Source organism: Lithobates pipiens, unplaced genomic scaffold, assembly GCF_037356315.1.
Source record: "Lithobates pipiens isolate NorthernLeopardFrog02 unplaced genomic scaffold, aLitPip1_a1.2 Scaffold_18, whole genome shotgun sequence".
Classification (NCBI taxonomy): Eukaryota; Metazoa; Chordata; class Amphibia; order Anura; family Ranidae; genus Lithobates; species Lithobates pipiens.
Window position 1 is genome coordinate 636,484,044 of NW_027507758.1, and position 72,089 is coordinate 636,556,132.

The 72,089-nt window shown below is 45.3% G+C and overlaps 2 protein-coding genes and 1 non-coding gene across 3 annotated transcripts; 1 reads left to right on the forward strand and 2 right to left on the reverse strand.

Moving 5' to 3' along the window:
* Positions 1–2,496: 2,496 nt before the first annotated feature.
* Positions 2,497–17,124, reverse strand: LOC143989730 (uncharacterized). Its single transcript, XM_077490003.1, has 7 exons — positions 17,051–17,124; positions 14,686–14,823; positions 14,476–14,599; positions 14,260–14,357; positions 7,035–7,241; positions 6,776–6,914; positions 2,497–4,021 (listed from the first exon to the last, which is right to left on the reverse strand). The coding sequence occupies exons 3-7, from the start codon at positions 14,558–14,560 to the stop codon at positions 3,288–3,290; spliced, it is 1,263 nt and encodes a 420-aa protein (XP_077346129.1). The 5' UTR covers positions 14,561–14,599; positions 14,686–14,823; positions 17,051–17,124; the 3' UTR covers positions 2,497–3,287.
* Positions 17,125–18,337: 1,213 nt separating this feature from the next.
* LOC143989600 (uncharacterized) lies at positions 18,338–40,994 on the forward strand. The gene is made up of 8 exons (XM_077489811.1): positions 18,338–18,395; positions 30,625–30,734; positions 30,862–30,996; positions 31,092–31,170; positions 31,287–31,384; positions 31,473–31,700; positions 37,193–37,334; positions 39,529–40,994. Exons 2-8 carry the CDS (start codon positions 30,639–30,641, stop codon positions 40,689–40,691), a joined length of 1,941 nt encoding a protein of 646 aa, XP_077345937.1. The 5' UTR covers positions 18,338–18,395; positions 30,625–30,638; the 3' UTR covers positions 40,692–40,994.
* On the reverse strand, positions 25,308–25,492 carry LOC143990626 (U2 spliceosomal RNA). The gene has a single exon (XR_013277396.1). It is a non-coding gene; the product is annotated as a U2 spliceosomal RNA (small nuclear RNA).
* Positions 40,995–72,089: the final 31,095 nt, after the last annotated feature.

Below are 72,089 nucleotides of genomic sequence, written 5' to 3' on the forward strand. Positions count from 1 at the left end.
GGTATACACCACTCCAAACGTGCTGCTTGCAGGACTTTTTTTTAAGATCCTGCCAGCGCATCGCCTCAGTGTGAAAGCACTCTGTCTTTCACACAGACTGCAGGGGAGCCATTTTACAGGCACTTTACAGGCGCTATTTTTAGCCCAAAAGCGCCTTAAAACGCCACAGTGGGAAAGGTGTGTTAGATCAAGGGGGATTAAAAATAAATAAATAAATAAAATAAAATCGGCCTAACATATCGGCCCAAAAAAATCGGCATCATATATCGGCTATCGGCCGCCATGATTTCTAAATATCGGCATCGGCCAGAGAAAAACCCATATCGGTCGACCTCTACTGTCGATTGTAGCCAGTCAGAAAAGCTATACCAAAATCTTGTTTTGTTTTTTTAGACTTCTTCTTCTTTTTTAAACAAATCCTCTCTGTCCATCTCCCCAATAATCTCTTTGGTTCATTTTAAATCTTCCAGATTGTACCCTTTGTCATGAAAACATTCTAAAATCAGATTACACTGTATATCATAATCCTAATTTTTGTTACAATTTCTTCTGGCTCTTGAGGATACCACCCAACCATCTCGGATGGTGGCAGCTGGTGAGTGGAATGTAGCCATTCCTGTCCACATCTTTAAAAAAAAAAGTGTGTGTGAACAGTTTATTTCCTTCCTTGAATATTGTTAGATCCAAGAATCTAACCTCTTGACAACTAAAAGTTTCAGAAAAAGAGATACCAAACGGGTTATCACCCATCTTTTGCAAAAAGTTACGAAAAGAATCTTGCGATCCTGCCTAGATTATTATAATATCGTCTATATATTGCTTATATAACCTCAATTCCGGAACGTTCATACTATAAATAGCCCCATTTTCCCCAAAACTCATAAAGAGGTTAGCCACAGATGGGGCATACTTAGCCCCCATAGCGACACCCCTCTTTTGTCTGTAAAACTCTTTTTCATGCCAGAAAAAATTATGGCTCACTGCCAGATCCAAAGCTCAACCTCTGGATGTATTATTATTATTATACACAATTTATATAAAGCCAATAGTTTACGCAGCGATTTACAATGTAGAGGGGGGACAGCAAAATTATAGTACAGTTCAATACAGAAGGGACAGGAAGGCCCTGCTCGTAGAGCTTACGTTCTAAAGGGAGGGGGTGGCGATACAAAAGGTAATAGATGCACGGAATGATTTGATGGCGGTGGCTCTGGGACAGTTAGGTGGGTGTGGGAAATACTGTAGGAATACCTGCAAGTTACTTCCTCCTTTAGACGTTCTGACTATCTGTTTATCCTGCACTCCGGGAATAACAAAGGGAAGCAAGCTTCGACCAGAACAATTGCGGCCTGGATCCAGTGGGCTTATAGGGTTAAGGGCTTGGCTCCTCCAGAGGCAGTGATGGCATATTCCACTAGGGTGGCTTCCTGGGCAGCAGCCCGACATGTGGCTCCACATTTTATCTGCAAAGCGGCCTCCTGGGCCTTCATTAACACCTTTATGTCACATTATTGCATAGAACCTGCTTCTCTATCTTCTGTGATCTTTGGTTTAAGAATCCTGTCGGTTGACGGGGCAAATTAATTTTAATTTTGATCAGCATTCACGCCTTTGTGTGCTTTGGCTAGTTATTTCCCACACGTAGGCTACCATGGAGTCTGTCAGGAACATGGAAAATTTACTTACCGTAATTTTACTTTCCTGATGGACTCCATGGCAGAAGGAGTTCCCACCCATCGGTCAAGAGTTGGCTAGTTACGGAACGCAGTCTCTGGTGGTGAGCTCAAATTTATGGGAATGGGGTCCTATAGCATTGGAGAGGAGGTGGGGTTAACCCACACGTAGGTTGCCATGGAGTCCCTCAGGAAAGGAAAATTACAGTAAGTATTTGATAGAATAGGAATAGATTTGAGATAATATGTGACAAAAAAATTGGAACTACCGCTATTTTATTCTCTAGGTTGTCTGCTTTCAGAAAATATATCATGTTTTAGGGGTTTTCTATAATATTCAGGCCTAAAATTATTCATCATCCAGAAGAGTAAGCCGCTTGAGCGGGGTGATCGGTGGTGCGGTGTGCCGCTGTAACACACCGCCTCTCCAATCTCAGTGAAGAGCCTATGATGTAGGCTCTTTACCATGTGATCCGCTGTGTCTATTCAAAGCTAATCACATGGTAACCAAGAAGTGCAGGTATTCGGTTTTCTTTTATTCATGCTGACAAGGCATGAGTAGAGGAGAGTCAATCAGCGGCTCTCCTGACAGGAGGGATCTGCACTGATATTCAGCATTGATTATGAGGCGATTCAGTTCGCATAGGTAGCGCTATACAAGTCACTCACTCACTCACTCATTGATTATCAGTGCAGGCCCAACAGCTGTGATGGTCAGTAATGCCAATCAGTGCCCACCAGGTAATCTTGTTAGTACCTCCCCATCAGTGAAGGAGAAAACGTACTTATTTACAAAATTTAATAACAGAAACAAAGAAAAAAATGTTTTTGAATTTTCCGTCTTTTTTTATTTGTAGCACAAAAAATAAAAGCCACAGTGGTGATCAAATAACACCAAAAGAAAGCTCCATTTGTGTGAAAAAATATAAAAATGTCATATGTGTACAGTGTTACATGAGCACGTAATTGTCAAAGTGTGACAGCACTGAAAGATGAAAATGGGCCCAGGAAAGGAAGGGGGTGAAAGTGTCCGGTATTGAAGTGGTTAAACATGTGGGCAAAAAAAACCAGTAAAAATGGCTCTGGCAGTGAAAGGGTTAAAGGAAACGTTCACCTTTGGAAACATGTTAGATGTTCCTGCAGCGGCTTAGTGATCCGAGTCTTCTGTGTGACAGCAGTGCAGGGAGAAGTCCCCCGTCGCCGCTGTCACTTCATGAAAAGAGCGCCGCCGTGCCATTCATTCACAGAGTTCTGTCCTTTGCCGATGTCGGCTTGTAGTTTTAAATGAACTCCCACACCTCTGCTGAGCTCTCTGGTAGATGAGGAACAAGGAAATTGTCATAAGGAACAAGGAGATTTGGACCCCGATTTAGTCCCTCAGACAAGTTAATTTTTTCAAAAAATGTCCACACCGCTGGAACGGTTTCTTACATTATGAATATCAGCGATGGAGTATATCTGAGGTGTATATCAGGGTGTGCTTCTTCCCCACATGAGAGCTGTGATGTCCAGCAATATTCATATAGAAGACATTTACAGGCACTAATACACCTTGAGGGCTGTGTGGGATGCCTGATGTACAGGAAGACAGGACTTCAGTGAGGAACAATTCCCTCACTCGGGACAGAAAAGTGGCTTCTCCCCCGTGTGAGATCTCTGATGTCTGTTAAAACCGGACTTGTCTGAAAAACATTTCCCGCACTCAGGACAGCAATACGGCTTCTCCCCCGTGTGAGATCTCTGATGTGTGTGAAGATGTGACTTACGTGAAAAACATTTCCCACACTCCGTACAGGAATACGACTTCTCCCCCGTGTGAGATCTCTGATGTGTGACAAGATTTGATTGTTGTACAAAACATTTCCCGCACTCAAGACAGCAATGCGGTTTTTCTCCCGTGTGCAGTCTCTGATGTGTGTAAAGATGAGACTTCATTGAAAAACATTTCCCACACTCAATACAGGAATACGGCTCTTCTCCTGTGTGAGATCTTTTATGCACATCAAGATTATATTTAAAAGGGAAACATTTCCCGCACTCAGGACAGGAATGCGGCTTCTCACCTGTGTGAGATCTTTTATGCCTATTAAGTTTGGAATTATAATGGAAACACTTCCCGCACTCAGTACAGGAAAACCTCTTATCTGTTGGAAGGACGGCACCGTCCCTCACAGTCTGAGGTTCCTCATGATAAGAGGAATACGATGGTCTGTGTGGTGCCAGATGAACATTTGAGGTAGTCGGGTTTTCTCCTGGACTATACTGTGTGATGTCCTCATCTTCTACTTTACAGTCTGGAGACGAAGTGAGACAATCATCTGAGGTTTTCCTCATCGTCCATCCATCTACTAAAATAGAAATAAGAAGATTACTAGACATGAGCAGATTGGTTCCCCTAAACTCAAACCAGGACTCCGTCCCCCCATCAGGCAGCTTTGTCTCTGAGGATCTTACAATTCCCCCTCAGAGTAACTAGTAAATGGGTCCTCTGTAGGGCGACAACTAATTATTTTCAGAATTGATTAGTTGGCCGATTATTGTTTTGATTAATTGGATAAAAACCTCAAAAAAAGGTTGGTATATAATTGAGTTAATATTCTTGAATATCTATATACAGCTGTAAATATAAATATCCAGATATATATTTGGATATTTAATCCATTCTGAGAATAACAGACAGATAGATATATTATTAGAGGGAGAATCTGATACATATCAGAATCAGAGATCAACATTATTAAAATGTAAAAAAGAGGTAAAACGCTGTTTGCAGATGATCAGACAGGAGTGTAATATAATATGATGGATGACAGACTACCTTGTCATAGACAGGTAGGTGGGTACAAGCTCCCTGCACCTAATGTCACTCATGCTGGCCGTACACAAACTCATTTTTCTTTTTCAAAAAAATATTCATTATTATTATTCACGATTTATATAGCGCCAACAGTTTACGCAACGCTTTACAATGTATAGGGGGGACAACACAAAATGTTCTAACCATTAGTGGGGTCAAATTGGCATTCATTTCTGACCACAGTGACGGGAAAATTCGAAAGGGGCAGAACAGAAAACTTTTCTCCATCGAAATTTTTTTTAAATAATGTATGTGGTTTTTGCTCAGAAGTTACATTCATTTTAAAATGAAATGTTAAAAGCAAGTGGAATTTTTGAACGACACTCGTCCATTCATCTATGTAAAAATAATTTTCATACAGATATTTTTGTGAATATTCTTGTCCAAAAATTGATCTGTGTATGGCCAGTATAGGACATTTATTAGCAGCAGCATGTTTTTTTTAATCATCTGTTATAATGGGGTTAAAAAAAATAGTCCTTTATATTACAAAAACTAGCAGATAATCACCACTATAAGTGATTTATACTGTGAAATAGTGAAAGTTAAATATTTTATATCATATATAGACTTTTTTTTATATCATATCTGAGACTTTTATTTCATGGGTACAATCATTTTAAATATAAATACACAATATTAGTAAACTTTTACTTTAAATGTACAGTAGTTGTAATGCCTTCTATTACCTCCAGTCTATCAGGCTCCACCTTCTCTGGGATCAGATGCTGATCTTCCCTGCACAGAGACCTTAAAGTCATTGTAAATGTTGGTTTTCTTTAACAAACTTGTCATACTTACCTGTTCTGTGTAATGGGTTTTCACAGAGCAACCCTGATTCTCCTCTTCTGGACCCCCCCACTTCTGGTTCCTCCTGCCTTCAGAGTTCCCCTATAAGAAGCTGCAAAGTATAGTATATAGTTCCACTATAGAAAGCCGCAAAGTATAGTATAGAGTTTCCCTATAAGAAGCTGCAAATTATAGTATAGAGTTCCCCTATAGGAAGGTAAAAAGTATAGTATAGAGTTCCCCTATAGGAAGGTACAAAGACGTCTGCCTTTTCTGATATGTAAATAAATAATGCATTCTGTGTGTAGGCTAATTAATCGACTGACCAACTAATGGATTATGAAAATAGTTGACAACTATTTTCATAATCCATTAGTTGTTTCAGCAGTACATCTCTGAATCTCCTACCAGTTCCTTTCTGTATTCATGGACCTTAGTCAGAGAATGAGGAAACGAGAACTGTCTTTTATAGGAGTAACAGTGATGAAGGGATTATAGGACGAGTGTCCCCACACCCTCTATCACTCATTGCCATCTTCCCAACACAAGAAGTCCTGCACTTCCTTATTTAGTCATGTATAACAGCAGGGCTGAGCCCCACCAGAGGTCAGAGAGTGAGGATGGGGGAGAACAACCAAGATGAAGACTGGACCGATTCTGAAGACCACCATCATTGGGTTAGTGACTCCTCCCTCATTATCACTTTCTGTTTGAGGTTCCAATGTTTGAAGATGTTTTCACATTATTATCACCATGTAAAAGTATGTGCTCCAATCAAATCATCCAATATAAAATGTCCAGCTGGTAGAAAATGGGTGCAAAATAAGTAAGGGTTATGTAAAGTACAACTTATTATACAGGATACAACAGTTAGGATTTTATAGTATCAGAATGATGTCATGTACAACATAGAGTATATAGTGCAGGGGTCAGGAGTATGTAATGTACAGTATTATATAGTGTAGGGGTCAGAAATCATAATATGGGTATTCTGTAATCAGTGACAGAATAAATGTTTACACAAGACAAGTTGCAGAGGTCCCACACCGCTGCCTCCCATCTCCTGAGACTGCACTCAGTGTCTTGGGTCTGAAACTATACAGACATATCCCTCCACCCTGCACAGCCAGCAAACAACAGAACAAGTAATCCTAGGAGAATTGTTCTGTCAATGCATCTTGCCATACCTAGGTATGGGGCAGAAGACCAAAATCACAAAATTAATATTTTGTTGCCAGCTGAACCCCAGAATCTCCATAAATCCAGTCTACATAAATTGTGTCTGCAGCACAGAGAAGGAAGATTATCCAAGAGAAATACAGGAATACAGGATGGGGAAGACAGGTCAGGAAAGTGACCAGGGTATTACAGGCTGATATCACCCAGTCCTTGCCCTACTCTGGATCAATCAGTGAGCAGTATGGGTGGAGGAATGTATTTAGTGTTAATGACCCACCTGTGCTGATCTCTGTAGGAGTGTCCTCCTCTATAAATGTCCCCTTTAGTCCATCCTCCTCTATAGACTGCTGATCATCCCTCACATACATCTCTTCTTCTGCTTTAACCTCAAATTCTATATCAATTGGATCTCCACTCTAAATCAAGAAAAAGAGAGAGAATATCATCTGTAAGATATAAGCTTTATTTTTGTGACATTGCATAAAAATTTACACATTGTCTCTATAAGTGTGTTTTATAACCTCCGTCCCACCAACCTTGCAACAGTGAGGGATGGTGTGATCTTCCTGTGTGGAATCCAGGGAATGCTGAGGATGGGGACATATCTCTGGTGGGTTCCTGGTATTAGGTGGCTCCACCATATCCTTGTGTCCTTCGGAAATCTCCTCCATCATTCCATACTCCTCATCCTCCTCTTTATACTCTTCTTTAACAGCAATATTATCATCCCCGAGGTTTATATTCTGAAAGATATAATAAAACATTCATTGTAACAAGACTTGCTGTGTATTAATCATATCTACCAATAATTGTCAATCATCTACCTGATTATGGTGGTGAGGGATGGTGTGACCTTCTTGTGTGGAATCCCAGGAATACAGAGGATGGGGACATCTCTCTGGTGGGTTCCTGTAGTTGGTGTCCTGATACAGATCATTGTGCACTTTTATATGGGTACAGTATTGTATACAGTATCCTTCTTGCGCTGGATGCGCCTGGATATTTTGGTCCATGGGCCCCTCCGGCACGCACATGCTCTGTGTGCACGTCCATGCACATGCGCGATGCAATAGCACGCGCGATGTCGCATGGCCATGCGAATGCGCAGTGTGGGCGAGTGGACCGCCCCCCGTGACGTCAGGCCCCGTCGCTTAGCAGCATGCTCTGACGCCGGAAGTGTTGGGGAGCTTAAATAGCGGACCAGTTTCCAGGACTCCACATACCGGGTTGTGCTATTGGACATGTTTATACAGGTTAGTGTATTTCTGTTTTAGTACCCGATGACTGGGACCTCTAGTACCCTAGGTCTCCTAGTCTGATCTTACTGTATGCCTTTTTATATGTGCTTATGGTGATTGCTCTGTGTGTACCCCCACAGATGGCGATCAATGCCCAGGTTCATGTTTGTTTCCTAGCTAATAAAGTGTATTTTATATATATATATATATATATATATATATATATATATATATATATATAGATTAGGCGATACTTGCCCTGCACACTATTACATTTGTATTCTTTGGCTACTATGATGTTGCCTTGTTTGATCTACTTCTATGAACATGGGTAGTGTGCACTGGATTATACAGCCCAAACAGTATGTTTGGCTCTCAGTTTCACTCTTATTTCACTTATATCCTTTTCACTCTATTCTTTGTGGTGGTTCCACTTTTTCCACAGATTCCTTATCTATTATTCCTTTTCTTCCTAACTTGGTTAGGTTCCTTGGTAATCTTCGTATGTTTAGGACACCTTAGGATGCACAACTAAGCACCCCTTTTTCATAGGCTCTTTCTGTAGCCCTTATGCACACAGTATTTTTTTCAATCTCTTTTCACCTATATATCGCTCTTTAGCTGTGTATAGGTTAGTGTCTCATCTTACTATAACTTTCATATCATATACACACACACACACACACACCCACACACACACACACACACACACACATATATATATCTCTGTTTAAATTTGAGGAGTCCTTTACAATCCCCCCGCATCTGCCGTGGGAGGAAACCAATGGGTCCTGTGATCTACTGCTTCCTCTTTTGTGGGTGAGCTGATCCCCTCACTATTTAAATTATTGTAAATCTTCTGTTATGTCATTATATGATTCGCTGCTATTTGATTATTTGTAAATATTTTTATTTATTATGTAGACTATCCTCCTGAAGAAGCAGTTCGCTGCGAAACCGGTAGAGGAAACGTTTCCATACCCCTCTTCGACAGAAACCTTACGGGGTCACCCGTCGGTAGTTTGTTAAACTGCGGTGTATATGATTTTAGCAATATGGAAGTTTTGATGGATTTAATCTTTTTGCCCTTATTAAATTATTTTGTAATTTTTTATAATCAAGTCTTCTGTGTATTGTCTATCTAGTACCGCAATAGTCCCTATAACAAATATTTTTGGGTGTGGATACCAAGGGAGCAGCCTCAGCAACTGCCCCGATATTCCTAGAATTCCCATTTCTTGACAATTATCAACTGGGATGATGGTACTGTTATGTGTATTACATATATTTTGTATTTAAGGTTATACTCTATAGTTTATGGCTTTGTGCACTTTTAGAAACTTGGACTCCTCTATCACCCCATCCTCATCATCCTCCTCTTTTATCTCTTCTTTAACCTCAACTTTAGAATCTCTCAGGTTTCCACACTGAATATAGAATAAAAATGACATCAAAGGTAACAATGCAGTGGGCCTTCCTGAGGGCGCGGAGAGTTCACATCCAGCCAGCTTTGCTGAAAATTTCTTTCAAGAAATCCTAAATTTACAGCAATTCTCCTCAGCATACATTGTGTAGCATGCTCATAGGGTCCCCACAGGCCCGAGATCGCAAGTTGCCATGCCCAGGCCATTCCTGGTGCGGTTCCTGAACTACCGAGATAGAGATCTCATCCTTGCTGAAGCCTGGAAGAACTCCACAGCTCCAGTTTGGGAATACCACCCTAAACTTCTTCCCAGATTTTTCCCCTGAGCTGCAGAGGCGTCGCCGCACGTTTGTGGAGGTTCAATAGAAGCTCCGGGGGAAAGAGACTCAAGTATAGTATGCTGTACCCCAGTAAGCTCCGTGTTGAACACAGTGGTTCTGTGAAATTCTTTGAGGTCCCCTCGGGTATTTCAGATTGACTGGATACCTTGCATTGAAGTGAATCATCATTTATTTTTTGGTACATTCTGATTGGGCTGTTGTTACCCTTCTCCTTTTCTTCCCCCTTTTTTGTTGGACTGGCGTACCACAATCCGGTGCAGTGAAGGCCGATTGCACACGGGTAGGCACATATGCTCTGACTATACTCCAATGACAGGTTATCCTTCTCAGTAGGTTTAAATAGTGTGCCTTGCCAGGGGATACATATATATATATATACAGACCTTGCCTCTACTGCGCAAAACTTTTCCTTCAAGGTGTTGCAGCGTATTTACAGCTGCTTGGTGCTTTATGGCTATAATATGCATGTAGCCGGATGCTCTTTCTGAAAAAGTGTACCCACAGAAGGCGAGTAGCATCAGCGCTCACCCTGTAGACTTTTTTGTTCCTTCCTAAGGGACATATGGAATAACTTTATAAGACAACATTCCATTTTTCATTTTTTCCAGTTTTCTGCTAGCTAGTGCGGAGGGTGTGTTTTTTCTGTTTTTCCCCCCTTTCTAAGCTGGTAAGACAGGGAATGGTTACGATGGGAATGGCCATGAGTAAATGTTCTATTCTTGTTTTATCTTACGTTCTGTTTTTGTACATCTGCTCCACCTTGTGTGTGGTCGCTTGTTTGTGGTGTCACCGCAATGTGACGTTACGTTTGCAGATGGATAAATGTAAATCTTCAGCATGCTGTATGGCTCGGCATGACTCTGGACCTCACTTGTGCTTCTAGGCCCCCAATTTGGGGCAAAATTATGAATTGCAGTCATGTTCTTAAATATTAGAATCATCTTCTGGAATGTCAGAGGTTTGAATTCAAAATACAAAAGAACGCTGGTGCTAAATTTTTGCAGGTCCAACATCCCCACATAATGTTTTTACAGGAAACGCATTTATTAGGCAACAAAATTCTGGCCATGCAACGTCCCTGGATGCACAGAGCCATACATGCCACTTTTTCGTCTTATGCTAGGGGTGTGTCTATTTTGTTGCACAAGTCCCTACCCTGCTCGGTAGAAATGGTGATTACAGATCCTGGGAGAAGGTATTTAGTGGTAATAATTGAAGTTTGTTCACGCAGGTTAGCCCCTGGTAAATGTATACATTCCCCCTCCTTTTACGGGGAATATCCTGTACGAGGTGTTGGAGAAATTGGCACCTCACGCTCCATTCCAGTTATTGGTGGCTGGAGATTTCAATAATGTTCTCAATTATACATTGGACACGTCCAACCCACGCAGGGCTCCAAACCATGACTTGTCGCACTGGGCAGAAGCTGCGGGTCTCACGGAGATCTGGCGGTGGAAGCATCCCACTGACTGATGCTACTCATATCTGTCCTCGGTACATGCTTCGTCATCCAGAATAGACCTGGCATTCTCCAATGGAACATTATTGCCTCTGGTGGATGGGGCATCCTACCTTCCCGGGGGGTTATCTTGCAATTGGGCACCCAGAGTTCAAGGAGGGTTTGGTGTCTATCCCCTAGATGGGTGGGAGAGCCAGCTGTGGAAAAGACGCTGAAGCCGCACTTCGATACATATTGGCAGATTAACGAAGGATCTGCAATGGTGCACTCCGAATGGGAGGCCTTCAAGGCCACCACTAGGGGGGTTTACATATCAGCCATAAAAGCCATGAGAACAGAGCAGAACAGTGTGGGAAAACAAATTCAGGACAAAGAACAGGAATGCAAGTGAGTGCAGCGCTTGTTTTTGAAAAAGGGGATCAAAATGGCAAACTCTTAGCTCTTCTGATGGCAGGGGACACTTCCTCGACGATAGTGCCCGGCATACTGTCCCCGTCCGAACAACCGTTGAGAGACAGGGAGGACATAGTACGAGAGTTTGTGTCCTTCTATAGGTCTCTGTACTCCCCTATAGATCCATATGACACAGGTGACCTCAGGAACACATTGGAGACCCTTCAGTTACCCAAACTGCCAGAGTAATCTAGAAATTTTCTGGATGCCGCGTTCAGGGAAGAGGAGGTAGCGTCCGCAATAGGGCCCTTTCCTAGTGGTAAGGCTCCTGGACCAGATGGTCTGCCAATTGAGTGGTATCACCAATACTCAGAGACCCTGGCACCCAGACTACTAAAATTATATACGGAATGTTTTCAGAAGGGAGACCTCCCCCCCTCCTTTTATGAGGCTCATATTGTATTATTGGCTAAGCCGGATAAAGACCCACTGCAGTGTTCATCATATAGGCCCATCTCTTTATTAAATATGGACTTCAAAATACTGACCAAAATGTTAGCTACTAGACTTATGTTGGTCCTGCAGCATGTTATTTCCCCTAGCCAAACAAGTTTTATGCCCAAAAAGGCCACGGACATTAATCTGCGCAGGGTCTTCACCCACACTCAGTTAGGCCCAGATATTTCCAGGGTGGGATACTGTTCTTTCTAGATCTGGAAAAGGCCTTTGATTCCATGGACTGGAATTACATGGGGGTGATATTGGAGACATTCAGTTTCGGTCCTCGGTTCCGGAAGTGGATCGACATTCTATATCATTGCCCCACAGCAGCCAAAAAACTAAACAATATGTTAATCGGGATTTTTTCCAGTACGTCGGGGCACTCGCCAAGGATGCTCATTGTCCTCGGGTCTTTTCTCTATCACGATTGAACCCTTGGCTGCGGCCTTGCGAGCCTCTGAGGAGGTACAAGGGATAACGGTGGGTAGCTTGACCGAAAAAACTGCACTATATGCAGATGATATGGTTCTTTTTTTGCGAGACTCCAAGAATTCTGTGTCGACAGCTTAAATTCCTTTGCTCATTTTTCGGGTCTGAGAGTCAACTGGGGTAAATCCCAGATTCTCTCAATCAGAACACCATCCCCCAGATGCGAGATTCCTGCAGATTGTCCTTTGCAGAGGGTGGAGGTGATCAAATATCTGGGGTTACACATCTGACTCTGTATCAGACTTTATGGCAGAATCTACCTATGACACTCATAGGTAGGGGGAATTCAGTGAAAATGAAATTTTTACCTCTGTTTTTGTATATATTTCGGAATTCTCTCCAGTTTGGATACCCAAATATATATATTTAAAAGAATAGATCAACTCATAACCACATGCCTGTGGCAGGGGCGACACCCCCAAATTAAACTTCGGGTGTTACAATTGCCGTGGAAACAAGGGGGACTGGCGGTTCCGGACTTTCACAGGTATTTTTTAGCGGGTTAGCTAGTACTCACACACAGGTGGTTTACTTTACCTAAGGATGACACTGCCAATACACTGGAGGTGGCTGTAGTTGGTTCTTATGAGGCACTGACACATCATCCACATCGGGGTGTCAGGGCTCCATATAGGATTACGATATCCATGTGTGCAACCAGTAGGGCATGGGTAGCAGTGACCAAGAGGGGTAGCGCTTCCGAGATGTCTCCTCACAACACCACTTTGGAAGAATCCCAAATTAACACACCTTTGCGAGTACCCTGACCCAATTATCTTGACTAAGTTTGGTATTAAGATGCTGAAAGACATTGTGGGTGGTGGGAAACTTCTCCAGTTTGACGCCCCGAAAACTATGTTTAATCTTCCCAACACTCACTTGTTTCATTATCTTCAGCTCAGACATGCATACAATGCCCAATTTGGAGATGTTGGTATTACCCTGAAAATTAGTGATTTAGAGTCTTTACTGAGAGAGGACACTTTGGAGAAGTCCTTGTCTACAAAATATAAACAATTGTTCGTGGAGGGAGGGGATCTTCTTGCAAGGTGTAGGGTGGTGTGGAGTGAGGTGTTCCCCCAGATGGACGAGAATGACTGGGATGATGTATGGGACATTAATTTTACTAGATTGGTCTCTGCAAGAGACCAACTCATTCAGTTTAAATTCCTGTATCGTATATATCTTACTCCAGCCAGATTGGCTAAGATGTTCCCTACAAGGTCCCTGGCTTGCTGGTGGTGCAGTTCCCTCACTGCTGATTTCATGCATATCTTTTGGAATTGCTGGAACATCCAAGTATTTTGGAAGGGGGTCATGGAATGTATAGCGGAAGTAACCGCCATTCATATACAGCCCACGATAGAGGTATGCCTTTTGGGACTGGTAGACAATCTAGCCCCAAAGAGAGTAACTCGCACTTTGCTGACAATCCTTATCTATTACGCTAGGAAAATGATAGTGTTATCATGGAAAAAGCCCAATCCTCCATCTATATCAGCGTGGAAGGGTGTGGTTAATAGGGCGACACCTTTATACAAGGCTACATACATCAGCAGGGGCATACCAGAGAAATTTGACAAAGTATGGGGTAGTTGGATGAATAGTGAAACTACGGTGGCGGATTGAGTGGCTCCTAATAGAATGCACCTGCAGCAAGATGTAACATGAACATATTTGAACGTGCCATTTTCTGTTATTGAGAAAAGGGGCCTTATCATTATTTTGATCTTTTCACTGAGTGAGAGTCTAGAAGCAAGAGGAGAGAGTCAATGTTGACTGTTGTGTGTGGCCCATTGGGTCTTATGTATATTTCTTATGTTAAAAAGCAATAAATACAACTTTTAAAAAAAAAAGATAACAATGCAAATAATGTACAGATCTTAATGATACTATCAGTGATTGTTCCTCATCTACCTGATGATGGTGGGGGATGGTGTTATCTTCCTGTGTGGAATCCCGGGAATACAGAGGACGGGGACATCTCTCTGGTGGGTTTCCATTACTGGATCCATCTGTAGGAAACACACACACACTGACTGAATACATTGTTTCTATGTGTTTATCAGATGATGGGGGATCTAGGTGGAGCCTCCGTACTGCTCTCTCCTTTACAATAAAGTCTCCTCTTACCCGGTGATGTGAGGGGCGGCTGATTGTCCATCATGACGTCCTTGTAGAGATCCTTGTGTCCTTCTAAATACTCCCACTCCTCCATGGAGAAATAGACAGTGACATCCTGACACCTTATAGGAACCTGACACACACAATGATACAGTCACCATCCAGACACATCCCTTGTCTGTTACTGGATAATGTCCCAGAATTCCCGGCACCACTCACCTCTCCTCCATCATCTCTCTGGTGACTTCTAGAATCTTCTAGAATCTTCTTTGTATTTCTCTATTCTATCAGGGAGGGAGGTGGAGGTAATGTGATGGTCATATGATCTCCAGACTTCACAGGAGGAAAACTCTAGATCTGAACACAAAAAGTAAAATTAAATGATATTCCCAGAATCCTCCTCACCTCACCATTCAGGTCTCCATTTTATTAAAGCCTCACTTCAGACCGAGGTATAATTTACCCACAAAGGACCCCCACACTATGCATGTTTAAAGCTTGTTGCAGGCATTCTGGCGTCATTACATACAATGCAGGACCAACAGCCCTACTTTGTAAGTGAGATGCCAAGGGTCCGCCCACATCCTAAGAGCATCCGAAAAAAAAAAGCAGATGGAGGGACATTGAAAGGACAATTTTACCAGAGCTCCTAATGATGGGGATGGATTTTGCGGAGGCCAAGTTTCCACCCCCCAGGGTCACTGCAGGTGTGGAGAAAAGCTGTGTAAGAGGATATGGAGGAGAGATATGGAGGAGATCCAGGAATCAGGATAAAGGTCAGGACAAGTGTAGCGGCGGCTCCTGAAGAGCACGCGCTATGTGTTTTTCAAAGTTAAAGTTATGCCTGAACTGCAGTTTGGTTTGGGTACAATTTAGACTTCATCATCAGTCTGACTGGACTGTGAGATGTTCAGCCTGGCCACAGGGTGCACTGTATCTTCTGGCAGGCATGGAACTATGGTCTGGTTGGGTGCTTAAGTTGCTCTCTCTCAGAGCCCGCCCAGGGGGAGTGGCGCTCTCACTGTGCTTTCTGGGACAGGGTATTTAAGATGCGGACGTCACGTGGTTCTGGGTTCCGGTCCAGAATGATGTACTGACTTCATGGTCCTGGTTCTCCTGACCAGTCCCCAGAGAGGCTATGGCCTGGGGTATGGATCCACCCGATTTTGATGTCTCGGGGCTGGCTAGCCCGAGGCAAGGAAACTAAAGGAGGATTCTGAGGTGGTTGGGTGCCGTCTCCGGTTTGGGAGAGACCCATGACTTCAAGTATTTCAGGGGAGGACTCTTTAGAAGAAGACCACGTACGGGTTGGTTTCTTAGTAAGAGCCTGGAAGGGCTGAAGTACCCAAGAGAATCCGGTCTCATGGACATCGCCATGCTGGCTGAGAGATCCAGGTATCTTACAAGTGTTCTTCAAGTTTAGTTTCCCTGTGTTCTACAACGTCTGTGGCAGAGACATTATCTTGTATGTTCTACAACAACGTCTGTGGCAGACTTGTTCCTGAGTTAAGCACCTTGTTGGCTGCTAGGCCTTGTGAGAGAGGGACTGCCCAACTTGAATGAACATTCAGTTGTGAATGGCTATTCTCTGGATGCAGTCAAAGTAAGAAAGTTCTTGAACATTTTGACTTTGACACGAAGAGTACCTGAATTTCCTTTCCAACCCTCTGATCCCAATTTAAGAGACTGTTCATTGTCTACGTTTTGCAAATAAAATCCATTCAAGTGGATCTGTTGTCAGTCTCTCGAGTTACTGGGCCATTTACCACGGGACATCCCCTAGACGTGAAACGAGGAGAACAGAAGGTAACGGTAAGCCCAAATCTAACCAGAAGCTCCTTTGGGGGTAGTGCTACACAAGCAACAGACGAGCGCATCCAAGACATGAAGCTGGGGTCACTACACAGAAAATCAAGCCAAGGAAACAACAGGCAGGACGAGGAATAGCAAGAAGGAGCTCAGAGACAAATGAGAATATTGCTCAGCCAATGGGAGATGATCTCAGCATGACTTACATAATGAAGGAGATGAGGGGGAGGGGAGGAAGTCACTTATGGTGACCATAGAGACATGGAAATTCAGCGGGTTCAGCAGGGATCAGTCACATTTCCATCCATGTGTGGTCACTGCCCGATAAAAGTCACTCCATCAGCGGCTGCAGCCAATAGCTTCATCACTGATCTGTGTATTCTGAGAGCGGAGGAGCGCCCCCCATTGTCAGAATACAATAGTGCAACGGGGAGGATTCCCCCATCCCTCTAGGGTTGCCATCTCATCCCTTTAAAACCGAACACATATTATTACACGGGTTCTGTGGCTGATTGAGGTGGTAATTAAACTCACTTGATGCCTTATCTGAATTAAATTAGCCTCAGAACCCGTGTAATTCATATGTGTTTGGTTTTAAAGGGATGAGGTGGTAACCCTACATCCCCCTCCAATGTGTGGATGGGGGAATCACTTCCGTTTTTTTCCTCTCATCCCGCTGGCTGAACGATAAACCTGAACCATGTATGGCCAGATTTGGAGGGAATAGATATTAATCATCAACTGATCCCCCTGAAGGGGTTAATCTACATATTACCTCTTCTGCCACCTGATCATGCATTGTCATCTCTACGTCCTTCCAAATGGAACATTCTGTCTGTATCTGACATCACTTCCTGTCTATATATTCCATAGAGACTTCCTGTCTGGATAGAGGTGAGATCACCACCTTGTGGAACTCAGAGGAACTGCAGCCCCAATAAACATCTCGTAGTGTGAACACGGCCTTGTGCTGTGTGTGTATGTACTGTATATCTGTCCCCTCTCCTCCTTCTGTATGAAGAGGTGGAAGCTCTGAGGGCATATAAAGAGGTGGAGCTCTGAGTGTGTATGAAGAGGCGGAGCTCCTGAGTGTGTATGAAGAGGCGAAGCTCCTGAGTGTGTATGAAGAGGCGGAGCTCTGAGTGCTTATGAAGAAGTGGAGCTCTGAGTGTGTTTGAAGAGGCGGAGCTCTGAGTGTGTATGAAGAGGAGGAGCTCTGGGTGTGTGTGAAGAGGAGGAGCTCTGGGTGTGTGTGAAGAGGAGGAGCTCTAAGTGTGTATGAAGAGGCAGAGTAGGTGCAAAGTAGAAGCAGTGGTTCTGCAGTGAACAGCATCTTGAGCACAAAGCACTTTATGTTGTATATGAATTTGCACATGGATCAGTTTACTTTATTTATTGATAAACATCATAATAGCAATGAAGTAGATGTAAAGTGGAAGCAGTAGATCTGCAGAGAATATTATTTGAGCCCCTAGCACTTTATATATGAATGTCTCCACATATTTTAGTGTATTTGTGATGATTTATGTGCACACACAATAGGACAGCGCTGTGACACATAACACTCTTCTAGTTGATAAAGGGAACACTTACCTTTGTTACAGCAGCAGTCCGGTATAAGTTATTTCTGTAGGTATTTGAGTTGTTACACATAGCGCGGGTTTTATTCTATTTATATTGGGGACATAATTGCCCAAATCTGGAGATCAGGAGCCATTTCCAGCCTTTACTCTCGGCTGGGGCTCTTTGTATCCATATAACAGATGTTCTACATGACTAAATCTGACATCAATTTTACTGCAAAATCAAAGGGGCCAAAATGTCTCCCCCCCGAGCAGTAATATATTTCTATCCCCCTTGGTGGGAGTGGAGCTGACCCGTCTATAAGGATATACAGTACATACACACACAGCACAAGGCCGTGTTCACACTATGAGATGTTTTTTCGGGGCTGCAGTTCCTCTGATCTCCACAAGGCGGTGATCTCACTTCTACCCAGACAGATAGTCTCTATGGAAAACAGACAGGTAGTGATGTCAGGTACAGACAGGAAGTTCCGGGTGAGAGGTGAGTCAGGAGGAAGTAGAGAGAAGACGTTGCTGGAAGAGGCAGCAGAGGAGGTAATAAGATCTTATTTTCTATTTACACCCAGTAACCCCCCCGTCATGTCCGTCCTCTTCCTCCATAGTCACTGTGATGTCTTTTATCTCCAGCAGATGATGATACACACATATATAGTGTGGGAATGTAGATTAACCCCTTCAGGGGGATCAGTTGATGATGAATATATCTTCCTCCCAAATCTGGCCATACATGGTTCAGTTTTATCGTTCATCCAGCGGGATGAGAGGAAAAAACGGAAGTGATTCCCCCATCCACACATTGGAGGGGGATGGGGGAATCCTCCCCGCTGCACTATTGTATTCTGATAATGGGGGGCAGATGTTGATGGTTTTTCTTTTTTTTCTTTAGTGATTTTTTTTTATATATACAAGTGATTTGCACTCCAAGCTCTGCACTTCAGTGATTGGATAACGTGAACATACATAGCAAACTGCACTGAAAAGCACCAAACAGACTTCAGGTGACCCGTCTCTCTATTCAGCTCTCCTTCCACTCTGTAACGTGTGTTCTCTACCACGTCTTCTGGCAATTGTGTCCTCTCTCTTTCCTTCACCCCTCTTCTCCACCCAACAGCATATATATATATATATACACACACACACATATATCTTACCCTCCTTTCTGTCCTCTCCCTATTACTGCACACACCAACTCCAGCTACTTCTACACCTAAATGCTGATTAAACCCTCAGGATGCTGCGTCATGTCCTTTCATATATCTACCTCATCCTATATCCCTCATCCTTCTACTTCTGTTAACCTCTGGTGACATATCCCCAAACCCTGGGCCTCCATCATTTAACTGTGCCCAACACTTCCATCATCCTACACCCTTTGCAGCAGTCACGAGCCACAGAACCAGGTTTCTGTTTCTCTTCTCCCCAAAACCAGCCTCCCCTTCTCCTGCGCCCTCTGGAATGCCCGCTCTGTCTGTACCAAACTCACCTGCCTCCATGACTTCTTTATAACAAATCCCTTTAACCTTCTTGCCATTACCGAAACCTGGCTTCATGAATCCGACACTGCTTCTCCTGCTTCTCTCTCCCTTGGTGGCCTTCTCTAGGCTCACTCCTCCAGACCCAGTGGATAGAAGGGAGGTGGAGTGCGAATCCTTTTAGCTCCACACAGCACCTATCAGGTATTTCACCCACCTCCTTTTTTGATGCTCTCCTCATTTGAGGTATATTGTATTTGTCTATTCTTTTCCATTTCTCTAAGTATTGCTGTCATCTACCCCCCCCCCCCCCCAGACCGGTATCAACCTTCCTTGATTACTTTTCTGCCTGGCTACCCTACTTTCTCTCTTCTGAAATCCCCACAATCATTCTCTGTGACTTCAACATCCCTGTTAATGCTAATACTCCTGCTACTTCTAAACTTCTCATTTGACCTGAAGCGATGCATACAGACTCCTACACACTCTGATGGTAACACCCTTGACCTTGTATTCTCCTATCTATGCACCCCGTGCAACCTCTCCAACAATCCTTTTTCTTTCTTTGATCACCACCATATTAATGTCACTCTCTCCCTGTCTTCCACCTCCTCTTCCTTCAACTGCTTAACAGTTGCCCATAGAAACTCTTACCACCTCAAACCTTCTCTTTTCTGCTATTGACCACATTTATGACAAAATCTCACCCCTGCCCTGCCACAACCTTGCCACTTCTGTCCACAACAGTTCACTGTCATCATCCCTAGACAAGCTCTTGCCCCCCCCCCCCCCTTCACTAAACATAGAATCAGGCCCTGACCACTACGACCATGGCAAATAGATGACACCAGAAGTTTCATAAAATGTAGCCACACTCTTGAGCACCTGTGGCATAAGGCTAATGCCGCATACACAGGAATAAAGGTGTAAAAAAAATACTACGCTGTGAAAAGATGTGTTCTACCCAGCTGCCAACACTACTGAAGACTACACAGTAACATACAAAAATTAAAACAAAAAAGTGTGGTGCTTAGGGGGCAACAAACCACATGAACCAGTAAGGCACTAATTCAAGCAAAGAAAATTACATGCACTTCAAAAAAAGAAAATATGTGTAAATTCTGTTGTATATCAAGAGATCTTACTCCCAGGTGGAAGAGTGTATGAACCTCATGCACACAAAAGGTTAAGGTAAATAAAATTAATTTAACATATACAATCCATCAAGTGAACGTCTAACAGTCCTTGAAATGTGTAATATCAATCACAATTCCAAACTTCAAGTGACGTGAAAAAAGGTGAAATTCAACTTCTGATGTGTAGAATAATACCACCACCAGAGGACGGCTGTGTAGTTGAAACGCGTCAGGTGGACCCCCTTACAGACATCGCTACTTTCTGACTATGTTATTACGATTGAACCAAATGTGAGTGTAATTTTATTATTATTTTTTAATAAATTGGATGTTAAAACGGTATCACGCTATGCTAGTTTTCTACTTCCATGGTCTTTGATACCTGAGCCCCCTATTTTCGTGGGATGAGCACTATAGGAGGATCGCTACGGATGATTTCATGACCTGAAGACTTGCGGGAGATTACATACTAGATGTATGATTATCTGGTTTGCTAACCTACAGGCCCATATGACTCGAGAGGCGTAAGCCTTCCTCTGAGTCCACGTCATTTGGTAAGCCTCCTCTCCTCTTCTTTATCACGGTGGTGGTGGTATTATTCTACACATCAGAAGTTGAATTTCACCTTTTTTCACGTCACCTCAAGTTTGGAATTGTGATTGATATTACACATTTCAAGGACTGTTAGACGTTCACTTGATGGACTGTATATGTTAAATTCATTTTATTTACCTTAACCTTTTGTGTGCATGAGGTTCATGCACTCTTCCACCTGGGAGTAAGATCTCTTGATATACAACGGAATTTACACATATTTTATTTTTTTGAAGTGTATGTAATTTTCTTTGCTTGAATTAGTGCCTTACTGGTTCATGTGGTTTTGTTGCCACCTAAGCGCCACACTTTTTTGTTTTAATGCCGTATACACGCGGTCAGATTTTCCGATGGGAAATGCTCGATGGGAGCCTGTTGTCGGAAACTCCGACTGTGTGTATGCTCCATCGAACATTTTCCGTCGGAATTACCGACAAACAAATTTTGAGATCTGAATCTCAAATTTTCAGACAAAAAAATCCGTTGTCGTAAAATTCCGGTGGTGTGTACACAATTCGGACACACAAAGTTCCACGCATGCTCAGTTTTAAGCACAAGAGCCGCACTGGCTATTGAACTTAATTTTTCTTGGCTCGTCATATGTGTTGTACGTCACCGCGTTCTTGGAGATCGGAATTTCCAACAAGATTTGTGTGACCGTGTGTATGCAAGACAAGTTTGAGCCAACATCCATCGGAAATAAAACATGGATTTTGTTGTCGTAATGTGCGATTGTGTGCACGCAGCATTAGTACCAGAAAGACCTCAACCAATATAAATCTGCTTTACAAAAATACAATTCCTGCCTCCTGAAGGCCAAGCAGACCTATTCTATCACTCTCATGAACATCTTCTCATCCAGTTCCCGTCAACTTTTCTCTACCTTTACCTCTCTGCTCCGTCCTCCGCTACCTCTACCCACTAACTCACTCATTGCCCAGGAGATCGCCAATTACTTCAAAAATAAGATTGATACAATTTGTGAGGAGATTTCCAATGTGCAAATACCTCCCTTATTTAAAAACCCCATAGTCCACATGTTTAATCGTTATTTCCCTTATTCAGCCCCGCTACTATAGAAAAGGTTGCTAAACTTTTTTTTCTAATGTCCACTTAACCACCTGTCCCCTGGATCCTGCTCCCTCATAAATGCTATGGTCACCCTTCTGGCTCCATTCTACATTCTCTAATTCACATCTTCAACCTCTCCCTCTCTTCTGACACGTTCTCAAACTCTCTAAAACAGGGGTGTCCAAACTTTTTGAGGGATGAACGTTTTGCCCGACATTCTTTGAACCATTAAAATTCGATCTAAGTGTGTTTCGTCTGAGCACTAATACACTGCCCAACCAGAATTCTCTTGCCTTTGTGGTGAAGAGATGAGCTTGGGTGTGTTATTTGGATAATATATATATATATATATATAATCTCTTTTGGCTCCCAATGAATCCCCGAGCGCCGCTCAGGACTAAGGATGATCTCCAGATTGTTATTTGGAGATATCATATTTATCGCCATATAACACACACCTTCATTTGAAGGGGAAAGTTTCAGGTAAAAAACTTACATTTTAAATAAAGAACTTTGAAGCAAAATAAGAGTCACAGTCCATCAATGCAGCCTGATCAGTGCCCATCAATGCAGCCTGCACATTGCCCATAAGCAACCTCACCATTGCAAATTAATGCAGCCTGCACAGAGCCCATCAGCAGCTTCTCCATTGCCAATTATTGCAGCCTGCACATTGCCCATCAGCAGCCTCTCCATTGCAAATAAATGCAGTCTGCACATTGCCCTTCACCAGCCTCTCCATTACCAATTGATGCAGCCTGCACATTGCCCATCAGCAGCCTCTCCATTGCAAATAAATGCAGCCTCACCATTGCAAATTAATACAGCCTGCACATTTCCCATCAGCAGCCTCACCATTGCAAATTAATGCAGCCTGCACAGAGGACATCAGCAGCCTCTCCATTGCCAATTAATGCACCTGCACATTGCCCATCAGCAGCCTCTCCATTGCCAATTAATGCAGCCTGCACATTGCCAATCAGCAGCCTCTCCATTGCAAATTAATGCAGCCTGCACATTGCCCATCAGCAGCCTCTCCATTGCAAATTAATGCAGCCTGCACAGAGCCCATCAGCAGCCTCTCCATTGCAAATTAATGCAGCCTGCACAGAGCCCATCAGCAGCTTCTCCATTGCCAATTAATGCAGCCTGCACATTGCCCATCAGTAGCCTATCCATTGCAAATGAATGCAGACTGCACATTGCCCATCAGCAGCCTTTCCATTGCAAATGAATGCTGCCTGCACATTGCCCATCAGCAGCCTCTCCATTGCCAATTAATGCAGCCTGCACATTGCCCATCAGCAGCAGCCCCATTACCCATTAATGCAGCCTCACCATTGTAAATGAATGCCGTCTACACATCCTTGCTTATTTGCAGCCTTGTCAATGCCGGATTACACAGCGCCGCAATCTCCTATGTACTCGGTGATCAATCACACACAGTTCCGCCTGTGATAGACAGAACATCGGTCCAATCCTGGGCCAGTGGGTGGGACTGTGTGTGACCGATTGCCGGGTACACAGGAGATCGCCCCCTCCTTCCGCTCAGACAGCAGGAATCGATATATAAAACACACACGCAATTTCCCCCTGATTTTCAGGGAGGGGGAGTGCGTTTTATACACCAATAAATAGGGGTATATATCTTTTGTGGCCCCCACGATGCTCGGGGATTCAATGGGGGCCACAGAAGTTACACACACACACACACACACACACACACACACACACACACACACCTCTATCCAAATTACCAGGGGGCAAATTGGAAACCGGAACGCGGGCCGGACTTTGGACATGCCTGCTCTAAAACTTGCACTTGTCACCCCCATACTTAAAAAGCTTTCTTTGGAACCCACCATTCTTAACCTACACCCCATTTCCGTACTCCCCTTTTCCTCCAAACTCCTTGAATGTCTTGTCTACAACTGAGTGAGCGACCATCTGATTCAGAACAATCTTCTTGATCCCCTTCAGTCCGGATTTCACCCTCATCACTTCGTGGAAACTGCTCTCATATATAGTCACATAATAGGTGAGGTTGAAAAAAGACACAACCAAGTCCACCCTTTATGTGTGTGATTATATTTCAGTATTACATTGTATATCCCTGTATGTTATGGTCGTTCAGGTGCTTATCTAATACTTGTAAGAATTTGCATAACACTTCATGATTCCGCTTTAACAGAATTTTCACTCGTTTTTTTTTTTTTTTGTTTTTTTTTTTGAAAGCCCGTGGTGTGTGAACACACTCAAAAACTTCACTGGTGCCAAAAAAATGTGCACATACATAGAGAGTGAAACACAAAAATGTTCAACAGGTGTACAAAAGTCCTCTAAAATCAGAGGACCTTGCCCTGATCCCCCCCCAGGGCGTTAGGCTCCAGACAGGGACTGGGGTACTTACACTTGATCCATCTGGCCGAAACAGGCCTACCCGAGTACTAGGTGGGGCACCCCCCAAAGGGAGACCCCATGAGAGAGGGCGAACTAAGCCAGAAAGCCATGTTCACCCCCTCTCTAGACTTTCAGGTCAGGCCCGAGGACCTAACCCCTTCCGGTCACATGTGCAAAAACCGTGTACAAACATAAAAATACAAAAAGTGACAAATATGAGGCTTTAAATAAAAGAAAGTGGGGAGAAGGAATTGGAGAGAGTAAAAAGTGACCATTGTGCAGGACAATAGCCGGCTATCCGGCCAGGAATCAAAAATTCCTTTGGTCCCAGCCAAAAGGCCCGGCCCAGGAGGCAGGTGAGAAAAAAAGTGTGACTGGTACAGTGACCGTGGTGCCATAAATCAAAGTGACCCTCACAGTGATTTTACAGCACCCCTGGACTGCCACTCCAAGGGAACATACACCATGGGTTTCTTTTTGGGCCCGACTCTCAGACCAGACCAGTGAGGCCCTCCATCTCTGCCAGATAGAGAGCCCTTCTAGGTTTTCTCAGGAAGAGCCACGGATGTCTGACGCAGCCTTTCCAGGCCCCCCATTAATGGCAACACCCCGATCCACACAGTCAGGGCAGGCCAGCTCCTCCACCAGACACTGACAGGAACAGCAACCACACCAATCCTAGCCAGAAGGCCGGGATAACCCAGCCTTTTGGTCCAGGCCAGTGCAGCACCCATCCTCACCAGGGGCACCCTTCCGGCCTGCTCAGACTCGACCATTCATTAGCCTCTATGACCAAAGTGTGCCAAAGTGGCCACTGCTGAAACAGACCATCCAGGTACAATTATGTCAGTGGATTTGCATAGCCCTCCCATTTGAGAGCAGCACAGCGCCTCCTCTGGCAACTGATAAGAACAGATACTACACTCACTTGATCTTAGCCAAAAGGCAGAGAAGCAAATTTTCACTACTCGTCCTCCTGGCTGTGGTGGAACTTGTATCGTGTTTAACAGCTGTACAGAAATTGACAACACTGCCAAAGTGAGCAGGTATGTGCACCCCTACTTGGTGTCATTGATTGAGTGTTAGATTTTGAAGCCATGTTTAGCCGCTTCAGCCCCGGAAGTTTTTACCCCCTTCCTGATCAGAGCACTTTTTGCGATTCGGCACTGCGTCACTTTAACTGACAATTGCGTGGCCGTGCGACGTTTCACCCAAACAAAATCCTTTTTTTCCCCCCACAAATAGAGCTTTCCTTTGGTGGTAATTGATCGCCTCTGTGGTTTTTATTTTTTGCGCTATAAACAAAAAAAAAAGCGGCAATTTGGAAAAAAAAACAATATTTTTTAACTTTTTGCTATAAATATCCCCCAAAAATATATAAAAAAATGAATTTTTTCCTCAGTTTACATATTCTTCTACATATTTTTGGAAAAAAAAATCACAATAAGCGTATATTGATTTATTGAGCAAAAGTTATAGCATCTACAAAATAGGGCTCAATTTTATGGCGTCATTATTATTATTATTTTTGATTAGTAATGGTGGCGATCAGCAATTTTTTTTGAATTTTTTATTTTTTTTTATTGTGACTACGGCGTTATGCGACACTATTTTGAGACCATTGTCGTTTATACAGCAATCGGTGCTATAAAAATGCACTGATTACTATGTAAATGACACTGGCAGGGAAGGGATTAAACACTAGGGGGCGATCAATCAGTTAAGTGTGTCCTAGAGAGTGATTCTAACTGTGGGGGGATGGACTACCACTCACATGGCAGCGATCACTGGGAGCAGTAGATCCCTGTCATGTCACTAGGCAGAACGGGGAAATGCCTTGTCTACATAGACATCTCCCCGTTCTGCGTCTCTGTGACACAATCGGCGGGAGACCGGCGGACATTGAGTCCGTGGGCACGGTCACTCTGCATGCGGCGTGCTGCCCGCTAGCCCGCCAATTAAAGGGGACGTACAGGTACGCTCATTTGCCCACCGCTGCCATTGTGCCGATGTATATCGGTGTGCAGCGGTCGGCAAGTGGCTAGAGAACACATTACATAAAATTCATAAAAAGTATTAAACAAATCTACAAGTTAATACACACCTTACAAAGGGATCTGTGACACATTCTATATACTCAATTCTTCCTGCGCACAGCAGCAAAGGAAAAAGTACACTTAAAGTTCAGGTCTAGGAAACGGGGTGCAAGTTATTCCATTGCATTCATGCTACAATAAATGATGACACTTTCCAGTGCATTAATAGCTCAAACAAAGCAGTGTACTGAAGGGGCCTGCACTTCCCTGCATGGCAGCATGGGAGCAGAGCCATCCAGCACTACCAACTTTTATGCCGCATACACATGTTCGGAATTCTCGTCGGAAAAAGCTCTGATGGTTTTCCCGATGGAATTTCAACGGAATTAGGCTCAAGCTGTCTTGCCTACACACGGTCACACCAAATTCCGATTGTTTATAACGCGGTGGCATACAACACGTATAACGGGACTAGAAAAAGGAAGTTCAATAGCCAGTAGCCAATAGCTTCCGTCTCGTAGTTGAATCTGAGCATGCGTGATTTTTGGCGTGTCGGAATTGCATACACACGATCGGAATTTCCGATAGAAAGTTTTTCCGTTGGGAAAATTGAGAACATGCTATCAATTTTTGGCTGGCGGAAAATCGGACAGCTAAATTCCGATGGAGCATACACGCGGTCGCATTTTCCGATGAAAAGCTCTCATCTGTCTTTTTCTGGCCGGAATTCTGATCGTGTGTATACGTGGCATTACTGGACCAGCTTTCGCTATCTGTCTCAGATTAAGTGTCGGACCATTCCACAGGGGCAAGGAGGCCTTTCCTTTGTGCGTATTCCATAATTGCCATGTAACAAAAATAATATTGATCCCCATGTTTGAATAGTGAAAGCATGTTGAGTTCTCATTCTCTTCACTGTCTGTAATACATCCAATGTTCCAATGTTCTCCAGTCTGGACATATATCCAAAGTACAAAAGGTACCTGTTCTCCCAATGCCTGCACTGCAGTGAATCTCAATTGGAGGTCCTGCAGGGTGTCCAGTCCATTCAGATCCCATGGCTCTCCTTAAACTCACAAGTAAACCTACTGACGGTTAAAACCAATGAACACTATTCTGTAGGGCTGAAACAATTAATCGATAATAATCGATAATGAAAATCGGTGTCAACGATTTTCATTATCGATTTGTTGGTCCGCACCTTCCTCCTGCCAGTCCGCTCTCTAGCTCCCTTGTCACCCCCCCCCCCCATACTCGCCTTCAGGACTTTTCCAGAGCCTCTCCCATCCTCTTGAAGTCTCTACCCCAATCTGTCTTGCTATCTCCTACTCTTTCCACTTTAAGATGATCCTTGAAAACTCATCTCTTCACAGAAGTCTATCTGGCCCCCGCCTAACAACTTTTATTTTCTCCATCAGCCCATCCCCACGGTTATTACTTTTTTTTTTTAATCTATTGACAAAGACTTTGATAAAGACTTATGATAAAGGTTAAAGTTCACCCTTCAGTTTGGGAGAGGTAGGACGCACCCAGGAGCAATGTTTTGGTTTGCATAGGAGCCTCATATAGCGTACCCTTCAAATCTCCTCATCTAAATGTCCCCCCATTCAGAGTCAATATGTCCTATGACAGGGCTCGACAAAACCCGGGCGCCAGGTCGCATTGGCGACTAGAAATAGCGACCTCGCGCCTGGGGCAGCACAGCTGGGGGTATCCTGTGTCTGTGGACCCCCCCCAGCGTGATCGCGTCGGGCCGTTCCGCCGGCGGCCGAAAATTTAGGCCGCGGCTTTGAGGCCTTCTGTGGTCCTATGATTCCTTATGGAATCTGGCGCCCTCTTGTGGTCGCCGTTGGTATGACAAACCAGCAATGTTAATGAAGATTCCTCTGCCTGTATTATATTACCTGCCTCTTCTTCCCTTTATTTAGAACCCCCTAAACATTATATATATTTTTTATTCTAACACCCTAGAGAATAAAATGGTGGTTGTTGCAATACTGTCTGTCACACCGTATTTGTGCAGCGGACTTACAAGCGCACTTTTGTTGGGAAAAATAATTTAGTTAATAAAAAAATAAGACAACAGTAAAGTTAGCCCAATTATTTTTTATATTGTGAAAGATAATGTTACACCGAGTAAATTGATACCCAACATGTCACGCTTCAAAATTGCACCCGCTCATGGAATGGCGACAAACTTTTACCCTTTAAAATCTGCATAGGCGACGTTTAAAAAAATTCTACAGGTTGCACGTTTTGAGTTACAGAGGAGGTCTGGGGCTAGAATTATTGCTCTCGCTCTACCGATCACGGCAATACCTCACATGTGTGGTTCGAACACCGATTTTATATGCGGGCAGGACAGGGCACGTTTAGAAATTATTATTTTTTCTGCTTTATTTTAACTTTTTTTTTTTTCCACTGTTCTTTTAAAAAAATTGTTGTTTCACTTTTATTCTTATTACAAGGAATGTAAAAATTCCTTGTAATAGAAAAAGCATGACAGGTCCTCTTAAATATGAGATCTGGGGTCAGAGAGACTTCGGATCTCATATTTACACTAAAGTGCAATTGAAAAAAAAATTGTCATTTAAAAAAAATAAATAAAATGTCCCTCTAAGAGCTATGGGCAATGACTTGGAGACGGGGGGACGGGGGGGGGGACGGGGGGGGCGACGGCGGCGCTGCTATCTTCCCCTCACTCGTCTCCATGTCAGGCCAGGGACAGGTCCGGATCGTCGTCACGGACCTGGCTCCTAACTTTTTAAGCTGGCTCCTAGATTCCAAGCAAATTTGTCAACCCCTGTCCTATGACATCACACTGACCTCACAGCTCCTCCTCGAATATCCTTACATTCAAAGGCAGCACATTTTATGACATCACACTGATTTTATCATGACCCCACCATAGTGACCCAGAGCAAAACTATTTAAGAAGTCAGAAAATCCTATTCATTATTATTATTATTCCTCTTTGACTCCCTGCAAAGGTAAAGCATAATGGACTACTATGCATCACATAGCAGCCCATTATGTGTCACTTACCTGACACAGGAGCCAGCGATGCCACTGCTGTCCCCTGTAGCACGAAGCGTCCATCTTCTTCCGGATATCACTGCTCCGGCCACTCACGGCGCCGGAGAAGCCACCACTAATGGCATATAGCCGTTAGCTGTGGCATGCCCAGTGCACCTGCGCGCTACTGTCTACGGCGCATGCGCCGTAGACAGTGGTGCCTGTCTTTTTGTAAATATCTCCTAAACCTACACAGGAGATATTTCTTGGATCTACAGATAAGCCTTAATCTAGGCTTACCTGTAGGTCAAAGTGGTTTGTAAGGGTTTACAACCACTTTAAAGTGATACTAAAGTCAATTTTTTTCTATGGAAATAACAATAATGTTATACTAACCTGCTCTGTGCAGTCCATTTTGCAAAGAGCAGACCAGTTCCTCCTCCTCTCAGGTCCCTCTTTGGCTCTCCTGGCCCCTCCCTCCTGACAAGTGCCCCCAAAGCAAACAGCTTTCTGTGGGGGCATCCGAGCCAAACCGCAGCTCTGTGTCCATTCAGACACGGAACCGTGGTGCAACCCTGCCTCTGATTGGCTAACTGACTTTGATTGACAGCAGCATGAGCCAATGCCTCCACTGCTGTGTCTCAGCCAATCAGGAGTGAGAGTCACAGACGGCCGAGGCACTTGTGCACTTCGCTGGACCGATATAGGGCTCAGGTAAGTATTAGGGGGGCTGCTGCACACAGAAGGTTTTCACTTTAAGTCTATAAAGTTCCGAAACTAAATAAAACAAGACCAGAACCAAAGCACAGCCAACACAGAGAATGGAATTTTTGATTCAGGAGGCCAAGTTTTATGAGACTCCCGAACCCCAAAAATCATAGCAAACGCTAAACTGTCCAGATTAAATATTTTCTCACGGAGGACCATAGTGCTTAAATACATACTGACCTTCATATTACCTCCTGATATCCTCATCCTATTATTGTGCAACCAATACCAATCCAGATAATTCTCTGTTATCAATGTTATCTGTCTACAGGGAAACCTTCAAAGATGACGGCACCAATGAGCATGGAGGAGGACCGGAGTCACATGACTGAGAGGATACTAAACCTCACCCTGGAGATCATCTACCTGCTGACTGGAGAGGTGAGGAGGATTCTGGGAGGTCACATGACATCACTCTTATCTCTATTAATAAAACACAGACCTGACCGGAGAGGTGAGGAGGATTCAGGGATTCTAACATGATATTCCTATTGGTTCCTCAATACAGAGATTTCCTCTTGTGAAGTCAGGTGATCATATGACCATCACAGTGCCTCCATGTGACTCCCTAAAACCTGAGAGACACAACATGGAGAAGATTCTAGAAGTCACCAAGAAGATGATGGAGCTGCTGACAGGAGAGGTGAGGAGGATTCTGGGAATTCTGGGACATTATCCAGTAACAGACAAGGGATGTGTCTGGATGGTGACTATATCAATGTCTATTTCTCCATGGAGGAGTGGGAGTATTCAGAAGGAAACAAGGATCTCTACAAGGACGTCATGATGGACAATCAGCCGCCCCTCACATCACCGGGTAAGAGGAGACTTTATTGTAAAGGAGAGAGCAGTACGGAGGCTCCACCTAGATCCCCCATCATCTGATAAACACATAGAAACAATGTATTCAGTCAGTGTGTGTGTTTCCTACAGATGGATCCAGTAATGGGAACCCACCAGAGAGATGTCCCCGTCCTCTGTATTCCCGGGATTCCACACAGGAAGGTCACACCATCCCCCACCATCATCAGGTAGATGAGGAACAATCACTGATAGTATCATTAGGATCTGTACATTATCTGCATTGTTACCATTGATGTCATTTTATTCTATATTTAGAGTGAAAACCTGAGAGATTCTAAAGTTGAAGTTAAAGAAGAGATAAAAGAGGAGGATGATGAGGATAGGGTGATGGAGGAGTCAGAGTTTCCAAAAGTGCACGAAGATCTGTACCAGGACACCATGGTGGAGTCATCCAGATACAGAAACCCACCAGAGAGATCCCCCCGTCCTCTGTATTCCTGGGAGTCCACACAGGAAGGTCACACCATCCCTCACTGTTACAAGGTTGGTGGGACGGAGCATCTAGAACATGAACTTGAGAGAATGTGTGGATTTGTTATGTGATGTCACAATAATAAAGCTTATATTTTACAGATGATATTTTCTCAAATCGCCTTTCAGGACAACCCCGGAGAGAGTGTAGCTCCACCTTCTTCTCAGGAAACACATGCCCACTTTAAAAACACCTCCTCTTCCCCCATGGTTTCAGTTATTGTGTTTTCTCCATGGGGGAAGCATGTGCCTGGAACCAGGGGAAAGCTACACTCTCTTCAGGGGAGTAAAGGCTTACCTTAAGGTGGTTGTTGTTTATTTGGCCCCCAGCAGCATCTCCAGTGGGAGAGGTCTCCTGGAGCTCCTGGTCCCACCATCTCACGGGAGTAAGGACCCTCGGAGTGCCGGCGTCGTGTGCCCGATGTCCGCTGGACAAGCGCAGGGAGGGCTCTATTGCTGGCGGAGGTCGCTGCGGGTCAGCGACGTGGCTCCGTTTTCGGCGTCGGGTCCTGGGCGGCAACAGCGTCGTTTACGGTGATGCGTGGGTGCTCTGAGGGGGCGTGGCGCCATGGTTCAAGCGCCTGGAACGCAGGGACCATGGGGCACGTGACCGAGTGCTTCCACTTCCGGCCAGCCCTGATGACGCGGCGGCTGGGAAAATCCAAAAGAATGGCGGAACTGATCGAAAGATGCTGTCTTACTCGGCAAAGTGGAGGAGTGTAAGCCAGCTATGGCGGATACAGGCGCCCCTAGCACTGGTCTAGCCCAGGTATGTAAGGTGCAGCGGCACCCTCTGATTCACTATTGGGCTATGCTTGTGGTTTGTCTGTTTCCCCCCTCTTGGGGGCCTGTCGCTGCAGGTCAGAGGTGACTTCGCTCTGACCCTTGCAGCTTAGTTCTGGGGTCTCACTAGTAGTCTGTTTGGTGATGGGTCTCTGCACTGGCTTGATGTTAGCAGCTAGTAGTTAAAACATTTAGTGAGTTGAACCTGCATGTCGTTTCAGGAAAGGTCACTAGGAAAAGCTAAACCAAGCCAGAGGAAATGTACTTCTTGCAAAAACCCCCTTAGGGATTCGCGGCAGAAGGCAATGTGCAGAGCTTGTATCAGGGAGTTGGTGGAAGAGGAAACATCCCAGCAGTATAAGGAGTTGTTTTCTTTAGTTAAAGAGCTGACAAGCTCATTGAGTTCAGTCAGGTCCATCCTGGTACAAAACCCTTCCGCACAGATCGAGCCTCAGAACTTGCCACCTAGCCCCAGGGCATCGTCGTCCAGACAGGTGGAGACCGAGGATTCTGGAGACGAAGGGGGTAGTACTCTTATCTCCATCAGGGATTCTGAGGAGTAGGAAGAGGAAGAAGATAGCAGGGGCTCTCGATACAAGCTATCGCTAGAGGAGGTAGATGACATCCTTAGAGCAATCTACACAACTCTAGAAAATCAAGAGGAAAAGGTACAACTGTCAGTTCATGATAAAATGTATCAGGGGTTGGACGAAACAAAACGGAATTTTTTTTCCAGTCCACAGGGTCCTCTCAGATACGGTGAGAAAGGAGTGGAAGGATCCAGAAAAATACCCTTTTTTTTTTTCTCTAAGGCTCTCGAGAACGTTTCCCTTCGAGGATAAAGACTCAGAGGCGTGGAACAAAAAACCCAGAGTTGATGCAGCTTTCTCGCAGGTATCTAGACAAACGGATCTAGCATTTGAGGATATGGGGATCCTAAAGAACCCAATGGACAAGAAAGCTGACTCCATCCTCAAGAAGGCCTGGGATGCTGCATCAGTCAGTCAGTCTGAAGCCGGCTATGGCTGCTATGGTAGTGGCCAGGAACCTGGAATGCTGGGTGGAGAAACTGAAGGGCCATATTGAAGCGGGGACGCCCCGCAAGGATCTTTTAGAGTACTTCCCACTAATTCTGAATGCAGTCAAATATATGGCAGATGCATCAGCAGAATCGGTCAAACTGGCCGCCAGGTCCTCGGCTCTTGTAAATTCAGCCAGGAGAGCAGTTTGGCTGAAGACATGGCCTCTAAGGTCAACTTGTGTGGTCTGCCCTTCTCAGGTGACCTGCTCTTCGGCCCCGATTTAGAGTCGGTGCTGGATAGGACGGCTGATAAAAAGAAGGCCTTTCCAGCCAAGAAGAAGCAGGCTACCAAAAAAGAATTTTGGTGCTCTTCAGCAGTCCCATAAAAAAGACCAGGATCGCAAGAGCAGATGGGGTTCGCAGAAGGGCAAAGGCAAGGGTGGAGTCATCTTTAGATCTCCCCCAGAGCAGACCTCCAAGAGCAAGTGACAATCTTTCCCCAGTGGGGGGGGGAGACTGTCAGCTTTTCGCGAACAATGGGACAGGCTGTCTCCAAACCTGTTTGTGAAAAGCATAGTCGATCAGGGGTACAGGTTGGAATTTTCAGAACCACCCCCGAGCAGGTTTTATGTGACAACATTGCCAAGGGATCAGGAGAAGGCCTCTGCAATGAAGCTTTTGTTACAGGAGCTGATACAGCAAGAGGTTCTAATTCAACTCCCAGTAAACCAGCAGGGCAGGGGTTTTTACTTCCATATTTTTCTGGTGAGGAAACCCTCAGGGAAGTACCGTTTAATCCTGAATCTGAAAGTTCTGAATGGATTTATACGGTACAAGCATTTCAGGATGGATAAAAAAATTTCCATCACGAAGCTGTTGACCCCAAACTGTTTCCTGGCATCCCTGGATCTAAGGGATGCCTACTTTCATATACCCATTCATCAGGCATCGCAGCAGTTCCTGTGCCTGGCATTGAATTTGGGGAGTTCGGTGTGGCACCTCCAATTCAGGGCTCTGCCATTCGGACTCTCGACCTCTCCCAGAGTCTTTACAAAGATTATGGCGGAGGCTCTGTAGCCCCTGAAGTTAAAGGGGATTTCAGTCGTCCCTTATCTGGACGACCTTTTGTTTTTTGCGGACTCCAGGGAGCAGGTCCTAGTCAATCTCCAGATGGCCCAGGCTCACCTCGAGGGCCTGGGGTGGCTTCTATATCTGGAGAAGTCAAACCTGATCCCCTCACAGGAGATGACATTTCTGGGGTATACGATAAACTCGTTTCTCCAGAAAGTTTTTCTGCCACTGGAGAAGCAGGAAAAGTTGCAGCTAGTGATAAAGCAGATACAGAGCAACCAGGCAGTCTCGGTCAGGACAGCTATGGCAGTTCTGGGCCTGCTTACGGCAGCAATCCCGGCTGTTCAATGGGCCAGGTTCCGTTCCAGACCCCTTCAGAGGGAGATTCTGGCAAGCTGGTCCTATCCGGATCCTTTGGAGAAGCAGTTAAGGATCTCGTGAAAGACGAAAAGGGCTCTTTGGTGGTGGAGAGACCAAGCAAACCTCACAAGGGGTCTCGTGTGGACTTACCCTTGGACAAGCGACTGACAACAGACGCAAGTGCCTGGGGCTGGGGGGCCCACCTGGATGGTCAAACATCTCAGGGGGTCTGGTCCAAGCAGGACGCCCAAAGATCGTCCAACTGGAGGGAGTTGAAGGCGATCTTTCTGGGTTTAGTGGCCTTTCAGCAGATTTTGAGAGGTCACCATGTCCAGGTGTTGTCAGACAACACAACAGCGGTTACCTACATAATGAAACAGGGGGGAACCAGGAGCAGGAGCCTGATGGAGTTGGCCAATCTGTTGTTAGCCTGGGCAGAGCAGAACACGGCCTCGATATCGGCGGTGCATCTGAAGGGCTCTTAGAATTTGTTTGCGGATCTCCTAAGCAGACAGAATTTGCTAGAGGCAGAATGGAGCCTGAATCAGGAGGTGTTCCTGATGATTTCCGAGGCCTGGGGGGTTCCACAGATAGACCTTTTTGCCAGCCAGCAGAACTCAAAGGTGGACAGATTCTTTTCTCTTCACTGAGGAGATGCAGCAGTAGGGCTGGATGCGTTTGCTCACCCCTGGCGCTACCAGCTGTGCTACGCCTTTCCTCTAATTCCACTAGTTCTGAGGAAATTCAGAGAAGAAAGAACGGACTTAATACTAGTCACTCCTTTTTGGCCAAAAAGACCTTGGTTCTTAGGACTTCGAAACCTAGCCTCGAAGCATCCTTGGAGGTTACCACTCAGAAAAGATCTGTTATCCCAGGGGACAGTAAATCATCCAGAGGTGGAACTTCTTAAAAGCGTAAGGACTCTCGGATAAAGTAGTAAAGACCCTGCTATCTAGCAGGAAAGCAGTCACTCAGGCAATTTACATGAAGGTCTGGAAGAAGTTCAACTCCTGGTGTAGTTCCAGAGAGCTCAAGGTCAAGAGCACAGTGTCCGTCCTGGAGTTTCTCCATGAAGGAATGTAGAAGGGGCTTGCAGCCAGTACCCTGAAGACTCAGGTGGCGGCCTTATCAGTTTTCTTTGAAAAGACTTTATCAAAAGAGACCTTAATTTCTAGATTTTTTTTAGGGCTCTTGCTCGAAGTGGACCGGTAGCCCTCAAAGACTTTCCCAGTTGGGATTTGTCAACCGTTTTGCAGGGTCTCTCGGGGGCACCGTTTGAACCCTTACAAGAAGCCTCTTTGCAGAAGGTAGTTTTGAAAACAATCTTTTTAGTGGCCATCACCTCGGCCAGAAGGATCAGCGAGCTGCAAGCCTTAGCTATTACGGAACCTTTCCTTAGAGTCTATCCGGACAGAGTAGTGCTGAGGACGGATCCAGCACTCCTACCGAAAGTATCCTCAGCTTTTCATCGATCACAGGAGATAGTGTTACCTACATTCTCTGCAACCCCAGCTAATGCAGGAGAGGAAGTTTTCCACACATTGGATGTGAGAAGATGCTTGCTGCAGTTTCTGAAGATGACTAAAGACTTTAGAAGATCAAATGCCCTTTTTTTGATATTTTCAGGATCACGCAAGGGGGAGAAAGCTTCTAAGAGTACGCTGGGTCGGTGGCTTAAGCTAGCTATAGCAGAAGCTTATAAAGCAAAAGGAGAAATACCTCCCTCAGGTATTGCCGCACACTCTACTAGATCCACTGCAGTTTCCTGGGTTGAAAAGGCCGGTGCAACGCCTGAACAAATCTGCAAGGCTGCCACTTGGTCCAGTTATTCGACATTTCTCCGGCACTACCGGTTAGATCTACTGTCTGCGGCAGTTTAGGCCTTCGGCAGGAAGGTACTGCAGGCAGTAGTCCCACCCTAAGGTAAGTTTCTTGGTTATCCTCTCCGGGGTTGTCCTGAAAGGCGATTTGAGAAAAACTGAGTTAGACTTACCGGTGACGGTATTTCTAAGAGCCTTTCAGGACAACCGTTACTTCCCTCCCTAGGTTATTCTTAGTAAATGTATTTCTACCATGGTGTTGTGCTTACTGTGCTTTATTTTCCAGTGTCGGAAGGCCACAATAACTGAAGCCATGGAGGGAGAGGAGGTGTTTTTAAAGTGGGCATGGGTTTCCTGAGAAGAAGGTGGAGCTACACTCTCTCCGGGGTTGTCCTGAAAGGCTCTTAGAAATAGTCTAACTCAGTCTTTCTCTCATTTTCTTGATTTAGAGTGGAGATCCAATCGATATAGAATTTAAGGTTAAAGTAGAAGAAGAAGAGAGGTATGTGAGGGATGATCAGCAGTCTATGGAGGAGGATGGAATAACGGGGACATTTATAGAGGAGGACACTCCTACAGAGATCAGCACAGGTGGGTCATTAACACTAAATACATTCCTCCACCCATACTGCTCACTGATTGGTCCAGAGTAGGGCGGGGGCTGGGTGATATCAGCCTGTAATCCCCTGGTCACTTTCCTGAGCTGTGTTCCCCGTCCTGTATTCCTGGATTTCTCTCCGATAATCTTCCTTCTCTGTGCTGCAGACACAATTTATGTATCTAGACTGGATTTATGGAGATTCTGGGGATCAGCTGGCAGCAAAATGTTGACTTTCACAATAAATGTTACTAGACCTAGACACCTGGGGTATGTGCTTTGGGTCTTCTGCCCCATACCCGGGTCTAGTAAGATCTCCAATAGAACATTTGTCCCAGGATTACTTTCTCTGTTGTCTGCTGGCTGTGCCGGGTGGAGGGATATGTCTGTATAGTCTCAGACCCAAGTCACTGAGTGCAGTCTCCACTGATTACTGACTATCAATATTATGAGTCCTGACCCTTATGCCATGTACATGCAATCGGAAATGCCAGCAGCAAAAGACAGATGTGAGATTTTGGTCGGGAAATGTGACCGTGTGTACACTCCATCAGACGTTTGCTGGCGGCATTTCCATTTTCTATTTTTCAGTCGACAAAAGTTCCGATCGTCTGTAGAAATTCCGAACGTGCAAAATTCCTACGCATACTCGGAAGCATTGAACTTAATTTTCTCGGATCGTCATAGTGTTGTACGTCACCGAATTCTTGATGGTTGAAAGTTCAGAGAACTTTTGTATGACCGTGTGTATGCAAGCCAAGCTTCAGCGGAATTCCGTCGGAAAAAAACATCCAAGTTTTTTTCTGACGGAAAATCCGCTCATGTGTACAGAGCATTACACTGTATAATTTATATTGTACATTACATACTCCTGACCCCTGCACTATATACTCTATGTTGTACATTACATCATTCTGATACTGTATAGTCCTATCTGCTGTATCTTATACAATATGTTGTAGATTACATAGTCCTGACTTCTGCTCTCTCCACACTACTATATACAGCATCCTTCAGGGCCATCCTCCCTTTGATTGGCTGGAGTGGCATTCATCTTCATACTGTGTTTTGCATAGCTTCCACCTATTCACCCAGAATCTTTCTAGGTTACTTGGATACAGAAGAAGCCAGAGGCAGAACGAACAGCACTTGAACACCCTGAGCAGGCATTACTAAATGATTATCTCTCTCTGCTCAGCAGACAGCTAGATTTTCCTAACAGTTCTCCTGTTTAGCAGAAGAACAAAACTATAATATACTAACTCTATACTAATCCCAGCACCTAACTAGTAGGGGGCTACACACCCATTTCCTACCAGCTGGACATTTTATATCTGATGATTTGATTGGAGCACAGACTTTTACATGTTGATAATAATGTGATAATATCCTCAAACTGTGGAACCTTAAACAGAAAGTGATTAATGAGGGGGAGGAGTCAATAACCCAATCATGGCGGTTGGGAAGATGGCAATGAGTGATAGAGGGGGAGGGGACACTCGTCCTATAATCCCCTCATCACTGTCACTCCTATAAAAGACAGTTCTCGTTGTTTCCTCCCTCTCTGACTAAGGTCCATGAATAAAGAAATGATCTGGTAGGAGATCAGAGGACCCATTTACTAGTTACCTTGAGGAGGGAATTCTAAGATCCTCAGGCCGCGTACACACGGGCGGACTGTTTGCCCAACTTTGTTCGTCAAACAGTTTGACAAACAGTCCGCTCAAAATTAGCATGAACGGACTTGACTACACACGATGAACGAACAGTCCGCTGAAACCGTGCGCGATGACGTGTACAGCACGTACGACGGGACTAGAAAAACGACGTCCTATACACTGCAATGCAACCTTCGGCGTGTAAATTCTTTCTGAGCATGCGCGAGACTTAGTTTGACGAACAAGCCTACACACGGGCGGACTGTCCGCTCAAACCAAGTTTCAGCGGACAGTCTAGCGGGAATTCCGAAAAACTTTGTTCGTCAGACTGTCCGCTGAAACTGTCCGCTGAAGCCCACACACGAGCGGACTGTTCGCTGAAACACTGTTCAGCGGACAAAGTTGGGCGAACAGTCCGCCCGTGTGTACGCGGCCTCAGAGACAAAGCTGCCTGATGTGGGCGGAGTCCTGGTTTAGGGGAACCAATCAGCTCATGTCTAGTAATAATCTTTGTATTTTTTTATTTTAGTAGATGGACGGGAGATGAGGAAAACCTCAGAGGATTGTCTCACTTTGTCTCCAGACTGTAAAGTAGAAGATGAGGACATCACACAGTATAGTCCAGGAGAAAACCCGACTACCTCAAATGTCCATCCGGCACCACACAGTGTAGATGGACCATCGTATTCCTCTTATCCTGAGGAACCTCAGACTGTGCGGGACAGTGCCGTCCTTCCAACAGATAAGAGGTTTTCCTGTACTGAGTGTGGTAAATGTTTTGTAAAAAAATCAGAACTTGTAACGCATTTAAGATCTCACACAGGAGAAAAGCCATATTCCTGTCCTGAGTGCGGGAAATCATTTTCAGTAAAGTCCAGTCTTTCTAAACATCAGAGACTGCACATGGGGGAGAAGCCGTATTCCTGTTCTGAATGTGGGAAATGTTTTGTAGAAAAATCAGATCTTGTTAAACATATAAGATCTCACACAAGGGAAAAGCCGTATTCCTGCCCTGAGTGTGTAAAATGTTGTATAACCAAATCAGACCTTGTTAAACATCAAAGATCTCACACGGGGGAAAAGCCGTATTCCTGCCCTGAGTGTGGGAAATGTTTTTCAGACAAGTCCAGTCTTTCCCGACATCAGCGATCTCACATGGAGGAGAAGCCATATTCGTGTCCTGATTGCAGGAAATGTTTTTCACTGAAGTCCTCTCTTTATAACCATCAGAGATCTCACACGGGGGAGAAGCCGTATTCCTGTCCTGAGTGCGGGAAATGTTTTTCAAGGAAGTCCAATCTTTACACACATCAGAGATTGCACACGGGGGAGAAGCCGTATTCCTGTTCTGAGTGTTGCAAATGTTTTTATCAGAAGTCACAGCTTTCCAGACATCAAAGCTCTCACACGGGGGAGAAGCCATATTCCTGTCCTGACTGTGGGAAATGTTTCTCACAGACGTCTGACCTTTACAAACATCAAAGATCTCACACAGGGGAGAAGCCGTATTCCTGTCCTGAGTGCGGGAAATGTTTTTCACAGAAGTCTGATCTTTACAGACATCAGAGATCTCACACGGGGGAGAAGCCATATTCCTGTCCTGAGTGTGGGAAATGTTTTTCACAGAAGTCTGATCTTTACAGACATCAGAGATCTCACATGAGGGAAAAGCCGTATTCCTGTCCTGAGTGAGGGAATTGTTACTCTCTGAAGTCCTGTCTTCCTGTACATCGGGGATCCCACAAAACCCTTGAGGTGTATTAATGCCTTGAGTGTGGGAAATGTCTTCTATATGAATGTTGGTGGACATCACAGCTCTCATGTGGTGAAGAAGCACACCCTGATATACACCTCAGATATACTCCATGGCTGATCTTCATCATGGAAGAAACAGTTGATAAGGAGATCAGAGATCACTAAAGACATGGATGAAGTGTTGTACCGTGTTGGCCATTGATGGCAGTATAAAAATAAAAATGGAGTCATTACCTCTCATTGGCTGAGTACATTTTGTGGTGCAAGCTGCCCCAAACATTTAGAGGTCTATTGTTAACAAAAAGTGTGTTTAACCACTTGCAGCCCAGACCAATTTGCTGGTCAAAGACCAGACCCCTTTTTGCGATTCGGCACTGCGTCGCTTTAACTGACAATTGCGCGGTCGTGCGACGTGGCTCCCAAACAAAATTGACGTCCTTTTTTTCCCACAAATAGAGCTTTCTTTTGGTGGTATTTGATCACCCCTGCGGTTTTTATTTTTTGCTCTATAACCAAAAATAGAGCGACAATTTTGAAAAAAAAATGCATTCTTTTTTACTTTTTGTTATAATAAATATCCCCCAAAAATATATAAAAAAACATTTTTTCCCTCAGTTTAGGCTGATATGTATTCTTCTACATATTTTTGGTAAAAAAAATCGCAATAAGCAATTATTGATTGGTTTGCGCAAAAGTTATAGCGTTTACAAAATAGGGATAGTTTTATAGCATTTTTATTAATTTTTTTTTTTTTTTTTTACTAGTAATGGCGGCGATCAGCGATTTTTATTGTGACTGCGACATTATGGCGGACACATCGGACATTTTTGACACATTTTTGGGATCATTGTCATTTATACAGTAATCACTGCTATATAAATGCAGTGATTCCTGTGTAAATGACACTGGCAGTGAAAGGGTTAACCAGTGGGTGGCAGTGTAGGGGTTAAGTGTTCCTAGGGGTGTGTTACTAACTGTGGGGGGGGTTGGGCTTTCATTTAGTGAACACTGATCTCTGCTCCAATCACATGGAGCAGAGATCAGCGTCACTAGTTGCTAGGCAGAATGGAGAAATGTTGTTTACACAGCATTTCCTCCATTCGGCCGCTCCGTGAGACGATCGGGGGGATGCCCGCGGCGATCGAGTCCGCGGGTCCCGCGACCGCCGGCAGGGCGGCATTGAATATTGGACGTACCTGTACGCCAATATGCCTGCCCGTGCCATTCTGTCGACGTACATCGTCGTGCGCTGGTCGGGAAGTGGTTAACAAAGGTGGCCAGCCATGACATGTTTTAGTCATATTTTATTTCATACAATGACTTCCTATGATCATAAGCACCATATAATGCAATATTGTACTATTCTTTCTGATTGAGGTATTTCAGGAAAATATTGCACTATGGCCACTAGATAGAGCTGACGATCCTAGGAAATAACTGTATTTATATAAATACAGCCAGAATTTTTCATGGCTGGATGAATGTTTTCACAATGGTGCGCCTAATTATTTATAAATAGACCGCCTATTTTCCTTCATTAGGCACGGTCTCATTTAAATAACTGATATAATACTCATGTACTTTTGAGTGCACAGTAGACATTGAAAAACATAAGTTGATTAAACCAATAGTATTAAACTAACCATTGATTTCAAATGGAACATTGCACTTTTTGCCATTAGATGGCACTAATAATCATGGGAATTATCACCATCTAGTTGCCAATTGCCGTATTTTCCATTTTAAATCAATGGAAAACATTCAACCTGCACAGCAAATAGCCCAATAACATTTGGATTACATTTTAACCCCCATTCATAGAGAAGGAAGGTACATGCACTCTTATTGGCTGAATTCTAACTTGTGCGATCTGTCAAATCCAGCATATGGGTGGAACAATGAGGAGACCAAGAGATCGGTTACATGATCTCTTGTATAATATTCAGAAGAAACACTCCACCAATGTAGCAAAACATTTCACTGATTGTCATGGAGGTGATACTTTGGTTATACAGAAAACTATGTTAATCGTAAGAGAGGTGATGACATGTTCTTGTTTCTCTCTACATGGGAGGGATATTGGATATTTGTCTGCAGACTATGATCCCAAATGGGATTTGAGTAGGACATGACACTCTGTTATGAATGATCCGGGGGGCGGTTCCTTTTGCTGTGTGGTCTGTAACATTAATCTGTGTTCATCTCTCTGGTTCAGTTCATTACATTGGAACGTTTCACTTCTATATTCTAAGTTCTGGATCATCAGGACTCTGAGTGTCTATATATGTGTATGTATGTATACATTGTAAATTTATTTGAAGTAAACCATTTTTCACCTCCAGCCATTGATCAATGAAACCAAACAAACCCAGCAGTGAATTTCTGATCCAACAAGCAGAGAGAGTTCTGGGTTCATATATAGATGTATAAAACACTCAACAGACCAAACTAAATATTTTCCCATGAGGACAGTAGTCCTTAAATGTATGTCAACCCTCCTATAACCCCCCTCACATCCACATCCTATTATTGTGTGACCGATACCATCCAAATAATTCTTACTTTCATTTACCAAAGTCATCTGACTACAAGGAGACCTGTATAGATCATATGATATCACCATTGAGGATGGAGGAGGAATCAGCCAAAACCTACAAGAAATTAGATCCCGGGAGTGCAGATAGGTTACAGGGCCCAAATGCTACATTTGGGGAGATGCATCCAAAAATCAAGCAGAACAAAGACATATACTCATACATACAACATGCCGGTGATAATACCCCCAAAACCAATAGGTAACCTCCTTCCTCGCCCCCCCCCCCCCCCAAACCCACCCCCATTCTCCCTTAAATACCCAACCACTACCCAACTCCTAGCCCTGTAATCCCACCTTTAACCCTCCTCCCCCTCTAAGGGGTAATGGCTGGAGTCCTATCAGAGTCTCTCTGGATAAAAGCAGTGGAAAATCATGGCCTATGGACATCCCTAGCTATGCTGCACAAGTCCATCTGTATCAGTGTATAACTCCTTTCACTTGAACCAGATGCAGCCTGCTATTGTAGAGAAAACTAGATAATGCAATGGCTGAGGGCCGTAACTTGATGTCAGACTGAGCAGCAACTTGAACTCGTGGCTCTGGCTCATCTCCTATATCCTGAAGGGAATCCTACACCTTTACAGCCTGCAAATGGCACATTGTCCTCCCAACAGTGCTGGGCATCCCCTGCAACCGATATAATGGTTAAAATCAGGCCACAGGTGGCCCCATCCACAGAGGAGCAGCTGGCTTGTTTTAGGTGGCAAGATAGCGCCAGCTCACATTCCTGCAGACATGCTGTAGCTGTCAGGAGACTAGCTGGGGGACAAATGCCCATAGGCCTGGCACAGTGTGTGCTGGCATGCATGTCAGATCCTGGCGCCCTCTGGCCTTTAAAAGAGTGATTGCAGCACATGGACATTGCTGACTGGTCTTCAGCTTCCTGCTTCCTGTTCCTGTGTTATTTCTGATCACCTCTTACCAACCCAACTCATCTCTGACCTCAGATTGCCATGGATCTTCTCTTGTCTTCTGTCCGATGTATGACCTTGGCTTTCCTTACCATGATTCTGATATCTGATCTGTTGACCACTGGCTTCCAGACCTTTGCTACCATCCCCGACTATGCCTTCTGCTAGGCCCCATCTGCTGTGATCCACCTTGATGCCTACCTGCTGTACCCAGTCTGCAGTACCAATCTACAGTACTCACCGGCTGCTCTAGCCTGCAGTACTTACCTACTGTATCCAGCCTGTTGCAGTTACCAATGCAACCTGTTTCCTGCTGTGTTCAGTCTGCACTGCCTTCAGTTCCCCTGGGTCTTAATGCACACCTCATCTGGTATCCACCTGCACAGAGATCTCCACACCACTATCCCTCATCTGTGGCACAGCTGGCAATCCCTGCTTCTTTGGGCTTTGTGTTCCCTGTTATCTCCTTCGGGGGCACCGAGCACTCAGCCGCACAGAGAGCCCTCTATTTCGTACCTCAGCAAAAGCCTCCTCAGCCAGGGTGAGTGACTTTGCTCCTGTTGTCTTTTCTACACCGACAGACCCTCTCTTCCCTCAGGACTCCCCTCCTAGTACAGAACCTGACCTCAATCCTGATTTGCCCAAGGCAGAACCCACGCTGGCACAAATCATGCTTGCTATCCAAGATTGCAAAGCTTCCCTTACTACACTAGAAATTATCCGTATTGACTTTTATCTATTGAATCAAGATGTGTAAAATCAGCTTAAAATGGCTGGGGCAGCAGAGTAATATATTTATTCTATAGAAGACACTTTACACCCTCTATCTGTCACAGTACGTATGGCCATGGATGAAATGGCAGCCCTCAAGGCTAAATTGGATGACCTGGAGAACTGTTCCTGTAGGAACAAATTCTTCTTTGTGGGGTATCCTGAACGCTCTGAGGCATCTCACCAAGAATGGTTCCTTTACTCCTGGCTGCAGGATACCTTGGGGGCTGAGGCGTTCCCCACATCTCTGGTTATTGAGAATGCACCCCCCCCCCCCCCACTGGAGCTCCTCCACAATCCATAATTGTGCAGATCCTTAACTTTCAAGATAAGGTTACCATTCTTCACCCTGCCAGGGAGAAAGGTCCATGTTGTTACAATGGCAATACTGTCTCTATCTACTCTGACTTCTCAGCTGAATTTAAGCATCAACGCACATCCTTCACAGGAGAGGTAAGTATCTGGCCATCGACATCTCTAATACTAGCAATATGTGTAGAGACTGACTGGGACCTAGCTAACCAAGCCAGCAATCTCCCATTTTTGTTTCCATATTCAAATAACCTCTGTGTGGAGTGAAGCCTAGATTGTTGGGTCTGAGTGATGTTGAGAAGAGACAGTTCCCTAAGAACCTCTTGCCACCGTCCGTAAGCGATGTCATCTAGCGTTCGAACATACTCCGCCTCCCGCCTCCCACACTCCTCCTCCAGCTTCACAAGGGACTCAGATGCTTCCCTGCGTATGGTAGCTATAGTAGAGATATAATGACCCCGCATCACCGCTTTAAATGCGTCCCAGGTACTAACACACCCCCCAGACTCCTCATTTAGGGTCCAGTAGTTGCAAATGGCCTCTGATGTCTTTTCCTGTACGGTCACGTCCGTAGCCCAGAACCTGGACAGACGCCACAACGTCATGGTCGGAGGTCTCGCCAAGGAGATCGTAAGCAAAACCGGAGCATGATCCGACACTCCACGCGGCAAATGCCGCACCGTCCTGGACCACCGCAAAGCCCCGGCCGAGGCGTATGCTAAGTCTATGCGGGATAATGCTCGGTGGGAGGCAGAGTGACAGGTATATTCACGTTCCTGCGGGTGGGAGTGGCGCCACACATCCACCAGTGCAAACGTATCAGCCCAGGTCTGGAGAGCGTTACTAGTTTGGGACGTAGGGTGGAGTCTGTCCAAGTCCTGCACGGGCACCATATTAAAATCCCCAAATACCAGCACCTCCTGCACATGAAAGCCCATAACCACCTGCATAACATCATATAACACCTGCACATCCGCCGGAGGTGGAAGGTATAGTCCCACCAGCACCAATTCCCTTGCATACATGGAAACATGTAAAATCACATATCTGCCGCCAGGGTCCGTCCGTACCGTCAAAACCTGTAACGGAAGAGACCTGTGGATCAGAACACTGACACCCCTCGCGTATGTAGAATAGGTAGCGTGGTAATGTGCACCCACCCATGCCCTCCGAATGCCAAGCACACGCGATGTAATTAGATGCGTCTCTTGGATAATACAGATATGTGGGTTATATTTTTGCAGGGATTTAAATACTAAGGACCTCTTTGTGGCCGAGTTGAGACCCCGGACATTCCAGGAGATAATGGATATATTAGCCATCAGAGAGAACACTCAGGGAACATGCCCCGATCCACAGGTCCCCGACCCCCATCTGGCCCCCAGCAGGAAGGCCACACAGTGAGAAGGCCCACGAAGCTCCCACCCAGGGCACCCCAAAAGGGGAATAAGACCACCATACCATACCAAGTAGGAGACCCAGCAGATTACCCACAGACATAAAGCAACTCCAGCAACAACAAAAAAATAAACAGTTAGAACTCCCCATCCGCAACGGCGGAAGTAAACTCCACCCCCCACCCCACACCCCCCCCAAACCTGGGGATGTATCATACCCCCGAAAAAAAAACATGTGAACTATAGTAAGGGACGTGTACACAGAGCTAGAGGTATTGCCCAACGGACACCAAGAGCACCAGAGATGCTGGAAAAATGAGTCAATCTATCTCCTAGCTGCAGCTAGGGGCACCAACTTAGTTTCATAACATACAAAAAAAAAACCAAATGAACAGAAAAATGGAAAAAAGAGCAGTTTGTAAGAAGTTCTTTCCCCCTGGGGGGGTCTGTCATCCCAATTCAGGGCAAAAGCAAAACACAACCGAACGGGAGAGGGTTGGTACAGTAATCACGCCCATCCGACTCAAAAACCACCAACCATCCCCAGATAAACCCATCTCCCGGGCCTCAGTCTCGCTGCCACCCGCATATACAAGTGGAGATCCGTAGACCGGGGTAGAACCAGAGCAAATGTTCAGCAATAGCACAGGGGCACATTCTGAAAAGACAGTACTAGGCAACCCCAGTCAAAACCCCAGTCAAATCCCCCCCAGAAGGGCTAAGCAGGCAAAAAGTCATTATCCCATAATCCAAAAGGTGGAAAAACAGTCCCGGAGGTCACCGAGGACCGACCCCCCGCATAGGCCAAGGAAAACAAACAGGTTACCGGTGAGTTAACGATGAAGAGGCAAGGATTCCAGCCAGGCCGCAGCCTCCCGCGGGTTGGTAAAAGAATCTGGTGGCTTCTCCGTCCTGCACCCTCAGTCTGGCCGGGAATAGAACACTGTATTTGATATTGCGTGCCCGCAAACCCACCTTCACCTGGTCAAAGGATCTGCGCAGCTTTTGAGTCTCCAAGGAATAGTCTGGGAACAGCATTATGGTGGCGTTCTGGTAGCGCATGTCTCCCACCCTGCGAGCAGCCCGCAGAGCCTCGTCTCTGTCCCTAAAATTCAGCAGCTGAAATATCAAAGTGCGCGGCCTTGCACCAGGAGGCCCAGGAGTAGGGGGGACACGGTGGGCACGCTCCACCGTAAAGTAGGGGGAGAATTGCGCCTCAGGTAGCAAAGTCCGCAGCAGATCCTCCACGAAGGACGTCGGGTTCTTGCCCTCCGCTCCCTCAGGCAGGCCGACGACGCGGAGATTGTTCCTCCGATTCCTATTCTCCGCGTCGTCGACTTTGTATTCCAGCGCCCGAACCCGCGTGTGTAACGAGCGGATCGAATCTGCGTGCTCGGCAGTAAGGTCCTCCGTTCTCCCCACACGCTGCTCGGCTTCAGACACACGCGAGCGCAGCTTGTCAAGATCCTGGCGGACGAGGCCAACGTCCAGCTGCACAGCCTCAATTTTGTTGGTTAGGGTAGCTTGGCACGTTGCAATGGCTGCCATCACTTCACGGAAGCCTAGGCCTTCGTCCTCCGCCTGCCCGCCCATGTCCGTCTGAGAGGCCATATTGCACACTCTCACAGGAGGGATCACCTCTCGGGGGGCCGCCACCGGGGTCTGGTCCGGGAAATGAAGCCGCTTTCCCTTCTGTCTCGTTCTAGAGGACATCCGGAGCCCAGGTAAGCTTTAATTGCCCGGAAAGCACAGCTGGAGCGCCGGTACAGGATAATTCGCCAGCAGAGCTCTAGCACCCACAACCTCTCAGGTCGCCATCTTGGACACGCCCCTGCACATCCTTCACAGCTGCGTAAGTTCGCCTGCGCACAGAGGGGTTGCAGTATGCTCTTTCATGCTAAGCTGCGGATCATCCATGAAGGTAAAGCCTCGCTTCTACACTACTCCGAAAGATGTCATGGCCTGGCTAGATGACAATTTTGGAGTGGCAGAAGTTGCTGTCACCTGGGAGACTTCATCTGAGTTACCACTTGCCTTGCATATATTACAGAGGTTCTGCCTAATTTTTCCCTCATCGTTATGGGCCACTATTACACTGTGTCCAGGAATGGACGCTACTCCATTCTACCTGTTGTCATGCCTAGGCCCTCTCCTGATACAAACTAAGTGCCTGTTGCACACTGTGCCTTTCCTGGAGGTAAACTTTCTATATTGTATGGAACATCCCTCTATTATACTGAGCCTCACTGATTTTAGTACACCCCCACACCGGTTTATGCCAAGACCATGGGATGTTTTAGTCTAGGTTGAGTGTTTTCTTTTTTTTTTTTTTTTTTTTTTTTATGTTTTGGGATCTGAAGTTTGCTGTGATTGGGGTGGCTGAGTGGGGTGGATTGGGGGTTCTTTTCTTTGATCTCTTTTTTAACTCTCCCGCTGAGTATGGCTGGAAAGCGGGGTCCTTTTTTTGTTTTTGGTGTTCTGGTCCTTTTTAAAGTAAAGTTCCACCCTAAAGTGGAACATCCGCTCATCAGAACCCCCCCTCCGGTGTCACAGTTGGCACCTTTCAGGGGGGAGGGGGGTGCAGATACCTGTCTAAGATGGGAGGCGGTGGCAGCAGCAGCCGAGAGCTGAGCGATCGATCGGCCTCGGCTGCCAACATCGCTGGACACTGGGACAGGTGAGTGTCCATTTATTAAAAGTCAGAAGCTGTAGTATTTATAACTGCTGGCTTTTAATATTTTTTTTTTCCAGTGGACTCCCTCTTTAACTATGGTCTTGTGTGTTTCTAATTTTGACTGTTATGCGTGATATTATTTACACTGTTTTGCTCATATTCAATATCCTTATTCTGTTTTGTTATGAGCTGACTGATTTACTATGTCTAGGCCATTATAAATAATTGCTTGGAATGTCAGAGGGTTGAACTCACCCCAGAAGTGGTCCTTGGCCTTTTCTTTTCTGAAAAAATATAGGCCCCATATAATTTGTCTTCAGGAAACACACCTTATTGGCACAAAATTACTAGCTCTTAAATGTCCTTCTTTGGCTAAATCTTTTCATGCCATCCATACCTCCTATTCCCACGGGGTCTCCATTCTGTTAGCTAAGTCCCTCCCGGTAGAAGTCTTCATGGTGCGGGCTGACCCTAAAGAGTGATTTATCACACTCCCCATGCAAATTGCCATGATGTCCTTTACGCTGGTGAATGTTTATGTACCTCCCCCTTTCTCCTTGTAGTTATTCTCTAAATGATCCTTTCTGCTCCTGTCCAGACCCGATGGCCCCTTAATTTATGTAGGGTACTTCAGTGCTGCCTTGGACCCTGCTGTGGTCCGCTTGGGGGGATGGTGGTAGGGCCTATCCCTCTTTTGACTGAATGCAGGTATATGGTCTTACTGAGCTATGGCAGTGAAAGCATCCGTATGTGTGCCAGTATTCCTGTCACTCCGATTCCTTCCACACCATGTCTCGTATAGATTTGGCTTTTGCCCTAGACCTTACGCTTCCCTTTGTTTCTGGTGTGTCTTATTTACCTAGAGAAATATCTGATCATGCACCTCTTTCTGTGGACCTCCTCCACCTTCCAAGCTCAGGTTCCATTATGTGGCACCTAAACTCACAATGGCTGGAGGACGAGGTGGTGCAGGGGGAATATAAACAAGGGATTGCATCTTATTGAAATGTGAATTTGGACACTGTTGGAAAGTTTGTTTCTTCAATTAGATTTCTAGGTGTTATGGTTCAATTACCAATATCGTATACATAGCTAAAAAATGTTGTCCTTTATTATCCCAACTACAAACTCAAACTGGTTGATGGGTGGCCTACCTCTAGCCCTAATGGGAAGGGACAATGTTATTAAAATTCTACATCTTCCCAAGTTGTGCTATGTCATGGCCAACTCCCCCTGCAAAATACCCAAATCGGTCTTCAAGCAAGTTGACACCATATGCTTGGTGTTCTTGATTAATGGTCATCCTGTTAGGATTGGGCTTGAAACCTTATGGCTCCCAACTCAAATGCAAGGATTGACATTTCCTCATTTTTATTTATACTATTTGGCTTCCCAGTTGGTTCATGTTCACGACTGGTTACAGCCAGTCTCTGCCAATGCTTGCACTACCACCATTGCCTCTTCCTCAGAGACTCTCCACAACACAATCTATAGGGGTTATGTCCCAGTCCATGTACCACCTCTCCCAGGTACCACCTCTCCCAGGTACCACCTCTCCCAGGTACCACCTCTGGAGAAATTGAGTTGGCCAGACCCCACTAAACATATCTCTGCCTACTACTCTGCCCTAATGACTGAGTCTAACCCTAGGTTTCAGACTGTTTAAAGAAAATGGACATCCCTAGACATACCCCTTATGGAAGCAGACTGGACCAAGTTTAGTGATACCTATAAAACTTCTGTTATCTAATCCAAATACTGTATTATTCAACTTAAAGTGGTTGTAAACCCGCTCCACTAAAAAAAAAAAAAAAAAAAACCCTGCAAGACAAAGACATATTGAGCTAGTATGCATAGCATACTAGCTCATTATGAAATAATCACCTTAGATCGAAGGCCCCGCAGTGGTCCTCGTACATTGGTCCGGCCAGCGGCATTGCTCCCAGAGTTCTTTCCGGGTATCATAGGCTCCGGTGCTGTGATTGACCGGAGCCGTGATGACCTCACTCCCGCACATGCGCATGGGAGCCGCCGGTAATGGCACATCAGCTGAAGCAACTACATGAATGAGCCGTTGCTTCAGTGCGCATGTGCCGATGACGTCAGGCACCTGCTGATACAGGGGATATCTCCTAAACCATGTAGGTTTAGGCGATATCCAGGGTAGTCACAGGGAAGCCTTATTATATGCTTACTTGTAGTAAAAAGTGGATTGTAAGGGTTTACTTTAAGATATTCCACCAACCCAACCTTATACCCGTTCGACTACATGTAATGGGTTTATCTCTCTTGCTTCTGAGGCTGTGGCAAGCTTGGTGACTTTATGCACTGTTTCTATACTTGTCCTGTGCTTCAGGACTTCTGGGTGGACATACATTCCTTGATTTCCTCTGCTCTGGGTCTACCAAACGTAGTCTAACCCAAGAACTGCCTTCTGAGAATTTTTGTCATTCTGACAATTCCCTCCCATGCCAAGAGACTGCTTTGCATCTTATATTTTTATGCAAAAAAGGTCACCTTCACCATTTCCAGTGACTGAAATGGGTTAACCTCTCCTTACCCCTGTATAGACTTACCTTTAAATTACGTAAGAGAGTCAAAGCATTAAAAAAAAAATGGGGCAAGTGGCAAGCGAGTCCCTTAACACTGACACCTATGTTGCTAAATTGAGTTATCAACTTCTGTGTTACTATTTGCTATTTACCATCCTCTGGCAGTTATTATGTTTTCTTACTGTCTGTGAGACCACATATTCTTTCTCACTGTTAAAAGCTTACAAGAGGGGTGTGAGATAGTTCAACAAAGGTTGCCTATTACTTGTACTTGATTTTGTACATGTTTTTTCTGGACCAGGCACTGTGTTGCCATTGTTTTTGATGTGTTTTATGGATTTTGTTGCTCTGAAAGATGGATCAGACGAGTTACTCACGATTAAAGTCTCTTGCATGCTTGTGTGGCTAAAGTACTTGTTTTAAAGTAGCCATGCACACAGTTCCAGTGTTCGTTCCTGTTGCAGGAGGCAAGTGTAGAAGGAGATGGAGTTCTGAAGGAGTACCAGAGCAGACACTTCACAGCCGGGGACTGTGAAGTAAGTGGGAAAGCTTCTGGAGAGATCTCATCCAGGAATACAGCGGGTAGCTGTGAGTGAAGCTTGAAGGAGTACAGCAGGTAGCTATGACTCAAGCCTGAGGTATCCAGCGGGTAGCTGAGAGTCCGAGGAACCCAGCGGGTAGCTGTGGGTGAAGCAAGAGAGGAGCAGCAGTCACGGATTGATTAGTGAGGTGTATTAGTCTAGCAGCAGCATTCATAATAGACTGAAGGGGGATAGCCTGCATAAGGGTAGGCCATTAAGGAGAGAGTTGCAGTAGTCAAGGCGGGAAATAATCAAGGAGTGAATAAGTTGCTTTGTGGTGTCATTAATCAGGAAGGGTCGAATTCTGGAGATGTTGCGGAGGTTAAGAGTGCAGGATTTAGCCAGTGATTGGATGTGGGGGGTGAAGGAGAGGTCAGAGTCTAGGATAACACCCAGCACCCCATGGAGGGACCAATGGTTGGGCTGTTGATCTTAATGGTAAAATCATGGGGGGGGGGGGGACCGGGAAGGAGGAAATATTACAAGCTCAGTTTTACAAAGATTGAGTTTGAGAAAGTGGTGTGACATCCATACCGAGATGTCATTCAGTAAGTTTGAGATCCGTGAGGAGATCGAGGAGGTGAGTTGAGGAGTGAAGAGATAGATCTGGGTGTCATCGGCATAGAGGTGGTATTGGAAGCCATGGAAGGTTATCAACTGGCCCAGAGAAGAGGTATAGAGCGAGAATAGGAGGGGCCCAAGGACAGAACCTTGGGGTACCCCAACAGAGAGAGGAAGAGGAGATGGAGTTGTCACCAGATCTTTAAATTTTTTTTAGAGCATCTCCTGTATTTATATGTCAGTTCCTCTCATCTTAGATTAAGGTTAATTGCTTTGATCCATTGATCTATCATTTTGATATCCATTTTTTTTTTTTTGAAAAGGAACGTTTATTGAATATATAAAATACATAGGATAACAGTAACACATGTGGGGTGCAACATGCACCAAATATACGGATAAAACAGCTGTTAACAATAGCATGGGCTGAGAAAACAGTCCTTTGTTTACAAGTTTAACAGTACATTAACAAGAGTAGTGCGGTGTGTTCAGGGAGGGGGGGAAGAGAGGACCTCAGAGATTGGGAGTCACAGGCAAATCCACAGCCCAGCTTGCGCAAGGTTGTTCAGAGGGGGGGAACATGAAACCATCATCCTGGGGCGGGGACCCCTCCTTCAGCTACAGGGGTCAACAGGGCTCGTTGGGCCGACCCTGAATAGTTTTAGGAGGCATACTAGCTACAGGTTACACTAGGCAGTACATGTATCCGGATCCCCCACCCACTTATCCCATATCTTGGCAAACTTGCCCGGGCAGCCTCTATGCATATACAGCAATTTTTTATAGGGGAGAGTAGCGTTAACAGCCGCCTTCCATTGCCAGGCAGTGGGGGATGTTGAGGTCAACCAGGTGTGGGCTATCTGCAGTCTGGCAAGATATAGAGTCTCCTGCAGGAAGGTAGTCAGAATCCTTGTCTCCTCAGGTACAAGGAGAATCCCCAGCAAACACTGGCGGGGACAGAGCGTCAGCGGGGAGCCCATTTGGTCATGGAGGAAGTCAATAACCTGTTTCCAGTAAGCCTGCAGCTCAGGACAGGACCAAAGGAGATGGTAGAACGTGGCCTGGGGATCACCACATTTAGGGCATGTCGGATCGTAGCCAGTCCTAAATTTGGACAGTCGCCTAGGGGTTAGGTATAACCTGTGCAGCATGTAAAGGTGTGTAAGTCTGTCTGAGAGTTTAGGGGAACCAACTTAGGAGTGTCTAACGCATTTTCCCAGTCCGCGTCCTCGATAACCCCCACGTCTGCCTCCCATCTAGCCTTAAGTCGGTATGCACGGACGGTTGCCCCCGGCGTGAGTAAGTTGTTGTAGAAGAAAGAGATCATTTTCTTAGGGTCGTCTCCTAGTACCGCTGTTGCTATCGGGAGTGTCTCAAGTCTGGGGATAGGGGATCCGAGTTGGGAGTTAAGGGCATGGCGGAGCTGAAGGTATCTAAAGAACATTCGGTTAGGGAGGTTGAAGTCATCTTTGAGGGCTTGGAAGGGTCCGATATTTCCATTGGTAATGACCTGGGACAGAAAGATAACGCCCCCGGCCAGCCATAAAGAGCGGCCGGGGATTGTAGATAGTTCGGGGAGCAAGGGATTATCCCAAAGGGGGGTGTGGGAGTGAAACCTGGGGGCCCCAGTAATGGATGTAGCCTGCTGCCAAACCAAGCAATGATTGGACAGCATGTCTCTCCCCGGGGCGGGTGATCCCTGGGGGCCGCGCATAATGAGACGGAGCGGGTGCATGACGGGAGCCGAGTGAGGGGAGCACACCAAAGTGGCGTAGCGATCTCTGTCAATCTGATTAAAATAATAGAAGTGGGACAGTTGGGAGGCCAGGTAATAATAGTACAGGTCTGGTAGGGCAGTGCCGCCCAGGTGGGAAGGACATTTCAGAGCACTCCATGAGAGCTTGTGCCGAGACGAGCCCCAAATAAACGTATTTAAGAGGGCCTCCAAGGATTTAAAGGTTCTGAGTGGGATTCGCAGGGGAGCGTGCTAGAACGTATAGAGCAGCTTGGGGAGGAGGATCATTTTGACCAAATTTACACGGCCCATCACCCCAAGGGGGAGACGGGACCAAGTCTGGGTTTTATGTTTAAGCAGGGCGAACAAGGGTTCTATGTTTAAGATGGTGTAGTCAGTTAGTGATTGTGAACATTGCACTCCCAGATATTTTATCAGACTTGCCCTGACCAAGGCCAGTGCAGCCTGATCAGCGGACGGGGCTCCCATATCTAGGGGGAGGATCTGGGACTTGGACCAATTGATCCATAGTCCAGAGTATTCCCCAAACTGCTCTATCAGTCGTAGGGCCGTCTGCAAAGAGGAACCCGAGTCTTCAAGATACAACAACATATCATCTGCGTATAAGCTGAGAGTTTCCGTCAGAGGGCCCGAGTGCAGGCCCTTAATGTGCAGGTGAGCACGAATGGCAATGGCCAATGGTTCAACCCGCCAGTGCATATAAAAGGGGGACAGTGGGCATCCCTGGCGAGTACCCCGAGACAGAGGGAAGGAATCCGAGATCCTGCCATTGACCTGGATCCGGGCAGTGGGAGCGCTATACAAAAGCTGAAGCCATTTGATGAAGTTAGGACCAAAACCAAAATTGGTCAGGCATTCCCATAAATAACTCCATTCAACGGAGTCAAACGCCTTCGCGACGTCGAGACTCACCACTACCCGGGGGCCAGTGTTATCATGGGTAGCCTGCAGATTCATAAAGAGCCTGCGGAGATTAAAGGCGGTGTTCTTGTTAGGCATGAACCCCGTTTGATCAGGGTGTATCAGGCTGAGGATAACTTTATTGAGTCGCAAGGCCAAAATTTTAGCTAGGATTTTTATGTCCAGTTGCAGGAGAGAAATTGGGCGGTATGACTCCGGATAGCAGGGATCCTTACCAGGCTTGGGTATAAGGACAATAAGGGCTTCACCCATGGAGGCAGGGAGGGTCATTGTGTCAAACATATGAGTGTATAATGTGTGCAGTTCTGGGACTAGCGTGTCTTGGAAATGAGTATAGAATTCCAGGGGCAGCCCGTCCGAGCCAGGCGCTTTGGAGGATGGGAGGGAGGCAAGTGCCTCGGCAATGCAGTGGGGGGAGATGGGGGCCTCCAGGAGGGATCTCTGCTCTGGGCTGATAGAGGGGAACCTAATGGTGTGGAGAAATTGGGTAAGGTCAGTGTGCGAGTGTTGCGTTGTGGAGGTGTATAGGGTGGAGTAGAACATTCTAAACTCCTGTAAAATCAGGTCGGGGTCAGAGATCACGTCGCTGGTGTCGTTACGGAGCTGAACCACTACCGGGGGGCTGTGGTCCAGCTGGGCCATATAGGCTAACAGTTTGCCCGCTCGCTCGCCGTGCTCAAACACACGCTGTCTACTGAAAAATAGTCCCTGCTTCGCTTTCTCATAGTGAAGGTGATCGGTCAATCGGGACTGGAGGCGAAGCTGGGTGGCGTGTTCCAGGGAAGGATCTGTCACAAATAGTTGCTCAAGGGACTGCAGGCGCTCCTCAGCCTGTGTCAATGCCGGTCTAGAATTAGCCTTATACTTTTTGATACGGGTGGACAAGAGCAGCCTAGCATGAAGCTTAAATGTCTCCCAGGGGATGCTGTTCCTGAGTTTGAGCGGAGAAAGAAAGCCATTTCCCTCTGTATTTCCTCTGATCCCGGGATAACCGTAAGCCAGAAGGGGTTCAGCCTCCATATACGGGAGGGGTACAGTCACATGCAGTCGCAACGTCAACCAGTATGGGGAGTGGTCCGACAGCACCCTGGCGTCAAATCCAACTTCCAATAATTCGGGTAGCAGGGAAGGGGAGAGCAGGGCCATGTCTATACGGGACATGGCACGGCGAGAGGGGGTGAAGCAAGAGAAGGCCTTTGTTGTCGGATGCTTATGTCTCCAGGAGTCTGTCATGGCTAGTTCACCTACCAAACCTAGTGGTATGGGGAGGGGGGGGGACATACGATCAGGTGTGCCAAGTCTGTCAAGGCCGGGGTGAAGGGTCATGTTGAAGTCCCCTATCCAGATTACCGGTACTGTGGGGAATTTGGTCATAAAAGTGAGACCCTCTTGCAGGGCCTGAAACTGGAAGGGCGGTGGTATGTAAAATGCCATGATAAGCAGCGTCAGACCACTCACAGTGGCATGCAAAAACAGAAATCTATCATGTAGGTCTGAGCGCAAGTCATGTAGCTGGAACTGCACAGTTTTAATGGCTACTCCTCGGGAGTGGGATGTGTAAGGGGCACTGTACATCCAGCCATGGTTTTCTGAGCGTCCTTTGGGATTGGTCTGTGAGGTGAGTCTCGACCAGGATCGAGATGTCTACTCTCAGGCGTTTAAGGTGGGTAAGGACAGCCAGTCTCTTGGGTTTGGTTCCAAGGCTCCTGACATTCCAGGTTGCAAACTTAAGCGCAGCCATGGAACATGCAGGTATGTGTTAATCCATTACCGGCCCCCAAAATGGAAAGTACGGGCAGGCATGGTGCATGGACAACCACTGGATCCTCCCGGGCTAATATCCACATAAACAAGAACACATCTTCAGTAAAACTACAGCTGTAAATAACACAGTACATAACGTAAATAACCTTTAAAACAGTTGTAACAGTGCCTACACTGGACCAGCGGGGCAGAACAGTAAAACGGTCACTCGCCGCAGCCGCGGTAGTGACTGCTGGCCAGGGGAACATAGCATTTGTGGGCGCAATTATAAAAAACTGCAGAGCAGACAGTGTAACGGGTTGCAAGGAGTATATTTTCCAGAGCAAGAGTCAGCTGGTCGTCTGAGAGACCAAATGGAAACATATCATGGGGGGCAGTCGGGGGGAGAGGGGAAGACCACGATGTGCAAAAGAGTAGACCGGAGGGGGTGGCGGGTGAGCACAAAAATAAAAATAAGGGGTCCAAGCAACACAGGGGTACCTCCGTATGCGCCAGCAGGAATGGATAGGGAAGGGGTGGGGGAAGAAAGTAAAAGTGGAGTGGAACAAGGGCAAAGGCATCGCATCCTGATGCAAGTCCCCCCACATGATCCACGTCCATCGTCACACAGGTGTTTGTCATAGATAAGGCGAAGGAGAGCGCGCCCACCGGCCACCACCCAATCAGCTATGCAGAGGAGACGGACAGATTAGGGGGTAGCAAGAACTGTATATCCGGGGAACAGACGGAGGTTAGTGATGGGCACCACATAGGTCAGCAGCATAGCGTTCTCCCGGACAGGGGGTGACAACAGCAACGGTGATGGCATTACATAGGATCAGTGGAAGAAGAAGGGGGGGATACAACAGGGGATTTAGGTGAGAGCAGAGGTCACTCACGGTTGTTGAGGTGAATAGGTATGCACTCCTCAGGGGCTGCAGTGGTCATCTTTGAACAGGGCCCCGTGCCTCTCCCTGTTCCAGCCACGAAGAGGCCGCGGCAGGGTCTTCGAAAAAATATGTCTTGCCCTCGCGGGTCACCCGGAGCCGAGCAGGAAACAGCATTGCATATGGCAGATGGCGAACTCGCAGCTGGCGCTTGACCTCGGTGAATTGCGCTCGCCTCCGCTGGACCTCCGCCGAAAAATCCGGGAACACCGCCACCGTAACATTGTCGACCGGTATATTTCCCCGTTCGCGGGTGAGGCGAAGCACTGTATCCCGATCCCTGTAGTTAAGTAGCTTAGCAATAAAAGTCAGCGCGGGTGCGCCGGCTGGCGGCGGATGAGCTGCCAGGCGGTGCGCTCGTTCAATCACGAACATGGAGGAGAAGGATTCCCTGCCGAAGGTTTCAATGAGGAGGTTTTCCAGGTATGTGGGAGGATCGGAGCCCTCCGAACATTCCGGGAGACCCACGAAGCGAAGGTTGCACCTGCGGAGTCTATTTTCCTGCTTATGGAGGATGACACTGAGCTGGTGTTGTAGGCGCTCCACCGTATTTTGTAGAGGAGGAATGTCCGCCTCCACGTGGTCCACCCTTCGTTCGCCCTCGGATACCCTGTCCCTCAGTTTCTGCAAGTCATGCCGAATATGGGAGATGTCCACCTTAACCTCCTCTATCTTGGTAGTGAGGGCGGTTTGAGAGGAGGAGACGGCCTCGAGGATCTTGGCGGTGTCGTTCGTGGGAGGCTCCTCCGCGGTACGAGCAGGGACGGCGCCATCTTCCTCCGCCGCGTCCTGGCCCTCGTGGCGGAACTTAGCCAGCTTGGCGACCGCCTCGGAGGGTCTTTTAGTCGGCGACATGAGGGGCAGAGTGAGCACAAGGTCCCCGGGCTTCGTTGTAGTAATTAGCGTAGATAAATCCCCAAAGGATAAGGTAGAAGGATAAAGTCTCAGACGGAGCTCTCACTCAACACGTCCTACACCATGAAGCTCCAGGCCACGCCCCCACCATCCATTTTTGAAGTATAAGTTTACGAGCCATAAAAATAGTCCTCAAAAACATCACATGCACTTTCGACTGGAAGAATATCTTCTGGTATAATCCCTAGAAATGCAATTTTTGGATCAGGCTGTACTTGTGTAGAACACATGGAATTTAAAATATCAAATACAGATTCCCAGTAGCGGTGCAATTTGGGACATCGCCACAGCATATGTATAAGTGTGCCTGTACCAGTAGTGCATCTTGGACAATTTGATGTAATTGCTTTACCCCAGGAGTAAAATTTTAAAGGAGTATAGTGGGCTCTATGGCTAATAAATAATTGAGTCAAACACTGTGTAGAGGATAAAGATACCTTAAATACATTTTTCAAAACTTGCCCCCATTCCTAGTCACTAAGTGTCTCCTAGATCTCTATGCCACCGTCCAAAATTACCCTCTTGTGAATTGATGCTACCTATCGTTTGTATAGAAGAGTATATATTTCCTATGAGTCACTGTTTAGCACGTCTTGGAGTTACTGCCAAAGCTAGACTTTTTCCATATATCAATTTTTTTTTTAGCTTTGCCACTTCAGACAATTGTGAGTTATTCCATATAGGCATATATTGAATATATCCCCCATACTGAGTATCTTGTTGAACAGTAATCCAAATCCTATGTATCAAATAGAATGTAGGATATCTATTATATATCTATTATAAAAATGGTAAGTGACTATTGACTGCACTAGTGGATCTATCGGCAATTTCAATAATATAATTTGTTGTATAGGGTCCTCATGATCTATAATGTTCCATCCATATAGTTGCTGGAGTTGGGATGCCAAATAATAAGATAGGGCATTAGGAACAGCCAAGCCTCCTTCATCCTTAGGCAGCTGCAGAATTTCTAATCTAATCCAGGGATGTTTATATCTCCAAATAAGATCTCTAAACAGGGTATCTTATTTGTTTAAAAATTTCCGTGGTAGCCATATGGGGCAATTATGTAGCAGATATAATAATTGTGGCATCCATATCATCTTTATCAAATTTGCTTTGCCTATTATTGTTAAAAGCAATTTGCTTGAGATTTTCCCCACTTGCCCAAGTTGGTTAAGTAATGGGACCAAGTTCCTCTCCACATACAGTATGTGCTCACTTGTGATGTAACATATATCCCTAAATATTTAAATGTAGGAACTACAGCAATTTGAGAAGCAGAAATTGTCAGATTGGTCACCAGAGGGTCCACCGGTAAGAGAACTGACTTGTCCCAATTTTTTCTTAAAGCCTGAAAAGGAGCATACGTATTAATTAAGGATATCATTGCCTCCAACAAAGACAAAGTATCTCCCAAAAACAAAAGTGTATCATCAGTATATAAAGCAATTTTATCCTCTTCCATAAATCTACAAAAACTGTCAATATTCGTTGAGTGACGGACAGAGGCAGCCAAGGGTTCAAGGGCTAAAGCAAACAACAAAGGTGATTGAAGTAACTGATCAATTCAATCTATTATTATTATCAGTTATGTATTCCTTTGTCTAGTCCCTATAGTTCAGCTAGTCTATCAATACGCCAAGCACATGCTATTGTTAATATCACAATACTATCACCATTGGCTATGAAATCAATACACGGTCTAAGATCAATTAAATCTCATTTATTTCCCAAGGAAATAAAAAAGCGTGCATAAAGTATCAATAGAGGTTACAATAATACATAGCATACAATCAGAATACAATATAAGCCTTATACTTATCCAACCCTCATGACTCGACCTCCCGATGGAATAGAGAGAGACCAAGCTCATTGTTGCAACCCTTTTTGTTAAACATACCTCAGCCATACCACACCCCATAGCCCACCCTACTTTTCCCGTGGACCAATCAGCATCTCTGGGGCGTTTCCTCCCCCAGGCTAATCACCTCGGACAGTCCTGCCATACTTGGCCTCTGGGGGGCAGTGTCTGCCCATGAATTTCAACTGCTCCGACTGGGTTCCCATCTTGTGGTTCGATCTCGGACGCCCCTCCCGCTCACTAACTATCTTCTTTGTTCTTGCAGACAGGCCGGCACCATATTGTCTTTGAAGTTCAGTACATTCCAGGTGGGCTGAATAGAACTCATTCTGCTATTCAGATTGTGTCTTGGTGTCACATTCCTTCCTTTTAAACATGTGGGCAAGTATCAATATGGCTGAGTTTGGCTGTACAAACAGCTGTGTAGATGTATAATATTAATTCCTGTTTGATTCCAACAGTGATAATGGACATCCCTGTCTTGTTCCTCGTTGCAGTAAAAAGGGTGCCGATATATGTCCATTTACTTGCACCCTTGCCACTAGGGCAGCGTAAAGAAGTTGTATCCGCCTTAGCAACTGGGGTCCAAAACCAAATTTTTCTAGGCAGTGCCATAAAAAGTCCCATTCTATGCTATCAAAAGCTTTTACCGCATCAAGTGACAATATGGGTCTATTACCTACGTTTTTCAGACGGAACCTGTAAATTAAGAAACAAACGCCTTATATTCACTGCAGTAGATCAATTTGGGATAAACCCCGATTGGCCCTTATGCACTATCTTAGATATTACTGTCGCCAATCTAGTTGCTAACACCTTTGCCAACAGCTTCACATCTGAGGTGAGTAATGAAATTGGACGATATGATTCAGGGTCGCTAGGAGTTTTATTAGGTTTCAACAACACTATAATAATTGCTTCATTCATAGACGGTGGGAGAGCCACTAATTTCCAATGCTGTATTAAAGACCTCAAGCAATTCAGGCAATCAGTCATATCCAAAAAACCTTATAGACCTCCCCCGGTAACCCATCTGCACCTGGGGCTTTGTTATTAGGCAAATTAACAGAAGCAATTTGAAGTTCCTCTAATGACAGGGGCTGATCCAACATCTCCCCATCACTCTCTGATAGTTCTACTAACGTTCAGAGGGGTTGCGAGTGACGCCTCAGATAGTTATACAAATATGAAGTACCATCATCCATTAATCTTAGATATCATGGAATTTGGTGTGGGGGTATTGGGGTAGCCGTTCACGCTAACCTCCTACAACCAACCCAAACCGGAAGAATACTATTTGGACTATACCGGTACTTTTTATATGAAAAGAACAAAGAAAAAAAGAAAAGAAAAATTTGATAATTTTTAATAAATGCAGAAAACAGAAAAAGACAATACATAAAGCATCATTAAAATCATAGTACACCCCAGGATATTTAGCATTCACAGATACTCCAGAGAGTTCAGTTCTGGTGGCGTACAAAAGTCTCCTCTACTAGTTTCGCGGAACATCCGCTTCTTCAGGAGGATGTCTATATGAAATATAGTGAACAATATATAAAACATTAGCAATCAGCCAAGTAATATATAAAAAAGCAAAAATCGAAAACATCATTTAGACAATATATATAATGACAAAGGGGAAAATAAGGTAATCCACTCACCCAAAATTCAAAGGAAACAAAAACTTAAAAAATAGCAGGAAGAACGGACCCCTATAAATCCCCTACGGCGGACATGGGGGATTGGTTAGGTAACTCTGGTAAAAAATGAAAAATAACAATAAATATAAATAATAATTGTAAATAAATACCTAGTCAATAGTGGAAGGGAGAAGAAAAGGGGGGAAGGGGAGACGGGAGGGGGAAAAAGGGAAGGGGGGGGGGGATAAGGAAGGGAAAAAATAATCTTTTTCATCTCTACCATTATTGCACCCAGAACTTACCAAGCATAATATATAGGTATATATCTGATGGGGGTATAAATAACCCAAAAGGATTCAATATCACTTGAAGTTTTGAGTAAATGAATAAGTAGATCAACGAATCGATAAGGGACGATATACCATTCCGTCTGTAGATAAATAATGCTGGTAACCAATTTGTAAGGCAAGAATTATACATCAATCTAAGGTTAAGTCTCCCAGGGGACATTTACCTGATAGGATCAATTATATCATCCGATCACAGGAGCCGTGTAAGGGTCAGGACTCATAATATTGGTATTCAGTAATCAGTGGAAGATGAAATGATTACATGAGACAAGTTGCAGAGGTCCCACACCGCTGCCTCCCATCTCCTGAGACTGCACTCAGTGACTTGGGTCTGAGACTATACAGACATATCCCTCCACCCGACACAGCCAGCAGACAACAGAGCAAGTAATCCTGGGGGGATTGTTCTGTCAGAGATCTTGCTAGAGCATGGCATGATGAAGGAGACCCAAAGTACGTGCCCCAGGTGCCTAGTTCTGAAAAATGAAAGTAATGACGTATACACACGACCTGACTTTCTGGCAGAAAAGGTCAGACGGAATCATTCCGTTGGATATTCCAATGATGTGTGGGCTTCATCTGACTTTTTTCTTCAAAAATTCCACAGACCTAATAATAGAACATGTTTGAAATCTGTCCGACGGAATCAATTTCTATCGGGAAAACCGTTCGTCTGTATGCTGATCCAATGGACCAAATACGACGCAAGGGCAGCTATTGGCTACTGGCTATTGAACTTCCTTTTTCAGTCCCGTCGTACTTCATCACATTCAAAATGAATGGACTTTGGTGCGTCCGTTTTGTGGGCAAGTCTGTTTGGTCGGAAGTCTGTCGTAACTCAGTTGAAAGTCCGTCTGGCCTTTTCTGCCGGAAAGTCCGGTCGTGTGTACGCGGCATTAGAATTATTTGGATGGTATTGGTCACACAATAATAGGATGTGGATGTGAGGGGGGTAAATGGAGGGTTGCTGTGTTGTTGTTGTTTTTGTTGTTGCTGTAGTTTATTGATACAATATGCTCTTCTTTGATTTGATTATAAATGGGCATATATTTTCACTAATAATTGCACATTTGGGCATATACACTCACCGGCCACTTTATTAGGTACACCTGTTCAATGGCTTAGTAACACAAATTGCTAATCAGCCAATCACATGGCAGCAACTCAATGCATTTAGGCATCTAGACGTGGTGAAGATGACTTGCCGATGTTCAAACTGAGCATCAGAATGGGGAAGAAAGGGGATTTAAGTGACTTTGAACGTGGCATGGTTGTTGGTGCCTGGCGGGCAGGTCTGAGTGTTTCAAAAACTGCCAATCTACTGGGATTTTCACACACAACCATCTCTCGGGTTTACAGAGAATGGTGGGAAAAAGAGAGAATATCCAGTAAAAGGAGGTTGTGTGGAGGAAAATGTCTTGTTGATGTCAGTGGAGAATGGACAGACTGGTTCCAGATGATAGAAAGGCAACAGTAACTCAAATAACCACTCGTCGCAACCGAGGTATGCAGAATACCATCTCTGAACGCACAACACATCCAACCTTGAAGGGGCACACTTTGGGACCCTTAGTTCCAATCGAGCATGGTTTAAACACCACGGCCTACCTGAGTATTGTTGCTGACCATGTCCATCCCTTTATGGCTACAGTGTCCCCATTTCCTTCCAGCAGGATAATGCACCATGTCACAAAGCTCCAATCATCTCACCACTGGACAATGAGGTCACTACTCGTACAATGGCCTCCACACTCGCCACATCAGGGCCGTTTTTAAGGCAGGGCAAAAGGGGCAGCTGCCCTGGGCCCTGTCATTGTTGTGGGGCCCAAAACAGGTGCCTCATACTTGCCAACTATCCTGGTTTAAATTCCCACTTCTCTTGAGGTTTTAGTCCTGTGCTGTGTCCCAATATCTCAGTGTGAAGTGCTGCTACTAATGCTGCCCAGCTCTGCCCTATTGTTGTGTACAGATGACTCACCTGCAGACCCTGTGTTTACATGTAAATAGCGGCGGCATTCATATGTATATCATGCCCCCCTGAGGTTATATCCACAGTAATCTCTAGCAACCAACCAACAAGCCATGTGTGCTGTAACCTCTAGCAACCAGTCAGTGAGCGGTAATGATATACTGTGCCCTCTGGCAACCAATCGTAATAGCTGCCTGATCTGATTCAGTAAACTGATTTTGAGTCTAGCTGCTATTTATTGTATGTCTCAGAGCAAGTGGAGAGCAAAACTGCATGGGGGGGGGCCCAAGAAAAGTTTTGCCCAGGGTCCAATCAATATTAAAGATGACCCTGCACCACATCTGTACCTAATAAGTGTCCGGTGAGTGTACATTCAATAATAATTTACAGCAACACTTTTCAGAATAGATGATTCATTATTCTCTTAATGTAACACATGTCAAAGTACAATTCACGTAGGCTCCTCTTCAATAAATTTTTAACTATTCTTTAAACAGTGAATGTTTAACTTAGCAAAAGTAAGTAGGCAGAACAAATCAGATTTAACCACTTGCCGACCGCCTCCTGTACATATACGTCGGCACTCTGAAGATGGATATCTCGGTAACAGCAGCAGCTGCTGCCACAACCGAGATGTCCATCTTTTCAGGAGCCGGTCGTATTTACGATAACGGTGGTCTCCGCGGAATTCGCCGCGAGATCACCGTTACTGGTGGCGGGAGAGGGGCCACCCTCCCGCCGCTCTCCCACGCCCTCCACCTCTTACCGGAGCCGTCGGCAGCGATGGAGGCGATCGTGTCCTCTCAGTGCCTGGTTTTGGAGATGAGTGAGGCTAAGATGGTCCCCACCCATCTCCATACCATAGCAGGGCGGAAGGGATGTCAAAACGTTACTTCCGCCCATAGCTCTTAAAGGCACATTTTTTCAAAGTAATTTTTTCAAATGACAAATTTTTATTTATTTTTTTTATTGCATTTTAGTCCAAATATGAGATCTGAGGACTTTTTGACCCCAGACCTCATATTTAAGAGCACCTGTCATGCTTTTTTCTATTACAAGGGATGTTTACATTCCTTGTAATAGGAATAAAAGTGACCCAATTTTTTTTTTTTTAAAACAGTGAAAAAATTAATAAAATTAAGTAAAATAAATAAGAATTTTTTTTTCTTTTTAAAGCGCCCCGTACTGACAAGCTCGCGCACAGAAGCGAGCGCATACGTGAGTAGCGTCCATGTGGTCAAAACGCACATGCAACGTATTACCGGAATCATTAGAGCGAACGCAATAATTCTAGTCCTTCTCTGTAACTCAAAACATGCAACCTGTAGGATTTTTTAAACATCGCCTATGGAGATTTTTAAGGGTAAAAGTTTGACGCCATTCCACAAGCGGGTGCAATTTTTAAGCGTGACATGTTGGGTATCAATTTACTTGCCGTAACATTATCTTTCACAATATAAAAAAATTGGGCTAATTTTACTCTTGTCTTATTTATTTTTTTATTTAAAAAAGTGTTTTTTTTTTTCCAAAAAAAGTGCGCTTGTAAGAACGCTGCGCAAATACGGTGTGAAAAAAGGTAATGCAATAACCGCCATTTTATTCTCTAGGGAGATATAAAAAAATATATATAATGTTTGGGGGTTTCCGATTAATTTTTTAGCAAAAATAAACTGTTTTAAACTTGTAAACACCAAAATCTCAAAACGAGGCTAGTCCTCGGTATATTGTATGTTATATATATATATATATATATATATATATATATATATATATATATATATATATATATATATATATATATATATATTTTTTTTTTTTTTTTTTGTTAGTGTTTAATTCCCACTAGGTTTTTAGTTTTTGGGGAAAAAAAACAGAAATAACAAAAAAATTTCTTTTTTTTCCCCAAAAGGTTAAAATTTTTACAAGTTATTTCTCACACACAGTACTTTGAATTACAACCAAAAACACATTCAGCTAACCCTCATGAGTTTAGGGATACCACATATGAGACTTTTCCACAGCCTGAACCACACAGAGGGGCCCAAAATCCAAGGAGCACCTTCAAGCATTTTAGGGACATAAATTACACATCCAATTTCCTGACTACCTATCACATTTTTTGGAGGCCCCGGAGCACCAGGACAGTAGAAACACCTACAAAATGAAAACATTTTGGTGAGTAAACATTCTAAGGTATTTTTAAGAGGCATGGTCAGTCTTTTAAAGAGTTCATTTTATTGCCACAAATTTTTGGAAAATGCAGAAAGAAAATGAAAATTTTTTTTTTTTTTACACAAAACTTGCAGTTTAACCACTTCCCACTCGTTGTATATTCCCGGCCGCAGGGTGGTTCCATTATCCTGACTAGGTGTCATATGACATCCAGCAAAATAAGCTGCTCACATGGGGCGCGCAGAATGGCAATCGGTGGTGTGGTGTGTCGCTCTGATACACAGCATCTCTGACCTCGGTAAAGGGCCTATGACGTGGGCTCTTTACCAAGTGATCAGCTGTGTCTAATTACAGCTAATTACATGGTAACCAGGAAGTGCAGTTTATCTGCTTTTCCTCTATTCGCGCTGACCAGGTGTGAGTAGAGGAGAGCTGATCAGTGGTTGTTCTGACAGGGAGGGTCTGTACTTATAATCAGCGCATTGATTACCAGTTCAGACCCATCAAGGATGTCCACTAGAGCCCACCAGAGATACCAACCCATGCCCACCAGGGATGCCAATCAGTGTCCATTAGGGATGCCAATCAGTGCCCAACAGTAATGCCTGTCAGTGTCTCCTCATCAGTGCTGCCTATCAGTGCCCATCAGGGGGCTGCCGTGCATAGGCGTCGCCAGGGGGTGGCTATTGAGGCTGTCATCCCGAATCTGCAGCCTATAGCCTTGAGTCTCTTGCCGCAGGGTCCCTGCCTAACCAGTGGGTCGTGGCTGCGGCGGGCGGGCTGCATTAGAGGTGGATGAAAGGAGAGAGACGAGTTAGTGGACGAGCAGAGATGACATCATCTCTCTGCCTGCTCCACGTCACCACTCTTCCGCCCTCACAGCCGGGCCACTTCAATGTGGGAGCGATGTGCGGCGGGGAGTAGAGTGATGACATCATCTCTCACTGCCCGCCACACAACAGCGCTCTTCTGCCCTCACAGTGCAGCCCTCTTCGATGTCAGAGGTGCGGCGGGGAGCAGAGAGATTGCATCATCTCTCACTGCCCGCCCCACATCTCCGCTCTCCTGCCCTCACTAAATGGACAAAGCCTGCCACCAATACAGCGACAATGCACATTTGGTGGCACTGGCTGGCATGGCAAGTGACAATCCACATCAGTTGGCAAGTGACAACCCACTTCTAGGGGTAGATGACGTGGCAAATGACAATCTGCAAATAGTGGCAAGTCACATGGCAAGTGACAATCTGCAAATGGTGGCAAGTGATGTGGCAAGTGACAATCTGCAAATGGTGGCAAGTGATGTGGCAAGTGACAATCTGCGAATGGTGGCAGATGATGTGGCAAGTGACAATCTGCAAATGGTGGCAGGTGACGTGACAAGTGACGGGGCAAGTGACAATCTGCAAATGGCGGCAGGTGACGTGGTAATCTGCAAATGGTGGCAGGTGAAGTGGCAAGTGACAATCTGAAAATGGCGGCAGGTGACGTGACAAGTGATGGGGCCAGTGACAATCTGCAACTGGTGGCAGGTGATGTGGCAAGTGACAATTTGCAAATGGCGGCAGGTGACGTGGTAATCTGCAAATGGTGGCAGGTGAAGTGGCAAGTGATGGGGCAAGTGACAATCTGCAAATTGTGGCAGGTGATGTGGCAAGTGACAGTCTACATCTGGTGGCAGGCGATATGGCAAGTGACCATCCACATCTAGTGGCAGGTGACGGTAGCAAGTTAAAAAGCTGCATCTGGTGATAGGCGAGTGCCACTGATTCTGCATTATGATGAGTTGAACCACTTCATTATATATTAGAATGTAACAATAGAAACAATGCGCTTCAATCACCCTGACACCATATCAACCATGGTACCATGATGATTGAAATGCCAATACCAGCCTTTGCCCACGAATAATTGATTACCACCGCCCCCAACCCCCCCCCCCCCCCACCCGCCTGCAAAAAGGTTGGTGACCACTGCTATGGGCTCTAGCCCCAGATCCTTTGCAGACCTAGCAACACCCCCGCTGCCATGTTCTTAACAGCCATGAGTCAGCTGGTGTCATGGTAACGCATGCCCACGGTGACTAGCTAACCGGGGCATGGTCCTTGACTTGGGGTATGGAGGACTAATTCTAAGTAAGTAAGACTGGCCGTGATACACTTTCACAGCCCGCACTACCGCTGACCACCACTAGAGGGAGACTCCACTCCAATCCAGTTGGCTGACCACACATAGGCAGATACAAACCTTACATACAATCTGGTGCACTCTAAGGATGGGGAACAGTCTAGCAATTATCACACACTTCTAGATTCCTTCAGCTATCCTATCAGTTATAACCCTGGTGTTAATCACTCTTTCCTTTGTCCACACGCCAGACACAACAACAAACAGTAGCTTGCCACCACCCAACAGTTTGTCCGCAGACTGGTACGCTAGGCCACCACACACACACACACCTCTTTATCTGGCAGACCTCCTTTTTACAATCTGCAAGCTATCTGCCAACACACAGTACAATTGTATACAAATTGGCAATGAACTCGAGAGATCGAGCAAAGACACTACAATCCAACAATCTCTCCAGAGATATGAGTCCTAGCTTAGTACACAGAAAACACTTATTCATTTTATAATTTAATATTCTGAAAGTGGGCAGTGCATAAAATATATAAAAATAAAAATAATTACAAAAAAAGACACACAACTGGCTATTCACTATGAAACGTAAAAATAATAAAAACAGAAATAAACGTTACCAAACTTTATCCTTTGACAGAAGCACGTCAGAACATCCGACATGCATCAGTCAGAGGGACCGACTTCGTATCAATCGCCCTGTCCATATCCCATGCTTCTCAATTTGTTGGAATATGGATGTGGGCTGGACTTTAAGCCCTCGGCCAATCAACCCTGGGGGGTGTTCCCATCCCAGCCCGCAGGATGTTCTGTGTTCTGAAGTAATTTGGTTCAAATGTTCTTTATTAAACTTTTATTTGTGTTCCTTTTTACACAACACATACAAACAATTCATTAAACAAAATTTAGCAAGGTCTTTTACCTCTTTTGGTCTAATGAGAACCCCCAAGGCCAAATATAGCGGACATCCTCCAATATGTGGTGGGTTATGAGGCATAATGGGTGCAAAGATGGTGAAAGTCATTGGGCGCCAGACACTTCTTGGACATAAAAGAGGTTTTATTTCTTTTGACAGTCCTTTTTATATATTTTGGGGGGAAAGAGAGTTAGGGCCAGGACACCCTTAGATAGTTGCAAATTTAATTGTCAGACTCCGAGACTTCAATAGGAGGACAGTCGTGCAGGGAAAGGCCCCAGCAAGAAGAAACATCTGCACATGCAGGAATGCTGTCTCCTATGGTAACGGTCCTTTAACAATTCCTAAATCAAATGTAACAGTTCTCTCAGCTTCACTACAACTTCTCCTTGTAGTTCTTCAATACTGAGCTCCTGGTCTCTCACTGGACCCTCTGATTCACTGACTGCTTTAACCACTTGCCGACCAGCGCACGACGATGTACGTCGACAGAATGGCACGGGCAGGCAAATGGGCGTACATGTACGTCCCTTTAAATTTGCCGCCCTGCCATCGGGAGCGCACCGCCAGCGGCGCGCTCCCGCGCTGGTCGGGACCTCCGTGAGTCCAGTCGCGGGACCCGCGGACTCGATCGCCGCGGGCATCCCCGCGATCGTCTCACGGAGCGGCCGAATGGAGGAAATGCAAAGTAAACAGCATTTTTCCATTCTGCCCAGCAACTAGTGACGCTGATCTCTGCTCCATGTGATTGGAGCAGAGATCAGTGTTCACTAAATGAAAGCCCAACCCCCCACAGTTAGTAACACACTCCTAGGAACACTTAACCCCTACACTGCCACCCACTGGTTAACCCCTTCACTGCCAGTGTCATTTACACAGGAATCACTGCATTTATATAGCACTGATTACTGTATAAATGACAATGGTCCCAAAAATGTGTCAAAAATGTCCGATGGGTCCCCCACAATGTCGCAGTCACAATAAAAATCGCTGATCGCCGCCATTACTAGTAAAAAAAAAAATAATAAAAAATTATTAATAAAAATGCTATAAAACTATCCCTATTTTGTAAACGCTATAACTTTTGCGCAAACCAATCAATAATCGCTTATTGCGATTTTTTTGACCAAAAATATGTAGAAGAATATGTATCGGCCTAAACTGAGGGAAAAAAATGTTTTTTTATATATTTTTGGGGGATATTTATTATAACAAAAAGTGAAAAATAATGCGTTTTTTTCAAAATTGTCGCTCTATTTTTGTTTATAGCGCAAAAAATAAAAACCGCAGGGGTGATCAAATACCACCAAAAGAAAGCTCTATTTGTGGGAAAAAAAGGACGCCAATTTTGTTTGGGAGCCACGTTGCACGACCGCGCAATTGTCAGTTAAAGCGACGCAGTGCCGAATCGCAAAAAGTGGTCTGGTCTTTGACCAGCAAATTGGTCCGGGGCTGAAAGTGGTTAAGGTTTGCAGTGGTATCTTCCTCAAGCATCACCCCTGCTGGGTCCCTAGCTTGGCACTTTCAGATACTTCTCAAGCTTCACCCCTATAACTTTTGCGCAAACCAGTAAATATACGCTTATTGGGAATTTTTTTTGTCAAACATATGTAGCAGAATGCATATTGGCCTAAACCGATGAA

Coding starts and splice junctions, on each gene's coding strand:
- LOC143989730 (XM_077490003.1), bottom strand. CDS start 14,560: ATGGAGGAGTGGGAGTATTTAGAAGGACACAAGGATCTCTACAAGGAC. Junction 6,915..7,034: donor CCATCCCTCACTGTTGCAAG/GTTGGTGGGACG, acceptor TTCTTGATTTAG/AGTGGAGATCCAATTGATAT. Junction 4,022..6,775: donor TCCTACAGAGATCAGCACAG/GTGGGTCATTAA, acceptor TTTCTATTTTAG/TAGATGGATGGACGATGAGG.
- LOC143989600 (XM_077489811.1), top strand. CDS start 30,639: ATGACGGCACCAATGAGCATGGAGGAGGACCGGAGTCACATGACTGAG. Junction 31,385..31,472: donor CCATCCCCCACCATCATCAG/GTAGATGAGGAA, acceptor TTCTATATTTAG/AGTGAAAACCTGAGAGATTC. Junction 31,701..37,192: donor CCATCCCTCACTGTTACAAG/GTTGGTGGGACG, acceptor TTCTTGATTTAG/AGTGGAGATCCAATCGATAT.